The 72,089-nt window shown below is 36.9% G+C and overlaps 1 pseudogene; it reads right to left on the minus strand.

Moving 5' to 3' along the window:
* Positions 1–22,798: 22,798 nt before the first annotated feature.
* Positions 22,799–24,638, minus strand: LOC145017856 (pentatricopeptide repeat-containing protein At2g25580 pseudogene; annotated as a pseudogene).
* Between the last annotated feature and the right edge of the window lie 47,451 nt (positions 24,639–72,089).

Consider the following 72,089-nt stretch of genomic DNA (forward strand, 5'->3'; position numbering starts at 1 on the left):
TCTAATTCATCGTTTATGTGAAAGAATCACAAAATAAAGTAAACTGGAAAATGTACTACTGTAAGTGTTGTCACTAGGTACTAGGACTAACACATCATATGTAACTGTTATCCCAAGGTACTAGGGTTAACACGACCTATATAACCTAATGAACATCAGAAGATTGTCCAATTGCCCTCTGTAGAAGCAGCAGGGGGAAGGAAGGGTTAGTCCCTTTAAAGGTACTCCTAGTATAAGTAATAACTGTAGGCATCCGTAGATGTTCATCACCCACTGTTGCTAACAGATGGGTTCCGGAATGGTTAGTCCCGTCCGTATATCCCGAGGTACTAGGGATAGGGTCCCATCTAGGTATCCCGAGGTACTGGGGATAGGGTCCTGTCTAGATATCCCGAGGTACTAGGGATATGCAGGAAGATTTAAACAGAAGGTACTAATAAATCATCCTCGCAATTCGAGATACAAGTATTCATGTTAATGTACACAATTAAGTGTATCTACGTAAAGGTACTCATGTAATGCGTTCATGTAAGCGTGTTCATGTATCATGTAAGTATATGTAAACGTACTCATGTATCATGTAATCAGATGTAAAGGTACTCATGTATTAGGTAATGTACTGGTATAGACTCATGAATGAAGTGACTCTTGTGTGATTCCTTGTAATAGGAATTATGTTTGATATCTCCAAATTATCCCTATGATAACTTACTGGAAGGTAATTGGTCATTCAAGTAGGTTTATACACTCTTACTACTCAAGGGTGTGAGAAACTAAATGAAAACTGTAAACTATAACATCAATACATATATAACAATATAAGTGTACATGCATAGTTTAGTTCAATAATGTAAAATGGTTTTATAAGACATCTTATGGGTTTTGAAACAAAAATTAACAATGACTTGATGCCATTTTTAATATACATTTCAAAGGTAAAACAATTGATAACAATGCATTTTTAAGATTTAAAACCATTTCATGCATCACATTTTGTAGTATGTGAAATCTGTTAAATGACAAACACAGTCATAAAATACATAACAATGATTTAATAACATGTTTGTTTCTACTTGTATTCCCCCCCCCCCCTTTAAAGCATTTAAAATCATTTAAAACATTGATTAGGGGTATGAACTCACCTGTAGTTGGTGATTGGAATGAACTGAACGGTATAGGATTGCTAGGTGTCAAGCGAGGACTTGTACACACACTATGATCCTATTGAACATATAATCACACATATATGCATTCAGTTAGTCTCAAATCACTAATTGATAATCTTAAGACATCCTAGACATAATAAACACTTTATATAAGTGTTTTAAGCCCTAAGGATTGCATCTAAGCTAATGTGGGACAAGGTACTTGTGTTTAGGGTTCCAAAGGATCCCATATATGAGTTTACTCCTCATATACCAACACACATGGAGTTTACGGTTGTAAACTCTTGAGTTTACGGCCGTAAACTCCCAAACATGTGTCTTTGGTGTGTTTTGAAGTCCCAAATGGTTCCTAAAATTAATCCAACTTGGTGGTTAAGTCCTTGGAAGGGTTTAAGGTCTAGAAGTACTCCAATTAAGAGTTTATGGCCCTAAGGCCATTCCCCTTAGAGTTTACGGCCGTAAACTCTAAGTATATGGTGTTTTTGTTGTTTTCAAGCCTCTTGCTTTTGAAGGACATGTTCTAGACAATTGTTTAAAGCTAATGAGAACCCTAGGCACACTTTGGTGCCATTCTTTTGAGTTTACGGCCCAAAAGCATTCTCTTGGCCGTAAACTCACTTTGATAAGTCATTTTGGTGAGTTTTGGTCCTTCATTTAAGTGGAAACAATTTCTTGTAAAGGTCTAGGGCTTTAGGTGTCATAAAAACACCCTTTTGTCCATTTCATTGGAGTTTACGGCCTAAGATTCACTTGGGCCATAAACTCACTTTTGTTTGTGTCTTTTGATGTGTTTAAGGCCTTATACTACTTGGGAACATAGTCTAGATACAAGCCTTAAAGTCCTAGAGTCCTTAAATCATCATTTTAGTGTTTGATTTTGGAGTTTACGGCCTAGGATTATCTAGGGCCGTAAACTCCCAAACTTGGGTGGATTTCGGCTTGTTTTCTTGTCCCTAACATGTATACATAAGCATCTAAGGCCTTATCATAACACAAGTGTCAGTTTTGGCTTCGTTTCGGGAGTTTACCGCCCAAGAACACTTTGGGGTGTAAACTCCTAGATCTCATGTTTTAGCCTTCTAAATCATGTTATAGACACATATAAAGCTTTCTAACATTACTATAAAGAGTTACTCATGTTTTGGTATAAAAATCGGAAGATCTGTCAGAGAGAAAATGGCTTTTCTCTAGTCGGAAATGTGAATAATGAATGAATTTGCTTCATAAATCTATTTATAGTCCTGAGATATTTTGGCAGAAAATATTTTTATTCCTGAAATGATCCCTAATAAAATAGAGTGTTGGAATAACAGTGTTGCACAAAACCCTAGTGCACCCACTCTCCTGATATTTCCTGAAGTATAAACCCTGAATTACTCAAACTTACGCAAAAGTCTGAAAATTAACTGTGAGTGCTATAACTTCTATTGAAGTGATATAGTTGGTACAGAATGGAAATTTCGGGTTGTCACATATTGATTCGTGGTTATAGCTAAAAATTCGGACTTAGAAGCTGTTAGAATGGAGTTTACGGCCTAAGCTCGTCCTTAGGCCGTAAACCCCTTAAACAAGGCCAAAATGACCCAAACTTGCCCCTAATGGATTGGAAATAAATCAAGGGATTTGCCTAGGAGTGTTTAAACATTAAATCACATGATTTTAGGGCATAAAAGAGAGTTTACGGCCCAAGCACTTGCTTAGGCCGTAAACACCTCTAAACCTTGTCTAAATGTCCCAAAAACACTCCTAAATCACCATAGGGCTTAACACATAAATAAGGGGCTTATCCTCTTTGGTTTAGATCACTTAAACATTAAGATTTGGAGGATTAAAAGGAGTTTACGGCCCAGACATGTGTCAAGGTCGTAAACTCCCGAAACCAAGCCAAAATGTTTGTTTTTGTTCCCCAAATGGCCTTAGGCATCTACCATAAAATACTAGGATTGAAACAAGGGCTTAAACTCAAAGAATGGAGGGTGTATGAGAATCCACCGCCAAGCCATAGAGCTTACGGCTGTAAACTCTCAAAGGTTGGTCATTTGGACTATAAACTCTAAAGGAGTGCCCTCTTGGAACCCCAAACACCCCTATAACCTTGAATAATTACTAGAAGAGATATAAGGGCTTGAAACTTCACAAAACTCAAGGAATAAGAGTTTACGGCCGTAAACTCCCTTAGGAGTTGTCCCTAGGCAGTAAACTCCATTATGATGCCCTTAAAGACCATAAACCCACTCATGCCTTTTAGAATTAGTTCTAGAAAAACCCCACTATCAAGATTGAAGCCTTAAAACACACTAGAACCCATCACCATGAGTTTACAGCTGTAAACTCATGGTGAGTAGTCCCTGGGCTGTAAACTAGGTATTAAGGGTTTACTCTTAGAGAGTAAACTCCATTCCTTAGCCATACACACCCTTAAACGCTACCCGGGACACCCAAACACTTAACCAAAGTGTTTTCCACTCCTGTGAGCGCGTATATTTGTTTAATTAGTATTAAATATACTAATTGTGTATGAACATACGTTATCATACGTTAAATAGGTCATTGTATGTGTTCAAGTCCTTGCGTGACACCGAACGCCCAAACGGCACCTTCGTCGGACCTACTTACACCAGGTGAGTTCATACCCCTGAATGAACCTTTTAAATGTTTTAACATGTTTTATAGGGGGAAATACAAGTTAAACATGCCAGTTATCATATCAATCACATGTGATTGATAACCCGCATGCATAGGATTTTACCACACTGTACACTGTTTTACCGAGTAGGATACTATTAGGGTTTCAAAAAGGTTTTCATTTGTTTCAAAACTCTTACTTATACTGTTTTATCTAAATTCATTTTAAATTGGTTTATAAAGGTTCCAAGGATTTATAAAGTTTTTCAAACTAATTTTTCCAAAGAATACCAAATGTGATTTTCCCTGAGTATAAAGGTTTTTCCAAGGTTTTCATCGAAGTTCCCTTTTACGAAGTATACTTTTACTTGTTTGTTACTGCTGCTTCGCTTTACTTATTTAAAACTCCTACTTGATAACGCACTTCCTTCGTGATACGCTTATATCGGTTATTGTCTCTATATCGCTTATTCTTGTAGCCACTTATACTTGATAGACGCTTTTACTTCACCAGTTGTCGTTTCCACTTCGTGATACACTTATACTTCACGATTCGATTATCCCACACTGTACGCTTATACTTCACGAATTGGTTATTCCACTGTACGCCTATACTTCACGAGTCTATTATTCCACACTGTACACTTATACTTCACGATATGCTTTCACTTGATACACACTCAAGCATAGTTAGATGTATGCTTGTGCTTGTATAGATGCATATAAATAATGATTGAAGGACTTAGGAAGGATTGTCCGCCCTATTTCCTTTTCTTCGTTGAGATGTGGTCTGGTGGGATCGGATGTCCATCCGGAGGTCGTTCGATTCATTAGTTATATATTATGTACACAAGCATAGACATATGGGTTTACTTTAGTCAGTTCAGTTATGAGTCTCTACCTCTTGTTCAGCACTTACATTAGAAACATACTACCCACTATTTGGAAGTCTCTACCCACTATTTGGGGTACATCTTCAGGACACAGCCTTCTCCGTCGTCTAGTTGGTAACTAGAGCCTCCTGTAGGGAGAGCAGACATTGTGTGTATAGATCTATACGGGATTGACACCCCGCACCCTGACTGCTAGCTACAGTCCACGGCTCACCAAGCCAAGGGGTGACAAATGTCACATTATATAGACGCTTGTAGGGCGTCTGGTACTCTAGTGTCGGTTAGTATGGTTACGAGTATCTCGGGTTACCTTATAATTCATGGCCTTAAGGTAACGGTCTTTCACCGGCAATTTACACTGTATGCTGGTATCTCACTTTTCAGAGTCACACTGTTTAGACCTTGCAAGATGTATCTTTCATTTGATGCTATCTGCGGTCTGTATTCTCTGTTTTAGACCTTACGAGACGCATCATTCATTTGATACTGTCTAGGGTCTGTATCCACTGTATTCACTGTATCCACTGTATCCACTGTATTCACTGTACCCACTATATTCACTGTATTCACTGTATCCATTATTATCATTGTATTCACAGTTTTGACCTTACAACACGTATCTTTCATTTGATACTGTTTGGGGTCTATCATCACTGTTTTTGACCTTACAAGACGTATCTTTCGTTTGATATCGTCTGCGGTCTGTGTCTCTATTTGTTAGACTGAACCAGGTGTGCCGTTCATTCGATACTTTCCTGGAGTCTATGATTCCTTTGCCTTAGTCAGCAGTCCTTACTGCTGAGGCATATGTTATTTCCCTGTCGTCTCTTGCTTTCTTTAATAATCAAATTCAGTATTTTGATAATGATAGCAATTAAGGGAAAACCGCTTTTTACCACATAACACTGACCAGTCTTGGTAGAAGGCTGCTTTGATTAAAGAAAATATAGGATTTTCTAGAAAGAACTCTAATACACTGTAAACACTTAAACTATTACTTTAGGAAGTTATTTGAATGAAATTTCATTAGATACTTATGAACTCACCAGCATTTGTAAAAATGTTGATACTCGCTTTTCAAATAACTTGTATTCTCAGGTTAGCATTAGACAGGTACACCCCTGGAGTTGTTGATGAAGACGGCTTAGTACCTTGTTGTACTTATTATATTTGTTTGTATACTTTGTTGTATTGTGATGTAACCATGTAAAACTATTACCATTAATGCAATGTTTTGTTGTACTTTGATTACTATAATGCATGTGTTGTGATACTTGACATGACGTCATTCACCCCAGAACGTTTCCGCCGTTCCAGTTTTGGGGTGTGACAGATTGGTATCAGAGCATTGTTTATAGTGAGCTAAGTATATCAATTCATAAAAGATATACAACCTATAAACACAAAGGGATAAAACACTCTGACCAAGAATTATACTTTAAAATATAACCATATTTTACCAAAGTATAATAACATCCAAAATCTAGACACTTGAACACAAGTATCACAAGATGAACAATAATAAAAGTCCTCGGATGTTGAGCACTACAGTCAAACCTGGGCAGTTATGTAATCGTACGCTGGAAGAAATGTAACTTGATCAACTACATTTATTCGAGATGCGATGAACGTGTGCTTGGTAGTGATAGTGGTGTACAACAAGTCTGAAACTTACCAACTAGGATTGCTAGAGCCAAACATAAAGTTAAAATACTATAGGAGTATTTTGGAACGCTAAAAGATCCACACTAATCCCAGAATGAAACTCAGAAGATAAGAATCGAACAAGAATTAAGATACCATAGGGGTATTTTAGAATCCATAAACAACCTTGCGTGAATAACTAAAAAGATCCTTATTGATATACCTACAACTACAGAGGATGTACTCCCAAGGTTATATATAATAAGGATCCCATAGGCTAAGAAGGTGTGATTTCGCTCTATTTCCTTTTCCTCGTTGGGATGTGGTTCTAGAGTAGTATCACATATTCGAAGGCCTATCGGATCTAAGCTATATATGATTTGTATACCCTGTGTAATCATAGCAGGACTCGATATGAATCAACCAGTGAAATGTTAATAATCTCTTAGGATTCTTTAGACATTTCCATTCTCGTGCGAACCCTGTAGAAAACCCTATCCACTTCAGTTCCGGCAGATGAGTTGATTTAGACCCAGAGAAGGTTCATTGAGAAGATTTCCTATTCGGAAATAAATGAACTCGGTTGAGACTATTGAATTCACCAAGTGCCTATATCTTTTAGGGATATCGGTGAGAAACTCGCCTAAACTTCGGAAATTCCCAGTCATCCATCGTGAAGGAATGACACCCAGAGTTGGAATCAGAAGGAAGGAGGAGTAGAAATTCAATATGTCCATACGAGAAGAGAACCCTAGGAAACTACCTGAAGGAAACCAACGTCGATTCCAGTCAAAGATACGAGGCAGACCGAGGGAGCTAGTACATGGAACCCGGGAATTGTCTTTTCCTCGTGTTCGTCACACTAATAAACCCTTAAAATAATACAATTTAGTGAGTTAGTGGTTACACTACTCACACTATGTGTTAGGTAAATCGTCGATTCCCGTTGCCAGATACACGATTAGGGCGGATCCCTGCACCTTTATTGAGAGTGCATAGCCATGAGCTTTCATGAGCCTCTCTTTCCGCAGTTTCGTTCCGAACTGTTCTCAAATCTATCCAGGTCGGAGAGCGGACATTGTGTGTATAGATCTATACGGGATTGACACCCCCGCACCCTGACTGCTAGCTACAGTCCACGGCTCACCAAGCCAAGGGGTGATAAATGTCACATTATATAGACGCTTGTAGGGCGTCTGGTACTCTAGTGTCGGTTAGTATGGTTACGAGTATCCCGGGTTACCTTATAATTCATGGCCTTAAGGTAACGGTATTTCACCGGCAATTTACACTGTATGCTGGTATCTCACTTTTCAGAGTCACACTGTTTAGACCTTGCAAGATGTATCTTTCATTTGATGCTGTCTGCAGTCTGTATTCTCCATTTTAGACCTTACGAGACGCATCATTCATTTGATACTAACTAGGTTCTGTATCCACTGTATTCACTGTATCCACTGTATACACTGTATCCACTGTATCCACTGTATTCACTGTATCCACTATTATCACTGTATTCACAGTTTTGACCTTACAACACGTATCTTTCATTTGATACAATTTTGGGTCTGTCTTCACTGTTTTTGACCTTACAAGACGTATCTTTCATTTGATATCGTTTGGGGTCTGTGTCTCTATTTGTTAGACTGAACCACGTGTGCGGTTCATTCGATACTTTCCTGGAGTCTATGATTCCTTTGCCTTAGTCAGCAGTCCTCACTGCTGAGGCATATGTTATTTCCCTGTCGTCTCTTGCTTTCTTTAATAATCAAATTCAGTATTTTGATAATGATAGCAATTAATGGAAAACCACTTTTTACCACATAACACTGACCAGTCTTGGTAGAAGGCTGCTTTGATTAAAGAAAATATAGGATTTTTTGGAAAGAACTCTAATACACTGTAAACACTTAAACTATTACTTTAGGAAGTTATTTGAATGAAATGTCACTAAATACTTATGAACTCACCAGCATTTGTAAAAATGCTGATACTTGCTTTTCAAATAACTTATATTCTAAGGTTAGCATTAGACAGGTACACCCCTGGAGCTGTTGACGAAGACGGCATAGTACCTTGCTATACTTATTATATTTGTTTGTATACTTTGTTGTATTGTGATGTAACCATGTAAAACTATTACTATTAATGCAATGTTTTGTTGTACTTTGATTACTATAATGCATGTATTGTGATACTTGACATGACGTCATCCACCCCAGAACGTTTCCGCCGTTCCGGTTTTGGGGTGTGACAGTTGCTGAATTTTAGCATTGAAGAAGTTATTCCAATATTTTGGAAGCAATGGTTTCTTACTTAAGTGGGAGCTTCTTCAACAACATTATAAGAAGATTTTTTGGTCCCCTTAAATGTCCATTTTGGAATGGACTTGTCATTTTTGTGGTGGTTCACAGAAATGTCATTAGTTGGTTATGTTTATGCACATATGTTTTTATGCATGTTTGTTTTGTTTATTTTATGCAATTATTATGTGTGGTTGATAAATTTGTTTTCACATGCTAAAATAATTTTGGAAAAAATAAACATCACATGGAGTTTAGGTTATCAAAATTGGACATAAGATGTAACAAGTTATTATATTAAAATAAAACCCGGTTTTATAAAAGCGTTAATAATGACAAATTTTGAAATACTCCATTATAAGCTTTAAAATGGTGATTTTTATAACTTATACAAACTCCAAATATAAGTAATAAAAGAAACTTTTATTAAAGATATAAAAGATTCAAATGTATTCAAACATAATAGCGGTTATTAAAATTGAATTGGGTCTAATTATATAAAACTAGCTTTTTATATAGAAACTTTAAAAGGTAATTTTCTTTTGAAATTGATACCATGGTTTATTATATGCATGTAATAACCTTGATATCATATGTTTTTAAACTAGAATTATAAAACATATAAAGACACTTTTTACAAACCTCAAATCTATGCAATCCTTTTGAAAAATACCCGCACATCTCTTGTATGCACTAGAAGGATAAAGGATACCTAACCGTTTAGTGTTATCTTTTTATGGTCGAGATGTATTCACGATTTCTATAACCAAGTTATAGGCCGATTATAAATTTTTTTCAAATTGGACGATTTGATCGGAAATCTTTTGTGATAAAGGATACCTAAGCAAGAGAGTTCTGAGGCATAGATGGGATCAAACATGTCTAATTAAATTTGTTATTATAGATCCCATAAATCTAGGAATTATATAGCAAGATATAATTCATAATCGATATCTATCAAGTTGAATTCACATAGATGAGATAAAGGATACCTAACCATTTTTTTTTCAACTTGGATCCTAGACTTTGATAATTAATGTTTTTGGAAACTAAAAGAATACTAACTATTAATGATTAATTATTGAAAATACTAAATGAATTTTATTAAAAATTTTGTAGTTATGTAATCCATTCTCATTATCATGTATTGTCATTTTCTCTAATGAATTAATGAAACAATAACATTCAATAGATACAACTTCAATAAATGAGTTCATGACTTAAGGGACAATCTCATAAGAGATATGAAATTGTATACACTTAAAGGTCCTAGTCCTAAACTATTTGCTTTGAGCAATTAAACATGAACATGATACCTAGTAAAGGCATCACCGTGACGCTTAAGATGTTTCTAACATCAAGCTAGGAATATTTATTCATGATTTCTAGGAAGTCTTGGATAATTTAATCATGTATATCTGATGATATAACAGGTCAAGCAATATTCCAATAAATACAATGATATTTTATTTAAAGCTAGTTTAAAACATTGGAATAACGCAAGGCTAAAAGAATCACCTTGTGTGATCTAAGAGGCTCATGTTATGGACTGAGCACCTTTAGGCCCAAGAAATCTACTAAAGCCCACATAGATGGATCTTGTTTCTTTTGTGAAGAAACTGAACACTGGAAGAGGATTTACTCCTCTTATTTGGAAAGAAATTCTAGAAGAGACTAGTACTTCTCATATCTACTAGATAGAACTCATACTTTTCATATAACACTTAGCTACTTGATACTTAAATGTTAATCTAATATTTGTAAATGTCTTGCAAATATTTACTGAAGAGTAACCAAGCTGAGCACAATCAAGTTGGAACTACACTCTAGGAGTTTAGTTTATTATTTATGCTTAGAACATAAATTACTTGTAATATAAAACAATATATTTGTTTTGGAAAAAAGTATGTTTTTATTTAGCATGTCTAAATTTAAGTCTCAATTATTTTATTCAAATGTTTGAGTGTTTACTTAAGCGTTTTTCATAACGATAATATTCATATTCTGAAATGACTAACTTCTATTTTTGAGAGTAGATCTCTTAATAGAATTGCGAACTAAATATCAACATTTTAATAAATATCATTGAGTTCTATATGCAAGCATTTTTTGACTTAAACTTGTTTTAAGTCAAACTCATCTTTGACATTGTTATCTTTATTATATAAATGGCATTCACATATTCCAACTTTAAGAAAGGGGTCTTTGAAGGAAAATATTGTAGTTTATTTGAAATATGTGAACCTTATTTATATGTAAAGGATTTCTAATGACATTTTCACTAAGGTGTAGAGAAAATGATTAAGGAACTATACACTTTGAATCAACTTTGTTAACAACTATAGTAGTTTTAATTATATTTTATGTTGTAAAACATAATTTTGAAATCTTGGTTGAAGGTTTAAAAAGTAGAGATACAAACCGGTAAGAACCATCTAAGGCCTTAGTGATAATAAAGGATGAATTAAATCTTACTTGGTATGATTTACTTTCTAATCGGTAGAAATATCCTCTTTTAATGTTTTTGGGATAATACTTCAATCACTATTAAATTATATCTTGAAGACAAATACCAACTAATAAGTAGATTAAACACTTTATAAGACTTAGTATGGAAAGGCTCCATCTTTATTTTACTTGATGTTTTGTGGATTTGAAGTCGATGTTGGACTAAAAGCTTCTAAACCTAAAATCTACTAAATGCATATTTGTATAATACTTTAAATGTGGCTTAGATTGTGATATGCAAACCCTCCAAGAGTAGGTTCTCTTATTATTGTGAAAGCTATGTTAATAGAAATAAAGCTTTTAATGACAAAGCAAGTGGGAGGTACATGGAAATTGAAGCAGCTCAAGAACCATAACCTTATGTAGTAATAGTTGGCACTAGTTTTAACAAGGATTGTTAAAATTAAATAATAGTTATTCACAAACACAAATTGTTCTTACTAATGGTAAAAATCATCTATGACTTAAGAGATGTGGAATATCTCATTGACGAGATCTTATTGATGGTTTCTAGAAAATCCATCAAATATAAAGCTGCTATGTCAATTCTCGAATCTGATAAATGACTTATAGTCATGAACATCATATATAATCCATGTATGAGAATCAGTATGGGCTTGATTAAAATTTATCCCTATAGCAAGGCTAGAAGGAGTAAATGATTCTTCTAGAAAGAATAAACTACATGGATAACCATACACATTTAAAGCAAGACTTGCAGTAAAAGGATTTTCTCATACTCGTGTTATTAACTATGGTCCTCATCATACTCATGACATTGACTTTGATTACACCTTTTTCACTAGTAGCTATGATTAGATCAACAAGGATATTATTTACTATGAAATCATATTTTTAATATGAGATATAGTAAATAGATTTCAAGAAAGACTGATTTTCTTAATAGACATCTACTGGAATATATCTATATAGATTAGCCTGGAAATTTTCTTAATCCAAGTTATCCTAAAAAAAATGTGTAGAGCTTGAGATCCACTTGTGGATATAAAGCAAACAACTCAATGTTGCAACCATCATTTCAATATAAAACCACGAGGTATGTTTTTATATCAAAATGATTAGAACATGTGTGTTTCATAAGAACTAGTGGGAGCATAGTGAAATTCCTAATCTTGTATGAATGAGACATACTTAATCATTTGAAATCACATTCTGACTAAGCAAGGTCGTTTTCACCTTGGCTCGGAAAGTGTTTCTAAAATAAAAGACTTAAGAAGGAGAAGATATATTCTTGGAATGTAAAATCTATAAGGGATAGATAAAATTAATGTTAAAAGTTTCATGTCCTTATACATATATTGGAAATATCTTGAAAGGGATCAAGACACAAGATTCTTTTAGAGAACTCTTGGCATTATCATATGGCACCATTTTGAGCTAGCCTCAAAAGTGAATAGCTCATAGGCTTGAACTAAATGAAATGATTTATACTCTATTTGCTTGGAAAATGAATTCATCATTTACACCATATTATGCATAGGACCTAGTATTTGATCATGTTGTTAGCATGTCATAGGATACTAATTGAATACATGGTTAATTCACTTGATGACTATGAGAGCATTCTAATAGTACTTTAGAAGAACAAAGAGAATGCATATGAGACAATCAATTTCGAAAGGATCTTTATGGAAAGAGCTACACAAGCTGTTAATTTCTAAACGGACATAAATAACTATAAATTATAGATGGATTTTTTTACTTCATTATGGAATGAAGACTAAGTTCTTTTGGAATGAGGTTCAAGTAAAACATAATGACAGGATTTACTACAAAATAAGAATACACTACTTTAGAAGTTGAATTCAAATATGATTGGATGAATGAGATCATTGAAAAACTATGTTGATTTCTAGCATTCGAGGATCACATAGAAATCTTTGTGACTTTGAGAGTATACTTAATCAAGCTAAGAGACTCTATGTCACAAAATAACACCAATCATAGATATTAAACTATACTTAGAGTGAAGTTAAGTATGGAGATGAAAGTATTCACAGAATGCACACAAATTAAAATTTGCCAGATCTATTATTAAAGTCATTCTTTTATGCTAAGTATGAATCGTCACACATCAGCTATAAGACTTTATTATCTAGAAATGTATTTTTGATTTGGATTTAGTATTTGGATATTGGAACATTATAACAACAACTATTAGATAATGTTATGATATATTGGGATATGGTCATCATATTAATACTTGTTGTGTTCTATATTAACATGTTTAATCCATGAATAATGTTATTATTCTAAAAGTTCATAGTCGGTTATAATTGTGGCAGAAATTACGAAGTAAGACTAATATGAATTGAATTGGTTGACTCTCACTAGATGAAAGTAGGCAAGTGGCTGTAACCAAGTTTCATGGGTACTTGTCAGAGAACTAGTATTGAACTGACCCGCATCAAGATCATCTCATGGATCGCTATAATGAATGATACTTGATTAAAAGGTACTATCTTTATATCCTTAAAACCTGAGATACATAGTGGGATTTAAGTGTAGGGAGTATTATGCTTTGATAATCGATGTTCCTTAACTGGGTAGTTATAAAATCCATTCTCAACTATAGTGTGAATTATGCAAGAGGCTTATGTAGTCAAGATAGTATTTGTTCCTCTTATATGTTGAGAGGTAGACGTCTAAGGCGCCTTACCAAAAAGTTGAACAACTAATGAGATTGATCGCGGTCTGAATCTCATGTTCAACATGATGTTTGTAGCAAAAGGATAACTAAACTTACCTAATAAACCAATTGTAGCTTTGAGCTTTTTGGGAATTGGGCATTGATAGAATGGGACACATAGTCGTATGGTCCTAGGGGCAATCAAATGTTACTAGACGTTCACCACTATTTGTATCAGTCTAATATGAGTCTTACGCAAGTGGGAGATTAAAAGGTCTAGTATGCTCAAGAGTCATATTAAAGTGAACTTACTAAATAACATATGATATTAATGGGTCACACTAACAACAACTTGATACAATTGATTATTTATTAGAAATTGATTTTAATAAATATTTAATAAAACTATTATAATTAAATTGGAAATTATTTATTTCATAGAAATAACAAATTCCATTAGCAAGTAACTTAATATATATCATATGGTATGATTTATAAGTCATGTACAAACTTTTAGACTAGTAGAATCCTTTTATCTATTTCCTAAAAGACAAGGTTTATATATTATAAAAGAGTTTAGAAAAGTTTGACTTTATTTCTTATTCTTTATGCAATTGTCAAGATATACATTAAAAATAGAAGTGTATGACTTGTCTAATCATGCTTTAAAGGCATGGGATACATGCTTATGAAAATGGGGACAAGTTTTCTTGAAGTGCTAAGGACTAATGGTTAATAACTTCACTTTATGCATATAAATAAGAGAGCTTGCACTTGGATTATTTTCTCATTCATTCCTTGATGCAAAATCCGAATCCTCTCTTCCATCTCCCTTTCTCTCTAGTTTTGGTAAGAAAACTTGAAGAACAATTGCATCCTCAAGCCCTCTTTAAGTTCATATTGGTTATGAACTTAAAGCTTAAGGGTTTAAGAGTTTTGGACTAGCATCTACATCAAGTTGAGTCATTGTTGGTGTCTCAAAGGTTCCACATTCTTCATCAACTTCCAAGCCTCCTTAGAGGACCCAAAGAACTACAAAGGTTGTTATTTCTTCACCTCTTCTTTTGTTGGTGTTTTAATCTTTCTATAACTATCATGAAGATCCTTGGTGGGTATAAAATGTTTATGTTATTTAAAAAATTAAATTCTTCCGTTGCCATATTTTTCAAGTTTATGAAACCATTTTCGAACTAATACCCAAGAATCTCATCTTTGAAGGATTGTAACTTATTATTATTATTATTATTATTATTATTATTATTATTATTATTATTATTATTATTATTATTATTATTATTATATATATAACATAAAAAAACAACAAAATTATAGTGTAAAATCATCTATAAATTCTAAATTACACATTGGAAAAAACCGCATGTTAATCCGACTTAAAACGAATGAGATATGCTTGTTTAAAGAATTTTACAAAATTCATTTTTTTTAAATAAGCTGGTCCAAAACCAGTTTTTACCCGGAAATGGCCGGACCGGATCTGTTTTGCTAAAATCCTAGAACTGAGAGTCGGCCAACGGGTCCAAAAAAAATGGTCTGGTCCAGTCTGTTCCACAGGTAAAAATGCTCACCCATTATGGTGGGGTACTCTTTGAAAATGGAGATCAGTAGGTAGAGAAAACTGCAAAACAGGTGTCATCAAACAACATATGATTTCATATGATATTGAAGCTTTTAACCGATGAGAATATGTTATTCGGTCTAAAGCAGGTCATGAAAGATGGTCGGTGTTTTCCATCAAGAACATCGTATCCTCCATTTCTTGTCTCTCCACATGCTCCTTTGAAACATCTCCAGAATATAACCCAAAACTTTCATTTTTGATTTAGGTAAAACAATATTCCAAAAGCTTTGTTCATACAACCCAGAAAATAAGTATATCAAACATGATGAAAATCATAGTGTGTCCCAAATACATAATTCATATAGTGTGTGCGATGCATTCAACCCAAGATCTTCCCCTTGGAACCAGATGTACCTGAAACATAAACTAAAAACCTAAGCAGCAAGCTTAGTGAGCTTCGCCAAAGTACCACATAGCATACATACAAATAAACATATAATGGTCCCCCGTACTGTGATTGGGCCCCGCTCGGTAATATATCGCCCCCCGCCCAGCATACATATAACATATATCAAGTGAAGACATATACATGCAAAATCACAAAGGTACATAGAATAAAAATTGGTCATCAGGCCCCGCCCAGTAAACATATAAATACATAACACATGCAAGAGTTACGCAAACAACTAGAAAACTAACAAGGCATAATCATGGGACGACATTGGTGCATTCGACTTGTTGTACACAGTAAGGGAACTACCTCTAAATATGAATGATATCTGAATATGTCCCCGGCTCCTAATATCAACTCTACCTAACACCTAAATAGTAGCAATTCCTTAAATACAACTCAAAACATGTCATGTTACCCAACATGTCCTGGTTCCTTTTGACCAAGACGTGTTTCCTTTATCCTTACAGATGGGAAAATCCCATCCAATACGCTGTGTTTCCTCGAAAACATGTCGTGTTCCCTCGTTCTCTAAAAGCTTAATACAAAAAGTTGTTTCTTTCGACTCCAAGAGCTCCCAAGCTCATATCTAAACCCAATTGAGACTTAGCAGGGTAAAATTTCCAACTTTACCCCTAAGGACTACCAAAAACGGTCCAAAACCCAACCATAAGACTTGATAGAGCAAAGGCTTACTCAATAAGCACCTAGACCATGAAGACAAACCCTAGAACCTAGATCTTACTTTCTTGAGCTAGAAGACCACGTAAAGTTGCCAACTTTATGTTTATTCATGCCTAAATGAAACTCTTAAGCTCAAAAAGGGACTTAATGCATGCATGGGACCAACTCTTTTCATAAAACTTGCACTTTTATGCTTAAGAAGGTCAAGACAAGCTCAGGTCTGAAATGAAAAGTCCTCAAAACAAATTTACTCCTATGCCAACCCAAAAAGGACCAAAAACATGAATTAAGGAGATCTAAACATATATAAACCAAGGTTCAAACTTGATACCTCAAAAACACTGCAACAAGTGGATAGATTCTGGATCTATGGCCTTTCTTCCAAGCTAAGCACCTTCAATCTTCAAAGTTTCCTTCAAAATGAGCAAGATAACCACAAGAATCCACTCAAGGCTCAAGAACACCACTAAGAAAGATTAAGGCACGGATTAGGGTTTTAGTGGCAGTGGAGGCTGGTAAGGAGACCACCCCTTGGGGGATTAAGGACATTATATAAGGTGCAACACCCTAATAATTAAGGTTTCCTAGCCATCCGTCAACACGCCATGTTGAGATACCACAACACACCGTGTTGGTTCATTAAACTCCTCAGTCCAAAATCATATCACCACACCGTGTTGAGGCTTCAACACGCCGTGTCCAAAGATAATTCATGAACAAATTGGAAATAACTTCATACCTGCAATTAAGTGTTACAATTCTCCCCCACTTGAATCACACTTCATCCTCAAAGTCCACTACCTCAAATAACTCTTGGGAGTGCTCCCTCATCTCATCTTCCGGCTCCAAAGTCCACTCTAATCCCTTGTGGTGCTGCCACTGCACCTTCACCAGCTCAACTACCTTGTTCCTCAAGATTTTCATCTTCCAATCGAAAATCGCCCCCGATCTCTAAATATAATTTAGATGGTCATCCACCTGAATATCCTAAAATGGAACCACTGCAGAGTCATCCACTAAAGACTTCCGTAGCTGAGAGACATGAAATGTTATATGAATCTGACTGAGCTCATCTGGAAGATCTAAGTGATAAGAAACCCGGCCCACCCGAGCCATAACCCTGTAGGGACCAATATACATGGGTCCTAGCTTGCCCCGCATCCTGAATCGGATGACACATTTCCAAGCTGATACCTTCAGGAGAACCATATCTTCCTCCTGAAAATCCAAATCTGACCTGCGCCTGTCAGCATAACTCTTTTGATGACTCTAAGCTGTCTAAATCTGGACCTCCTGAATCAGATCAGTGGACTTGAGTACCACCTCAGTACTCCTTATAACCCGTTGACCGACCTCACCCCAACAAACTGGGGTCCTGCATTTCCTCCTGCCGAGCATCTTAAAAGAAGGTCGACCAATGCTAGCCTGGTAACTGTTATTAAATGAAAATTCCACTAAAGGAATATATATATATATATATATATATATATATATATATATATATATATATATATATCCCAACTCCCACCAAAATCCAATACATATTCACACAGCATATCCTCAAGGGCCTAGATAGTCTACTCACTCTAACCATCGGTTTGTGGATGAAAATTTGTGCTTGTTGAAACAATAATCAAGTTCGTTTGATTTTATAAACAATAATGAAAAATATAAAGATAAGAAGGAAGATCAATATGGTGTCGAATGCTTAGATTAACAAAACTCTAGAAGAGTTCAACGTGAACTTCTCTGTAATAGCTAGGTAGGGAGATACAATTGTTACTAATGTTACATGCATGCATACTAAATAGTCTAACCCTAGAAAACCATAATTACGGATGGATAGGCCCAACCCATTAGACTATTCACAGACAAAACATTTTGACATAGCACATTAATAACCCAACAATCTCCCCTTTGTTTCAAATAAAGAAAGGAGATTCTTCATTGTTGTATCTTCTAAACCGTGAACAGCATGGGCGAATACTATATCAATTACATATGAAATTAAGCCCAATACTCTTTTCTTTTCATTCCCTCTTCAATTCTCGGTTATATATATATATATATATATATATATATATATATATATATATATATATATATATATATATATATATATATATATATATTAAAAAAGGAGAAATAAGATTATCCTAATACTTGACACCTCACTAATGACCCACATATAACCATGCATTATACAACATACATCTAGGCATAAGTGATTAACCATTAAGAAATGAACCAAACTAATCTCTATCTTCCTCTCCTTAAACTTGGCCAAAGATCCCCATATTTATCCCCACTTCATCCATTTTTTCAATCACTAAACTCCTCTAATACCTCTCAAGAACACACAAAGCAATCCTTCCCTTTTCCCCTTTTAAAATAGTAGGGTGTGTGGGTTAGCTCAAGAAGATCACTTCAACGTTCACATTCTTGGTAAGCCTTTAACTAAACTCAAGTTGATTAGTTCCATTTTATGCTAGATTATTCCTCATAAACACCTTGTTTTCGTGATCATGTTCTTAGAACTCTCTAGGATTCGAAAACTCATCTGAAGGAAGCATCCAAGACCGAAAACATCATCACTATCTTTCATTTCTTCATCAAAACCGATCCATCACCCAAGGTAAGCTTCATACCCCTCATTTTTCTGTGGTTTACTAACTTTTCAGGGTGGATACAAGTTGGTTTTGTGTTAAATCTAAGTATTTGTGCATGCTTGTGTGTATTTTCATGATATGTTGTGTAAATATGTTATGAATCTATGTTAAACCTTCATAAACTCGACATATTTCCAAGACATGAAGATCTTAGGAAAAACATGTTACTTTATGTAACTCTCTTTGATCTTAAAATGAATAAGAATGTTGAAAGAATAGTATAAAACTAAAGAAAACCTAAAAAGGGGCCAAAATTGTCAAATGAACAAAAGTGAGTCTTTTATGATACTCACGATTTTAAGGGGACCAAAATAGTCATTTTTGGATAAAAATTGGTTAATATGACATTCACGATTTTGTGGGGGTCAAAAGTGTTATTTTTTACAAAATGGGTTTCTTTTGGGCCTTCTCTGTTTTAATAGGCTAACATGGTCATTTTTCATAAAAAATGGCCTTATTTGGAAATTCATGGTTTCATAGGTCTAAAATGTAATTTTTGGCCTTTATGGACTTATATTGTCAGTTTTAACAAAAATGGGCTTAAAATGTAAATCCTCGGCTTAATGGACTGAAAATGTCATTTTTATCAAAAATGGACTTAGAATGTCGTTTTTATCAAAATGGGCCTTAAATACCTATTTACATGTTTATTGGGTCTTAAATATCAGTTTACATGCTTATTGGGCCTTGTGTACTTATTACATGCTTATCAGGCCTTATGTTCTCATTACATGTTTCTTGGATCTTATACACCCATTCACTCTCTTATTGGGCCTTACGACACATTTTATACTAATCGGCTTGATAACATTAAATATTTGACATTTTGATAAAAATAAATAGTATTTTATCACCAATGTTTTGTAATCAACTACATATTCGAAACATTATTTAAAGCGATAAATAATGTAATACATTGTACGCATAAATTTAGGTAAGGCTCTTGTGAGACAATTTCTTCACTTGTACCTACCTAGTGTACACCGTAAGTCTTGTAGTTATAACCAGAGTCTCCTGGAAGGAGACTGAGAGTTTGTGTATAGATCTATATGGGGTTGACACCCCACACATGAGCTGTTTGCTACAGCTAGACTAGGCCACTCTAGGGTGACAAATATCTTACCTTAAATAAGCTTCGCCTGAAGAACATCATGACAGGCATAACAATCACATCAAGCATGGTTATAATGACTCACATAGAGATTAACAAACACTGTCAATTTACGGAATACATATACTCTACTGTTGTTACAAAACCATACAAATACCATTTTCGGTCTTAGGGTTTTAAGACCACAATACTTTTACAAGCACAAAATATCGGATTTTCTAGGAAACATACACTATAAATTACAATTTACTTACAACAGAAAATATAGGATTTTCTAGAACTCTCTCTTTATACATTTTCGAAAAAAGAATACACATGCTTTAATACAAGATTTGAAACAAAACTCTCAAACCATTTTTACAGAAAATATCAGATTTTCTGGTGTTTACAAAGTAATACAAGGTTTTTCATACAAACATGCTTATGAACTCACCAACATTATATATGTCGACGTTTCAAAATAACTTGTATTCTCAGAGACTTGTTAAGCAGGTCGGTCATCAAGAATATGTGGATTTTTGTTGTATTTTTGTTATCATCATACATTTAACATTTGGAATGTAATTTGTAAACCAACACACTTATGTAAACTATGATGGTTGTTATATTTCATGTGTAATGATGATGTTGTCTTTGATTCAATTATATACACTGTGATGATATTACAAGATGAAGTCATCCGCCCCCGAACGTTTTCGTCGTCTGGTTCAAGGGTGTGATAGTTGGTTCGAGAACGATTTACTAGAATCGCAATGAAGAAGGAGAAGAAGTTGGAAGGACTCAAACTTCGAAATATAATTTTAGCCGCTCGACTTATATAAATAAAATCAATAGGCAAATATAATATTTTAAACATTATTTCATTCCTATTATGATGCTGGTATAATTGGTAAAAGATAAAGCATTCAAAAACATTGTTGAAAATACGGGATATGATGATATATGACATTAAAAATGTATTTAAAAGCACACGAAAAATATGGTAACCGAATGGCTAATTACTAGGAGATGATCAAGATGTTGATATCGTTTATTCTAATTCTAGGATTCTAAGATGCAGTGGGCAGAAAATAACTCATAAGATAGATGAAAATGAGACATGTGGATTGAAGGAGGTGTAGAAAGAGGACACATGGAGGCTTAAAGTCTTATATATATATATATATATATATATATATATATATATATATATATATATATATATATATATATATATATATATATATATAGGAAAAGTGAATATACCCTTAAGGATATATAACGATAGGTACGCTAACCCACCATAATACATCGTTTTGTTTGATATATTTATTATAATGTTCTTAAACTTCAACCCTAACTTGATTTACTTTCAAGATTTTCGGAATTTCACTATTATATTTCTCTTACATCACATCTTTATGTCGGACACCTACTAGGTTTTATATATTGTAGTTAAAAATTAAAATTGTGTAAGGGGAAGATAAATATAAAATTTATATAAATCTTGGAATTAAATCAAGTTAGAAGTTGAATTAGAAGAACATTGGATAATTACAATATCTATATATGATAGAAAACGGTGTAATATTGTGAGTTTGGGTACCTAAGCTTATATACCCTTAAGGGTATATTCACTTTTCCCAATATATATATATATATATATATATATATATATATATATATATATATATATATATATATATATATATATATATATATATATATATATATCAATTCGACCACAATCATTATAAACCACAAAGATATATTTGAGAATTATGAATTAGTTTCAAAAAAATAATAATAATAAACTTGAATTAAAGAAAAAACATGTATAAATGAAATTATTTTCTCGTATCCCATCCTAAATGAGTTTACTATTACCACACAATAAGACATGCAAATTTTGATACTTTCCGACATTTCCAAAACAAAATACCACAATAAACCAATTTTAAAGATGAAAAAATAAGATATATAAATGGCATACCCTTGACTGCATAATTGTTGAGTTGAGCATGCTCCATATCAAGCTTCCAGCAACAGTAATGAAAGCAAACTCTTGCCCAAATTTCGATTCTTGCTATTACCATGTATTTAATGGATGGGGTATATGCAACAAATAACAATGTATTTAGTTGATTTGTTTATTATGGTGTCCTACTTCCATTTGTTTTTTCCAGTTAGAGCATTGTAAGTTGAAAAATATATGTCCACACCTCAATGATAGCAAACTAGCAATGTCTTCCAAATACAAGCAATTTCCAGCACTCAAATAGTATAATTGGGTAGATTAAAATTTTAATGCCCTCATAAGGAAAAAAAAAACAAAAAAAACAAAAGTGCAACTTTACTTTTTATGTAGAATTTTCATATTCCGATGCCTTAATAAAAAAATAACCGTAAAACATTGCCATAGAAAGGAATGAAAAAACAGCTTGGGAGAATGATGCCCAATATGTATCCAAGAAAAAGACAACATAATCCATAACATCAGATAAGATTTTTGTTTCCAGCATGTTCATATAGATAACTTAATCATAGATAGGATAACGTCAATAAGATTAGTCAAAGAAAACCAAGTATAAAGTCCAAACAATCACCAATAATCTTTGCAAGAACAAACTCCACTTTCAAAATGATGGAACCTCCTTTCATCACGTGCAACGATTGATCTTCCAACCAGCTTTGAAATAATCTTCAACGCATCATGACAATCAGCACAAATACGATGGTTATTTATTATTCTTATTGGCGCCCGGGCTGAACTAGTCAAAAGTGCTTCAGATAAAGCAAGCATGCAACTATGTGATAAAAGATATTCTTCTCTACTTTCATGATCCACATCATGGAGTACCAATCTAGTCTGGGCTACATATCCAACTTCTACCATGTTTTGTTTTAGACACCTAAGTTGATTGTATAACTTCTCATGATCAGGGGGAGATGTATCCCAGCCCCTAAACGGAAAAAGTTTCGGTTATATTTCTTAGGAGATTTAACGTTGATGATTTATATTTTTCTTTTTCTTTTTCTTTTGCAATATCTGAAGGCTTTATTGGTATCAAGCCTTTTTCTGATTGTTTATCTAAACGAGAAGGGTCCCGAAGTTTAACAATATCAGCACAACGGTCTCCGAGTTCTAAATCCACGTGAACCCTAGATTGATTCATCATGATTTCCCAAATTTCTGCACTTGGCTTCATCGGCATCTTTTCTATTAATTCCAATGCTTCATTTAAGTATCCTGAACTCCCGAGCATATCGACTACATGGACATAATCATCCATAGATGGGACAAGATTGTAAGTCTTTGTCATTGATTTGAAATGTGATAGCCCTTGTTTCATGTCTCCTATGATTTTACATGCAGCAAAGATACCATGAAATATCTGATTATTGGGTTTTAATCCAACCTTTTTGAATTCGGTGAACATTTTGATTGCGTCATCTCCATGGCCGTTTTTAGCAAACCCTGTTATCATGGTGTCCCAAGAAGCAAGATTTTTTTGGGGCATTTTATCAAACATGTTGTATGCGTCTTCCATGGAACCACACTTTGAATACATTTCCAAGATTTTGTTGCAAATGTGAACATCAAGGTGATGACCTGACCTTGTGAGGTGGTTATGGACAAGTTTAGCTTCTTTAAGTGCCTGAGATTCTCCACATGCTTTCATCAAGAATAGATATCCAAGCATTTCAACTGATACTTTGTTCAGCTCAGGTAAACCTAAAAAACTCCACAACTTCCGTTAGTTTCTGCTCCATGCATATAGCATTAAGCTCCTCAAGTAATCCCTTTTGCTCACCAGCTTTATCCGACTTCTCATTAGGTTGAGAGTAACATGGCACTTGAGAACTTACTATGCCACTATAACACCTCTTTGAGATTTGAAAACTCGCTACACTAGTCTTCTGATTATAAGACCCATTGATGTTATACTGGCTGTGACGATGGAAACCATAATCACCCATGGAATAGCTCTGCCCATAAGCACCACTTAAATTTCTCTGAAAACCCATCGAAGTTTGTCTATAAAATCCATCAGGGTTTTGGCTACATTCACTAAACTGATTAGGGTTTTGGAGATCAAAGATCTCATCGATAGTATCAGAATTGAGTGTGCTAAATTTTTTAACAAAAGGAAGGGATTTGAAGGAACAATCTATGCAATAACTGCGTGAACTATTTATAGCATTGCATACCTTATAGAGATGATTCGGAGATTTCATCGTTTGGAATGACATCACTGTTGCTTGAAACATGCTTTGCTCGTAGAAGTTAATCGGCGTCCGTCTGTGTTTTTTACGGCTGCCACGAAGGGAGTGATACGCCGTTCCCAATGCAGGTTCTCTAATCGACGTCGACTACTTCATGCCATTTATGAAGTGTAGAATGATATGAACCGAAAATATCATATATCATATCAAATTGGAAAAAAGATCCGATTGGCTGTATCTTAACAAACTCAGCAACATAAACGGAATACAGTATATTTTAGATGTTATAAAAATTGATTGATCATTATTAATTTGATTTTTCTAATATATTGATTTTTTTATTATTTAGTTTTGATAACTAACTATTCAATTAATATATCTTTCGTTCAATCTTGTATCTTGTATCTTGTATCTTGTATCTTGTATTGTTAATAAAAGAAACCAAAATCCACATGTCATTCATCTCAATGGAGGTTTCGACCATTGTAAAATTACCTTTCTGCCCTTCGTTTAAATATATGATATAAATGAATAACCTGCGCTTTTAAATGATATGATATGAATGAATATATGAATATGAATTAGGTATAAATCTCTATGTTTACGGAAATTATTTGAAATCCTCCAAGGTTTAAGGAATTATTTGTGCATATATATTGAAATCATATTCAATTTTTATGGAATTTACGAAAATTGATATGGTCCGAATTAATTTATAAAGTACAAATCATACTTTCGTGCATATATACACCAATTCTATAATTCTGGTGACTTCTTCATCGCTGACAAAGAATATCAGTCTACTTCAAAGTAAATTCTTGTGCAATATCAGGTTAGTATTTTATACAATCAAATTCTCAATATCATTCATATGTTTTGTGTGATTTCGATATATATCATATATCTCTAATTTGAAAAACCTGGTATGCCTTTGTTGGGTTCTGTGATGTATTGTTTTGAAACATCTTATTTACTAAACTCTGCACGATGAATGGAACTCTTGGCCTAGAGTTTGACTTTCACTTTGAATATAAGAGTTAAGTCCGGTACTAATTGCCATTTGTTAATAACTTTTTATCTAATCTGCTTATGTGTACTTCTTGGTTCATTCTCATTGAAGTTCTCTGTCACTCTTAAAATATCATTGTATGTGTGAATCGCCATGTCGATTGCTTCGTTTAAGATTATTTCCATTGACCAGGGAGGGAAGAGAGATTACTGAGTTTTCAAAAGTTATTGAGCTTCACGAGCTGCCTTCTCTTGTGTTTCAGCTTCCCTGGCAATTCGCAAATTCTCATCTAATTCCGCATCATGAGATTTTCGCTTTAGCTTTGCATTTTCATCCTCTTCTTCATCATCATTATCATCAGAAAGTTTTCTTTTACCTTTTGATGCCGAAGCTTCATTACCCTTCTGATCATTAGGATTCGACTTGTGTTCATACTCATTAAAGCCACTTGTTGGTTTCTTAGATGGTTCACTAGATGCTTTCGTCACTTCTCCCCCTTGTTTTCGAGGAGAGCTTGATGTCGGAACACCTTCAATTCTATTAAGCTGTAACGCCCGGTTTTCAGGGCTAAGCATATTTGTTAATGTAATAGCCTAGGTCAAATCTTGTAACTCTTTTTGAAGTAATAAAGATGAAATATTTGAGTATTATGTGAATTATGTGTGTTTACGTGCTTAAAATTTAATTATAAATGTATAATTAATAAAGAATAAAAATAAATGTCAAAATTAAAGTGTGAGATAAGCCCAGTATCTCTACATAAAGTTGTAGTGGTTGAAACAAGGATTCTGGAGATATAAGGAATGCCGAAATCCGAGTTATAACGAAGAAGTTATGGCCCGTTGAAGTTTCGTGACAGAATTGACACGATACCGGGAAACGTAAATAGTGAATTTACGATAGAGCGAGATTTAGCCTTAGCGATCTAAACGAAATTCATAGAATATGTTAAACTAAGAACATCGATAAAAAGAACGCCCAAAATCTAACTTCGTATGAGGAAGTTATGATTTTTCGAAGTTTCGAGTTAGTAGTGTACAGCCCGAAATTCGAATATTAGACCGAGCGGTTTTTAGCCAACACGACCTAAACGAGAATCGAAGATCTCATTAAAAGTAACGTAACGAGAAAATGATGGGCAAAAAAGGATGTCGGATGAAGAAGTTATGAGGATTTAACGGACCAATCCTGTCCCGGCCTATTAATAATGTACAATTTAAAATCGAATCAAAATTACCGATGCAGTCTAACCGAAAGTTGTAGAGTACGTTCCCACATTTGCGTGGATATAAAGAACATCAAAAACGGAGCTCGTTTGCACAAGATACGAATTTTTGAAGTTCGGAATCGAATTTCCGAGACCTGGTGCGAAGCAGCTAACGTGGCAGCGCCACAGCCGTCTAATACCGATGACAAGGCTCGCTTCTGATCAGCGCCACATCGCCTCGCTTTCGCCCTACGCCCCACGTACGAGATTCGGTACGCCCAACGTACCTTCGAGTCTTATCCATCCGGAGTGTGAGACAGATGGCAACTCTATCCGAGAGTACGCCCAGCGTTCCCTCGGTACACCCAGCGTACCACCAAGGTCCAGCCCCTATAAATAGATGCGAACTCCTCCGGATTTTTCACACCATTTCTCATTCTCTCTCTAAAATCTTTCTCTCTCTAGGGTTTTGAACCCTCCCTAAAGTCTAGGTGAACCCCTAGCACCCTAAGGAAGCCCCGAGGCTCCCGGAGTCCCAAGAAAAAGGAGTCTTTCGATTTCGAAACGCTGCTCCAATTAAGTTCCGGTTATCGATAAAATTCGCTGTAAGTGAGCTACGCTTACGCAATTTTTAGTATAGCTTTCAAATAATTATAGGAGAGTTACTAGGTCCTTAAAATAATTATTTGGGCTATTATTATGAGTTATATTGAGTGTTATTTAACAGTTATATAATAATAATAACAGTCAGACTATTAATTTGTCGCGGTTGACGTTAGACTAAACCCTAGTGGTATCGATACTAGGTTTTATCGAAGGAAAATCGTTTTGAGAGTATCAAAGCGCTGTCAGAGTGCCGAGTCACCACCTTTTCAAGTGAGTGCATAGTTACTTTTAGCTTACACCTAGATATGAAGTATTTTTATATAAATTACGTGCTATGTGTGCATATTCTCTGAATACTTGCTATCTATGCTGGATGAACGTTTTTATACATGTTTTCAATGATTTAAATTGTATATGTATTTTATATCTACGAAAATGTTGGGGTAAAACATGGGTAGATGTAATAGGTGATGTGTGATAATATGATGAGAGGCCTCAATTTTGATGTTGTTGATTCTGTCATTTAGCGGAGTATGGATGACAATCACGGACTCTTCTAGATAGTCCACATGGTTGCCTTTAGGACATGTATTGCTGAGGAACCCCCTTAGCAGTATTGTCCATCCTGATGATGATCCTTAGGATAGGTCCCTTGTGATATGTGTTTATGGATGTAATGTGAGGATAACAGGAACTGGTAATCGGGTTATTGTTGATTGATTAAATTAATAAACTTATTTATTGTGGGTTGAAAACCCTATGTGCTCACCAGGCTCCCAAGCCTGACCCACTCAGTTTTATGTATTACAGGTAGTGGCGCATGAGCACAGATGTGATGTTTTGGATGAGGGATTACGGATATAGGCCAGTAGATATGAAATAATGTAGTAAGGCTTATATTGTATTGTTTATACTTATTTACTGTATCGATCATGACATCCCAAGTCTTTTAATGAAATACATTTCTAAGGAAATGCTTTTGATAACTCTTTATCATAATATTGTTTTGGGACAAATTCCGTAACTCTTTTAGTAAAAGGTTACTCTGATTTTGAAATAAAGTATAAACAAAACCGGTCTTTCTGGCCGTGATTTTGGGGATGTCATAGTTGGTATCAGAGCATTAGTTTAAGCGAACTAGGAATTTGTAGGATTTCTAGACTTAAACTTAGAATGCTAAGCGATGATTGTGAGGTGTGAGAACTAGCTTGTTTTAGGAATTATGCCTAAAATGCTTTTATGTGCTAAATTCTTCGTGCTTAATATGTTGTTAATTGTTCGGATCTATGGTCTATTGCCGACTGGATCTGGAAACCTTATGTGTTTAGGATTCTAAACGTACGACTACGATATTAGAACTAGCATATAAACGTTTCAGATAGATAAGGATGATTTGAACATCAGTCCTAAATAAAGATCTAAATTCACCTTATTCGGTGTATAGATCAAGATGGCAAGGACCCGTAGCGGAAACGTGAACGCAAATGGAGATAGGAACCAACCCCCAGTCGTTCAGCAAATACATGTTGTTGAGGAAGTTGCACCTGAGCCAGTCACCATGGATGGAGTTCAAGCCATGATTCAGACTATGCTAGCTGAACAAAGGGAAGAAATGAGATGGATGCTCCACGAGAATAGGGACGAACCTACCATACATGTTGAACCGATGGAGCCAGTTCCTGAGCAATCTGAGGAAGGGAACTACAGCTGCCAAGTGAGTCAAATAGGGACCCAAGGTGAGCAAAGGGATGGCCCAGAAGGGAGAAACAACAAGGATGGGTGGATGTACAAAAAATTCTTGGGTGCGAAACCACCAAGTCGCTCAGGAAGCCCAAAGCCTGTTGAGATTATGGATTGGATCTCCGAGATGGAAATGATGTTTGAGAGCTGGGACTGCAGCGAGAAGCAGAAGACTATCTTCGCTGTGAGACAATTGAAAACTAGAGTCTTGAGCTGGTGGAAGCTATTGGCAGATACAATGCCGCGAGGAGAAGCTCTGAAAATTTCATGGGATGAGTTCTTGGAACAACTGAAGGCGCAATACTGTTCAGAGATAGATTTGATTGATCTGAACAATGAGTTCCAAAATTTGAAGAAGGGGAGAATGAGCATCGATGACTATGCTGTTGCATTCACAGAAAAGATGGAGTTGCTACCATGCCTAGTGCCAACCGAACTTTCCAAAATTGAGAAGTTCGCGAACGGACTGTCGGCTGACTTTGGCCCAACATTCAAGATGGCAACCACTCTGAAATCAACCGTTCGAGCAGCTAAGAATGTGGAGACCTAACAAAAGGAAAGAGGTTTGGAAAGGGCTGAGGTTGGTGAGAAACGGAAGTCCGATGGATCCTCGAAGTCCAACAAAAAGAGTAGATTCTCGAAGTCTGGTTCGAGAGGAGGAGGATCAGAAGCGAAGTGGTGTGACAAGCGTAAGAAGAAGCACTCTAGGAAGTGTGATGGAGGGGTCACTTGTTTCAAATGCGGAAAGCTTGGGAACTATGCCAACGAATTCACCCTCATCCAGGAGGCATGTTATGGGTGTAATGAAGAAGGGCACATTTTGAAGGACTGCCCAAAGAAGAAGGAGGCAGGAAGACCCAACATACCTCCGAAGCCGAAGGCGAAAGCCTTCCAGATGACGCTCGAGGCTGCAAAGGAGGCAGCAAATGTTGCTTCAGGTACCTTTTGTAACGCCCGTGTTTCTAGGCTTGCCATTTTTAGCAATGTAATAGTCTAGGTTAACCTTGTAACTCAACTTGAAATAATAAGAATGTATTATTTGTGAATTATTTGAATTAGGTGATTTATGTGTGTATTTTCTTAATTTTTATAATTTAATGAATTAAGAATAAAATAAGCATCAAAATTAAAGTGTGAGATAAGCCCGACATCTTTGCATAAAGTTGTAGTGGTCGAAACAAGGATTCCGGAGATATAAGGAATGCCAAAATCCGTGTTATAACGAAGAAGTTATGACCTGTCGAAGTTTCGCGACAGAACCGACACGACGCCGAGTGACGTAAAATATGAATTTAAGATAGAGCGATATTTATCCTTAACGATCTAAACGAAAGTCATAGATTTCGTTAAACCGAGAGCGTGCATAAAAGGAACGCCCAAATCTGACTTCGTATGAGGAAGTTATGATTTTCTGAAGTTTCGACTTAGTAGTATGCAGCCCGAATACTCGATTTGAGATCGAGCGGTTTTTAGCCGAAACAATCTAAATGAGAATCGAAGATCTTGTTGTTAGTAGCGAAACGATGAAAAGTTAGGCGAGAACGGACGTCAGACGAAGAAGTTATGAATTTATAACGAAGTTTTTCTGTCCCGGCCTTCTAAAAATAAATAATAAAAATAAAAGTGAAAATTAGCCGACGGAGTCTAAATGAAAGTTGTAGAGTACGGTCTGACCATCGCGTGGATATAAAGAATGTCGAAAACGGAGCTCGTATGCGAAAGTTACGCAATTTAGAAGTTTGACAAGTCAATTACGCCCCGCGTACTCAGTCAGATGCAACTTGTCTGACCAATACTCGAGTGCCACCAGTCGACGCACGCAGTGACGTCAAAGTACGCCCCGCGTAACCCGAGTACGCCCCGCGTAATTTGAGTACGCCCCGCGTAATCCCAAACCCAGCAGCCTATAAATAGAACTCGAATTCAACCATTTTCTCTTGTTCAAACTCTTCCCTCTCTCTAAGTTTTGCCTCGTTTTGCATGCCATTTATACCCCAAAGCCCCGGTAATATTCCCGAGCCCCGAAGCAAGATCCGAAGCCCCGAGAATCCCGAAGAGCGTTATTCCCGAGCCGAAACGCTGCCCGCAAGGAGCCCGGTTTTGTGAAGATCTTCCAGATCTACGGAGAAACACCTCTTCTGCAAGCCGTAGTGCTGCCCGATCATCTTCTGATCAAGTGAGTGTATAGTTATTTTCATTCCAACGCAATATTATGAAGTATTTCCTATAAAATACGTGTTATGTGTATATATTTGGTTGTTATACGTGTGAGTGTATATTCACTCTCTTCTATCTTATAGATCTGATGTATTCTCTATGAAATACGTGTTATGTGTGTATGCCTCATCTGTTATGTGGAATATGTATTGATTAAAACATGTTATACAGGTTTTTAAACTATGTATAAAAATGTATATTTTTATCTACTAATATGTTGGGTAGATAATTGGTGTGTAATAAACAGATGAGAGGCCTCGGTGTTATTGGTGTTATTATAGTCATTCAGCAGAGTATGGATGACGACCACGGACTATTCTAGACTGTCCTGTGGAACACTAGCAGGCTCATTACCTGTTGGTGTTGTGAACGACGTGTTCACCGGTGTACTCTATCCCCCACATGGTTGCCTTTAGGACACTTATTGTTGAGGAAGCCCCTCTGCAGTGATGTCCGTCCCGATGAAAAATCCTAAAATAGGTTCCTTATAATAGACGTTATTTTTAGGAACGTAAGGTGAGGATAACGGGAATGGGTAATCGGGTTTATTGTTGATTGTTGAAATTAAATATAATTATTGTGGGTTGAAAACCCTATATGCTCACCAGGCTCCCAAGCCTGACCCACTCAGTTGATTACTTTACAGGAAGTGGCGCAAGAGCTTAAGATGGGCGAACATCAAGTTGTTTTGTTTACAAGTCTGTATATGTATATATTTGTTGAATGACTTGTAATGCTATCGTTTATGCTTTATGATCTGTATCGGAACATGACATCCCGTCTTTTGATTATGAAATGAAATCATATTTCTTTATGAAATGTTTTGATAAATATCTATTTTATCATGTTTTGTTTTTGGGAACAAATTCCGCATCTCTTTTAAAATTAAAAGGATTTACTCTGAAAATTATTTTAAAAAGCATTAATGAAATCGGTCTTTTCTGGCCGAGATTTTGGGGATGTCACAGTTGGTATCAGAGCATTAGTTTAAGCGAACTAGGAATTTGTAGGATTTCTAAACTTAAACTTAGCATGCTAAGTGGAGATTGTGAGATGTGTGTCTGATAAGTTTTAGACACAAGCACTAGTTTATTTTAGGAAAGTTGCCTAAAATGCTTTTATGTGCTAAATGTTATATGTTGCCATATATGATATTATTTGTTCGGATCTACGGATTATTGCCAACCGGATCTGAAGGTTTATGTGTTTAGGATTCTAAGCGTATGTATACGATATTAGAATTAGCATGTAATCGTTTGGAGTAATAAGGTGAAATTATTCGGTGTATAGATCAAAATGGTGAGAACAAGAAGCGGAGTTGGAAATGCTAATGAAAACAGGAATCAACCGCCTGTAATCGAGCAAGTACCTGTCGTAGCTGCTGCACCTGAGCCGATAACAATGGCTGGTGTACAAATGATGATTCAAATGATGTTGGATCGTCAGATGGAAGAAACAAGACACCTGCTTAGGCAGAATCGTGAAGAACCGTCAATTCAAGCAGAAGAGCCCGAGGAGAATGGAGGGCAGTCTGAAGGAGAAAACTTTAGTGGGATCATTGGTCAAGACGAACAACCAGTGGTTAGATGCGATAACCAGTATGGAGGAAATGATGGTCGTGGGTGCAAGTATTAGGATTTCATGGCATCCAAACCACCATGCCTATCCGGAAGCCCGACGCCGGTACAAGTTATGGACTGGGTCTCTGAAATGGAGACTATGTTTGAAAGTTGCGAATGCAGCAATAGGCAGAAGACCGCTCTTGCGATCCCTCTGCTAAAATCTGGCGTGTTGAGTTGGTCGAAGCTGTTAGCTGACTCTATGCCCAAGGGAGAAGCAAGAAAAATGTCTTGGGAAGACTTTCTGGAACAACTAAAACTGCAATACTGCTCCGAGCAGGACCTTCTGGAAATCAGTAATGAGTTTCAGAATTTGAAGAAAGGGAAATTGAGCGTTACTGAATACGCTACAAGTTTCACGGAAAAGATGAAGTTTATCCCATATTTGGTGCCTACAGAACTCTCTAAGGTCAACAAGTTTGCCCTTGGACTACCAGCGGACTATGGTCCAATGGTTAAGCAAGCGACCACATTGAAAGCCGCCATCTGGGCTGCTAGAAATGTTGAGACCCAGATCAGGGAAAAAGGTCTAGAAAGGTCAGAGGTTGGTGAGAAAAGGAAAATCGATGGATTTTCAGGGTCCAGCAAGAAAAGTAAATTCTCGAAGTCTAGCTCGAGAGGAAGTGGAGGAAAGGTAGAGGCGAAATGGTGCGACAAGTGCAAGAAGAAGCATCATGGGAAGTGCGGCGGGGAAACCACATGCTACAAATGTGGAAAGCCAGGGCATTATGCCAACGAATGCACCTTCACCAAGAATGTTTGTTATGGTTGCGGTGAGGAGGGGCACATCTCAAGAGATTGTCCGAAGAAGAATGAGGCATCAAGACCCAACATTCCGCCAAAGCCAAAGGCGAGAGCATTCCAGATGACACTGGAAGCTGCTAAAGATGAAGCTGATGTCGCTTCAGGTACCTTTCTCGTTAACAAATTGCCTGCCCAAATTTTATTTGATTCTGGAGCCAACTACTCCTTTATATCGCATGAATTTGGTAGAAAACTAGCTTTGCCTATTGTGAGACTAGATAATGCTTTATTAGTCGAAGTTGTTAGTGGCAAGATTGTATCTGTTAGCCATCGTATGAAAAACATTTTAATTGATTTAAATGGGAATAAGTTCCACGAGGAATTATTACCTATAGAACTTAATGGTTTCGACATCGTTTTGGGAATGGATTGGCTTAGTGCCAATGATGCCGAAATTTTATGCAAGAAGAAAATAGTGAAAGTGAATCCGCCTGGAAAGGAATCGTTTATGGTGTATGGAGATAAACGCAGAGTAAATTCTGGAATCATTTCTCTAATGAAAGCCAGAAAATGTTTGACCAAGGGGTGTACATCATACTTAGCATTCGTGATCGATGCTAAGAAGGAAAATAAGGTGATGCAAAATATTCCTGTTGTGTGTGATTATTCAGAAGTATTTCCCGAAGATCTTCCTGGATTACCGCCCGATCGACAAGTAGAATTTCGTATTGACTTGTTTCCCGGAACAACGCCAATTGAAAAAGCACCTTATCGATTAGCACCGACGGAGATGAAGGAGCTAATGATGCAACTTCAGGAGTTATTGGAAAAAGGTTTCATTAGACCTAGTTCATCACCCTGGGGAGCTCCAGTATTATTCGTAAAGAAGAAAGATGGAAGCATGAGGATGTGCATTGATTACCGAGAGCTGAATAAGGCAACAATAAAGAATAGATATCCGTTGCCGAGGATTGATGACCTATTCGATCAGCTACAAGGTTCAAGTTATTTCTCAAAGATCGACTTGAGGTCAGGATATCATCAGCTAAAAGTAAGAGAGCAGGATATAGAGAAGACTACATTCAGAACCCGATATGGACACTATGAGTTTTTGGTTATGTCGTTTGGACTAACCAATGCTCCAACAGCATTCATGGATTTAATGAACAGGGTTTGTAATCCGTTCCTTGATAAATCTATGATAGTGTTCATTGATGACATTCTGATTTATTCAAAAAGCCAAGAGGAGCATGGCAGACACTTAGGAGAAGTTTTGGAAGTCTTGAAGAAGGAGAAGCTGTATGCGAAGTTCTCCAAATGTGATTTTTGGATTCGAGAAGTCCAATTCTTGGGTCACGTGGTCAACCAAGAAGGTATAATGGTTGATCCAGCAAAGATTGAAGCTGTAATGAAGTGGGAACAACCGAAAAGTCCCACGGAGATTCGATGCTTTTTAGGATTAGCCGGATATTACCGAAGGTTTATCCAAGGCTTTTCTTCGATTGCTAGTCCATTAACAGCTTTGACCCACAAAGGAGCTACTTATGCTTGGAGTGATAAGCATAAAGAAGCATTCGAGAAGCTAAAGAAGAAACTATGCGAGGCACCGATACTTTCTCTACCCGATGGAGTTGAAGACTTCGCTGTTTATAGCGACGCGTCTGGTGTTGGATTGGGTTGTCTTTTGACCCAAAGAGATAAGGTGATCGCATATGCATCTCGACAGCTGAAAGAGCATGCAAAGAACTACCCGACTCATGATTTGGAGTTGGCAGCGGTAGTTTTCGCTCTGAAAATATGGAGGCATTACCTCTATGGCACGAAGTGCAAACTTTTCACTGATCATAAGAGTCTCCGATATCTCTTTAGTCAGAAAGAATTGAATATGAGGCAACGATGCTGGCTGGAACTACTTAAAGACTACGACTGTGAGATACTTTACCACCCCGGTAAGGCCAATGTTGTTGCTGATGCTCTCAGTCGGAAAGTCAATCTTGAAAAGCGAAGGCCAAGAGCGTTGAGAATTGAAGTTGTCTCAACCATTTTAGAAAGTATAAACAAAGCTCAAGAGGAAGCTTCGGAGAAGAATGACCGGAAGGAGGAACGTTTGGGCAAAACGTTGGTGTTCGGTGTAAACAGTCATGGACTGAAGGTGTTCCAAGATCGGATTTGGATACCTAAGACAGGAGGAGTCAGAGATCTTCTGATGGAAGAAGCTCACAAGACCATGTACTCAATTCATCCCGGTAGCACTAAAATGTATAGGGACCTGAAACCCTATTATTGGTGGCCGACGATGAAGCTCGACATTGCGAAGTATGTGGCCGAGTGTGTGACTTGTGCAAGAGTCAAGGCACAACATCAGAAACCGTACGGGAGTTTAGAACCATTGCCTGTGCCTATGGGTAAGTGGGAAGACATTACGATGGATTTTATCACTAAACTACCCAGAACAAAAAGCGGTCACGACATGATTTGGGTGGTCGTTGATCGATTCACTAAGAGTGCGCATTTCATAGCAGCCAACGAGAAATGGTCTATGGAAAAGCTTGCGAATTCTTACGTGAAGGAAATTGTGAGGCTTCACGGAGTTCCGATAACGATTGTGTCGGATCGTGATAGCCGTTTCACCTCACGATTTTGGAAAAGTCTACAAGAGGAATTGGGTACCAAGTTGTGTTTAAGTACAGCTTACCATCTGCAGACTGATGGTCAGAGCGAACGGATGATACAAACACTTGAAGATATGCTGAGAGCGTGTACCTTGGAATTCCTAGGTAATTGGGATGAACATTTACCTTTGGTAGAATTTTCCTATAATAATAGTTTTCACTTGAGCATAAAGATGGCACCTTATCAAGCCTTGTATGGACAGAAGTGTCGTACGCCGTCTTGTTGGCTTGAGGCTGGGGAAAAGCAGTTTATGGGGCCGGAGATAGTCCATCAAACTGCTGAAAAGTTGAAAATAATTAGGGAGAGAATGTTAGCAGCTCAGGATCGTCAAAAGAGTTATGCTGACAAAAAGCGAAGACCGATGACTTTTGAAGTTGGAGATTCGGTTTTGCTTAAAGTCTCGCCGTGGAAGGGACTTATAAGATTTGGAAAAAGGGGAAAGTTAAGTCCAAGGTTTATTGGACCATTTAAAGTTCTTCAGAGGATTGGGAACCAAGCTTACAAGCTCGAACTACCAGAACAACTGAATGGAATTCATAACACTTTCCATGTGTGTTATTTGAGGAAGTTCACGGGAGAAGTTCCCGACATAATTCCACTTTCAGAGTTGAGGATCGATGAGAACAAAAGGTTGATTGAGGAACCGGAGGCAATTGTTGACCGAGAGACTAAGAAATTGCGACGTAAGATGGTGGAGTTAGTGCTTGTCCGATGGAAACACATGAATGGGCCAAATCTCACCTGGGAGCTGGAGAGTGACATCATGAGTCGCTATCCACATTTGTTTGCTGGTGTGTGATTCCGGGGACGGAATCATTCTAAGGTGGAGAGAATTGTAACGCCCGTGTTTCTAGGCTTGCCATTTTTAGCAATGTAATAGTCTAGGTTAACCTTGTAACTCAACTTGAAATAATAAGAATGTATTATTTGTGAATTATTTGAATTAGGTGATTTATGTGTGTATTTTCTTAATTTTTATAATTTAATGAATTAAGAATAAAATAAGCATCAAAATTAAAGTGTGAGATAAGCCCGACATCTTTGCATAAAGTTGTAGTGGTCGAAACAAGGATTCCGGAGATATAAGGAATGCCAAAATCCGAGTTATAACGAAGAAGTTATGACCTGTCGAAGTTTCGCGACAGAACCGACACAACGCCGAGTGACGTAAAATATGAATTTAAGATAGAGCGATATTTATCCTTAACGATCTAAACAAAAGTCATAGATTTCGTTAAACCGAGAGCGTGCATAAAAGGAACGCCCAAATCTGACTTCGTATGAGGAAGTTATGATTTTCTGAAGTTTCGACTTAGCAGTATGCAGCCCGAATACTCGATTTGAGATCGAGCGGTTTTTAGCCGAAACAATCTAAATGAGAATCGAAGATCTTGTTGTTAGTAGCGAAACGATGAAAAGTTAGGCGAGAACGGACGTCAGACGAAGAAGTTATGAATTTATAACGAAGTTTTTCTGTCCCGGCCTTCTAAAAATAAATAATAAAAATAAAAGTGAAAATTAGCCGACGGAGTCTAAATGAAAGTTGTAGAGTACGGTCTGACCATCGCGTGGATATAAAGAATGTCGAAAACGGAGCTCGTATGCGAAAGTTACGCAATTTAGAAGTTTGACAAGTCAATTACGCCCCGCGTAATTTGAGTACGCCCCGCGTACTCAGTCAGATGCAACTTGTCTGACCAATACTCGAGTGCCACCAGTCGACGCACGCAGTGACGTCAAAGTACGCCCCGCGTAATCCCAGACCCAGCAGCCTATAAATAGAACTCGAATTCAGCCATTTTCTCTTGTTCAAACTCTTCCCTCTCTCTAAGTTTTGCCTCGTTTTGCGTGCCGTTTATACCCCAAAGCCCCGGTAATATTCCCGAGCCCCGAAGCAAGATCCGAAGCCCCGAGAATCCCGAAGAGCGTTATTCCCGAGCCGAAACGCTGCCCGCAAGGAGCCCGATTTTGTGAAGATCTTCCAGATCTACGGAGAAACACCTCTTCTGCAAGCCGTAGTGCTGCCCGATCATCTTCTGATCAAGTGAGTGTGTAGTTATTTTCATTCCAATGCAATATTATGAAGTATTTCCTATAAAATACGTGTTATGTGTATATATTTGGTTGTTATACGTGTGGGTGTATATTCACTCTCTTCTATCTTATAGATCTGATGTATTCTCTATGAAATACGTGTTATGTGTGTATGCCTCATCTGTTATGTGGAATATGTATTGATTAAAACATGTTATACAGGTTTTTAAACTATGTATAAAAATGTATATTTTTATCTACTAATATGTTGGGTAAAACATGGGTAGATAATTGGTGTGTAATAAACAGATGAGAGGCCTCGGTGTTATTGGTGTTATTATAGTCATTCAGCAGAGTATGGATGACGACCACGGACTCTTCTAGACTGTCCTGTGGAACACTAGCAGGCTCATTAACTGTAGGTGTTGTGAACGACGTGTTCACCGGTGTACTCTATCCCCCACATGGTTGCCTTTAGGACACTTATTGTTGAGGAAGCCCCTCTGCAGTGATGTCCGTCCCGATGAAAAATCCTGAAATAGGTTCCTTATAATAGACGTTATTTTTAGGAACGTAAGGTGAGGATAACGGGAATGGGTAATCGGGTTTATTGTTGATTGTTGAAATTAAATATAATTATTGTGGGTTGAAAACCCTATATGCTCACCAGGCTCCCAAGCCTGACCCACTCAGTTGATTTACTTTACAGGAAGTGGCGCAAGAGCTTAAGATGGACGAACATCAAGTTGTTTTGTTTACAAGTCTGTATATATGTATATATTTGTTGAATGACTTGTAATGCTATCGTTTATGCTTTATGATCTGTATCGGAACATGACATCCTGTCTTTTGATTATGAAATGAAATCATATTTCTTTATGAAATGTTTTGATAAATATCTATTTTATCATGTTTTGTTTTTGGGAACAAATTCCGCATCTCTTTTAAAATTAAAAGGATTTACTCTGAAAATTATTTTAAAAAGCATAAATGAAATTGGTCTTTTCTGGCCGAGATTTTGGGGATGTCACACCTTTCTTGTAAATGGTTTGCGTGAAAATATACTATTTGATTCCAGAGCCAACTACTCCTTTGTATCGCATAAATTTGGTGGGAAATTAGCATTACCTGTAGAAAAACTTGATAATGCCCTGATTGTAGAAGTTGCCAGTGGCAAATTCGTACCTGTTAGTAATCGTACTAGGAACATCGTCATTGACCTAAACGGAAACGAATTCCATGAGGAGCTATTACCCATAGAGCTAAACGGTTTCGACATCGTTTTGGGTATGGATTGGCTTAGCGCCAACGATGCTGAGATTCAATGCCGAAACAAGATAGTAAGGGTAATGCCACCCGGAAAGGAATCATTCATGCTGTACGGGGACAAACACAAAGTGAATTCTAGAATCATCTCCCTGATGAATGCCAGGAAATGTTTGTCTAAAGGATGTGCATCATACTTGGCATTCGTAATCGATGCTAAGAAGGAGAAGAAAGAGGTGCAGAATATCCCGGTTGTGTGTGATTATCTAGAAGTCTTCCCAAAGATCTTCCTGGATTACCACCTGATAAGTAATTGGAGTTTCGTATAGACTTATTACCAGGAACAACACCGATAGCAAAGGCACCTTACCGATTAGCACCGACGGAGATGAAGGAGCTCATGATGCAACTTCAGGAGCTGTTGGACAACGGTTTCATTCGACCTAGTTCATCACCCTGGGGAGCTCCGGTGTTATTTGTGAAGAAGAAGGACGGAAGCATGAGGATGTGCATAGACTACCGAGAGCTGAACAAGGCAACGGTGAAGAACAAGTATCCATTGCCGAGGATTGACGAACTATTCGATCAACTGCAAGGTTCGAGCTACTTCTCAAAGATCGATCTTAGGTCGGGATATCATCAGCTGAAAGTGAGAGATCAAGATATCGTGAAGACTGCATTCAGAACGAGATATGGACACTACGAGTTCTTGGTTATGTCATTTGGACTAATCAATGCTCCAGCAACATTCATGGATTTGATGAATAGGGTTTGTAAACCATTCCTCGATAAATCTGTGATAGTGTTCATCGACGACATTCTGATATACTCGAAAAGCCAAGAGGAGCATGGCAAGCATCTACGGGAAATGTTGGAAGTGTTAAAGAAGGAGAAGCTTTACGCTAAGTTCTCCAAGTGTAATTTTTGGATCCGAGAAGTCTAATTCTTGGGTCATGTGGTTAACCAAGAAAGGATAACGGTTGACCCAGCAAAGATCGAAGCTTTAATGAAGTGGGAACGTGCGAAAAGTCCCACGGAGATTCAGAGCTTTCTAGGATTAGCCGGATATTATCGACGGTTCATCCAAGGCTTTTCTTCGATAGCTACTCCGTTAACAGCTTTGACCCATAAACAAGCTACGTATACGTGGACTGAGAAACACGATGAGGCATTCGAGAAACTAAAGAAGAAGTTATGTGAAGCACCGATACTTTCTCTACCCGATGGAGTCGAAGATTTCGCGGTTTATAGTGACGCTTTTGGAGTCGTGTTGGGTTGTGTTTTGACCCAAAGAGAAAAGGTGATAGCATACGAATCTCGACAATTTAAAGAGCATGAAAAGAACTACCCCACTCATGATCTGGAGCTGGCAGCGGTAGTATTTGCCTTAAAGATATGGAGGCATTACCTCTACGGCACGAAGTGCAAGCTCTTCACTGATGATAAGAGTCTCCAGTATCTCTTTAATCAAAAGGAGTTTAACATGAGGCAACGACGCTGGCTAGAACTACTCAAGGACTACGACTGTGAGATACTTTACCACCCAGGTAAAGCAAATGTTGTTGTTGATGCTCTCAGTCGGAAAGTCAACCTTGAAAGGAAAAGGCCAAGAGCGTTGAGAATCGAATTCGTCTCGACGATTGTGGAAAGTATCAAGAAAGCTCAAGAAGAAGCTTTAGAGAAGAATGATCAAAAGGAAGAACGTTTGGGCAAAACATTAGTGTTCGGTACAAACAGTCGAGGACTGAAGGTATTCCAAGATCGGATTTGGGTACCTAAGATGGGAGGAATAAGAGATATTCTGATGGAAGAAGCACACAAGACCATGTACTCGATTCATCCCGGTAGCACTAAAATGTATAAGGACCTAACACCCTACTACTGGTAGCCGCGATGAAGCTCGATGTTGCGAAGTATGTGGCCGGGTGCGTGACATGTGCGAGAGTTAAGGCACAACATCAGAAACCGTATGGGAGTTTAGAACCTTTACATGTACCCATGGGTAAATGGGAAGACATCACCATGGATTTTTTGACTAAACTGCCTAGGATGAGGAACGGTCACGACATAATTTGGGTAGTCGTGGATCGTTTCACTAAGAGTGCACACTTCATAGCAGCCAACGAGAAGTGGTCTATGGATAAGCTCACAAATGCTTACGTGAAGGAAATTGTAAGACTTCACGGTGTTCCTCTTACGATTGTATCAGATCGTGATAGTCATTTCACATCACGGTTTTGGAGGGGTCTACAGGAGGAGTTGGGTACAAAGTTGTGTTTGAGTACGGCTTACCACCCGCAAACCGATGGTCAGAGCGAAAGAACGATTCAAACACTGGAAGATATGCTGAGAGCATGTACCCTCGAATTCCAAGGGAATTGGGACGAGCACTTACCTCTGGTAGAATTTTCCTACAACAATAGTTTCCACTCGAGCATCAAGATGGCACCTTATCAAGCCTTGTATGGATATAAGTGTCGTACGGCGTATTCTTGGCATGAAGCCAGAGAGAAGCAGTTTATGGGCCCCGAGATAGTCCATGAGACTGCTGAGAAGTTGAAAGTGATTAGGGAAAGAATGTTAGTGGCTTACGATCGTCAGAAGAGTTATGCTGACAAGAAAAGACGACCGATAACCTTTGAAGTTGGGGATTCGGTTTTGCCAAAAGTATCACCATGGAAGGGACTTATACGATTTGGAAAACTAGGAAAGTTGAGTCCAAGGTTAATTGGACCGTTCAAGGTTCTTCAGAAGATAGGGAACCAAGCTTACAAGCTGGAATTGCCCGAAGAACTCGATGGTATACATAACACCTTCCATGTGTGTTATTTGAGAAATTCACAGGAGAAGTTCCCGATATAATTCCAATCTCAGAGTTAAGAATGGATGAAAATAAAAGGCTGATCGAAGAGCCTGAGGCAATTGTTGGCAGTAAGACTAAGAAGTTACGACGCAAGATGGTAGACTTGGTGGTAGTACGATGGCAACATCCGAATGGGCCGAATCTCACTTGGGAAACAGAGGATGACACGATGAGTCGCTATCCACATCTGTTTGCTGATGCATGATTTCGGGACGGAATCATCCTAAGGGGGAGAGAATTGTAACGCCCGGGTTTCAGGGCTAAGGATATTTGTCAATGTAATAGTCTAGGTCAACTCTTGTAACTCTTTTTGAAGTAATAAAGATGAAATATTTGAGTATTATGTGTGAATTATGTGTGTTTATGTGCTTAAAATTTAATTATAAATGTATAAATAATAAAGAATAAAAATAAGCGTCAAAATTAAAGTGTGAGATAAGCCCGATATCTCTACATAAAGTTGTAGTGGTCGAAACAAGGATTCCGGGGATATAAGGAATGTCGAAATCCGAGTTATAACGAAGAAGTTATGACACGTTAAAGTTTCGTGACAGAACCGACACGATACCAAGAAACGTAAATAGTGAATTTATGATTGAGCGAGATTTGTCCTTAGAGATCTAAAAGAAAGTCATAGAATATGTTAAACTAAGAACATCGATAAAAAGAATGCCCAAATCTAACTTCGTATTAGTAAGTTATGATTTTTCGAAGTTTCAAGTTACTAGTGTACAACCCGAAATTCGAATATTAGACCGAGCGGTTTTTAGTCAACACGACCTAAACGAGAATCAAAGATCTCTTTAAAAGTAACGTAACGAGAAAAAGATGGGCAAAAACAGATGTCGGATGAAGAAGTTATGAGGATTTAACGGACCAATCCTTTCGCGGCCTGCTAATAATAAAAAAATTTAAAATCAACTCAAAATTAGCCGACGGAGTCTAAATGAAAGTTGTAGAGTTCGTTCCCACCTTCTCGTGGATATAAAGAACATCAAAAAAGGAGCTCGTATGCACAAGATACGAATTTTTGAAGTTCGGAATCGAATTTGAGCGACCTGGTGCGAAGTAGCTGATGTGGCAGTGACACAGCCGTCCGATACCGATGATAAGGCTCGCTTCTGATCAGCGCCACATCACCTCGCCTTCACCCTATGCCCCGCGTACGAGATCCAGTACACCCAGCGTACCTTCGGGTCTTATCCATCCGGAGTGCGAGACAGCTGACTTCGGCTGGCAACTCTATCCGAGAGTACGCCCAGCGTTCCCTCGGTACGCCCAGCATACCACCGAGGTCCAGCCCCTATAAATACATGCGAACTCTTCCGGATTTTTCACACCATTTCTCATTCTCTCTCTAAAATCTTTCTCTCTGTAGGGTTTTGAACCCTCCTTAAAGTCTAGGTGAACCCCTAGCACCCTAAGGAAGCCCCGAGAAAAAGGAGTCTTTCAGTTTCGAAACGCTGCTCCATATAAGTTCCGGTTTTCGATAAAATTCACTGTAAGTGAGCTACACTGACGCAATTTTTAGTATAGATTTCAAATAATTATAGGAATGTTGGCTATTATTATGAGTTATATTGAGTGTTATTTAACACTTATATAATAATAATAACAGTCAAACTATTAATATGTCGCGGTTGACGTTAGACTAAACCCTAGTGGTATCGATACTAGGTTTTATCGAAGGAAAATCGTTTTGAGAGTATCGAAGCGCTGTAAGAGTGCTGAGTCACCACCTTTTCAAGTGAGTGCATAGTTACTTTCAGCTTACACATAGATATGAAGTATTTTTATATAAATTACGTGCTATGTGTGCATATTATCTGAATACTTGCTATCTATGCTGGAAGAACGTTTTTGTACATGTTTTCAATGATTTAAACTGTATATTTATTTTATATCTACAAAAATGTTGGGGTAAAACATGGGTAGATGTAATAGGTGATGTGTGATAAAATGATGAGAGGCCTCGATGTTGATGTTGTTGATTCTGTCATCTAGCAGAGTATGGATGACAACCACAGACTCTTCTAGACAGTCCAGTGGAACACTAACAGGCTCGCAACCTGTACATGTTTGTGAAGGATGTGTTCACCGGTGTACTCCATCCCCCACATGGTTTCCTTTAGGACATTTATTGCTGAGGAACCCCCTTAGCAGTAGTGTCCATCCCGATGATGATCTTTAGGATAGGTCCCTGATGATAGGTGTTTAGGGACGTAATGTGAGGATAACGGGAATGGGTAATCGGGTTATTGTTGATTGATGAAATTAATAAACTTATTTATTGTGGGTTGAAAACCCTATGTGCTCACCAGGCTCCCAAGCCTGACCTACTCAGTTTTATGTGTTACAGGTAGTGGCGCATGAGAATAGATGTGATGTTTTGGATGAGGGATTGTGGATATAGGCCAGTAGATATGAAATAATGTAGTAAGGCTTATATTGTATTGTTTATACTTATGTACTGTATCGAACATGACATCCCAAGTCTTTTAATGAAATACATTTCTAAGAAAATGCTTTTGATAACTCTTTATCATAATATTGTTTTGGGACAAATTCCACTACTCTTTTATTAAAAGGTTACTCTGATTTTGAAATAAAGTATAAACAAAACCGGTCTTTTCTGGCCGTGATTTTGGGGATGTCACATAAGCATTGAGAACAAATGTTTAAGCTTGATAGCCAAATGTTGTCTAATAGAAACTATGAGCAACAAATCACGAGTTTTGAGAAGATTTTGAAGAAAAAGGTGTACATCAGCAACATGACTATTTATCATAGCCTGTTCAGACTTGAGCGCATTGATCTCCTTGTTGGCATGAGAGAGGTAGGTTGAAACAAACTCCACCTTTTCAGTTTTGATGGCTAGTTTATCCATTATAGCGTTCTCAGTGGCAAGATCGGCTTGAAGCTTTTCGATCTTGGAAGTTATGGATGTTTGTAGTTCAACATGATAATTTGGAATTTTAGTTCGAACCTTTGCAATAGATGCTTTCTCTATTTAAAGAGTTACACCAAGGCTGGATATCACTTTGTTTGCAGCTTCTGTGTTTGATTCGAATGAGGTTTGGAAACTACCCATGAAGGTTGTAGCCTCAGAAAGTAGTTTTTCTACTTTTTTTGGTCGTTTCCTTGCATGTTTTCTCAAAATCCTCAATAGCCTTCTTGGATTTAGCAAGAATCGCAACATGATCCTTCGTTAAAGTTTCTATTAATGCTCTGTGAGATGCAAGCATGTATTCAAAAGAGGAAGATGACTTTGTAGATTCTAAGATCTTGTCCAAAATTTCATTCAAATCTTTGAATTGCCCTTTCGTAACTGAGGCATCTTCATCATCACTAGACTGTTGAACAGGTGAATGGTCTCTACTGAAAATCATGAAAACCAACTCGATCATCCCCAAAGAATATATCCGGATCATAAATTTGTAGAGGTGAGATGGGAGTGAAATATGGACCAAAAGACACACCAGAAGTACCTACCCCCATATCAGATACATTGATAAAGATTGGAGGTGTATTAGTGGTTGTTGTTGTGGATTCTATGTAAAAGGGTGTAGATAATGTAACTGAAACTTTTGGCTACGAAACCCTAATAGAGATGTTCGGACAAGGTGTGATTGTAATGGGGGTAGTAATAGCAGTAGGAGAAGGTGGATTAAAATCCTAGAAAAATTCATCTGTTATGGGAATAGAATGTATTGAGAAAGATTCCTCAGGATTGGTCCGAGTAGGAGAAGGATGCGAAACCATAGGTTGTGAAGTAGAAGCAGTGTCATCACCTTCGTTGCGAGTCTGAAAATCCTCCGAAAATGTTCGAGACTCTGATTCCTCCTGAGCAACAAGAAAAGGAGATCTTGTCTTGCGAGCAGTTCGCATAATTTTCTTCGGAGTAGCAGCAGGTTCGTACGGACCTGCTTTTGTCTTTTGCTTCCTACCCTTATTTGGCTTGTTCGCTTCCTCCAAAGCCTTTTGCATCTCAAGTGTCAAAGGATGTGGACCTTATTCAGGTGTCTTCCTATACTCATTGATAAGCTCGTTACCGGTTGGGACGTAGTTAAACATAGCTTCTGGAAGAGAGCCAATAAATGCGAACTTCGTAGGATTTGACACAATGAAGTTCAAGTTATGGAAAATAAGAACAGCAACAATAACTGAACCCCCTATCACCAAAATATTGTGATGATCAATAGCCCTTTGAACTATGATAGACCAAAAACGAGCACACGAAATTTCTATGTGTCGTATAGAAGAAAGAGTGCTCTGTACTAGATGAGCCCACAAAACTAAACCATAATTCATGTTGATTCTAGAATATCCTGTAAAGAATGGCGAGGAAGAGCTTATTGGCACTGTCAAAACCCGTTACCCTCTCTGAGAAGCTTTTAAAAATCAGGTTAAATATCCCATTCCACATGGGAGGAAGATTGGGCTTCTTGAACTTAGATAAGATAGCAAGATTTTCCAGATAACCCTTCTGGAAGAACATCTCCAATATGGAAGAAGAGGAGATAGATTCAGGATCGATCAAATCCCTAGAAGCAGGAAACCCTAGCAACTGGCTAAATCCGGCCTTGGTGATGGAGGTTTGTTGAGTTCCAACTTCAAAAGTAATGATCGACCCACTTTCCAGGTAGCGAGCTGTAGAGAAAGCTTTTGATAGATGAATTAAAGGAACATTCTCTATCATTGAAAGAGCATGATCCACAAGAGAGTGTCGCATGCACTCGATCAATGAATGGAGAAAAGCTTCATACTTGGATGGATCGAGGTCTAAGATGAGATTTTAATTGGGCTTGATACTCAGCAGGCCTGATGAAGTAGTTTGATCAGCAGTAGAGGGAGTGTCAAACGAAGCATCCATGGTAACTTGATGAAGAAGATGATGAACAATATTTAGAGCGAAAAGGGTTTTTCTTGTGTTGGACGATTGAAATTGATGAAAGTGGTGAGTTGGAATAAAATGTCAATTTGCCTTTTATACGTCATGTAAGGTGAGAGAAATATGGTAGTTGGCACTCGACAATCCCTGAAAAAACACCTGAAAAGGCATGACATGTTTGCGTGTGTTAGGCGGCGTGATGTCAGGCTCTATTTGAAATTTTCACGTGCCAAAATCGTAATCTTATCCCTTAAAATCCACCATTTTAGTTTTCACTTTCGTAATAGTTCGCCAATTCCTATTCTCCGAATATGAAAGTAACCATTCAGAATTATTTAGGCCAGACATTTGTAAAGTCACAAGGATTTTCGTGCAAGAGTGTGCTAAAGATAAAGAAATAACTCAAAATATATATGTGGAAATCTGTGATGTCATAATTAACATTAAAGCAGATGGACCCTGGGCAACAACCTCTTCCTTCGGAGTCAAGAGAGCTCGGAAGTGTTTGTGTGACATCTCGTTGAATTATGTTCATCTGTTTGTTGAGAAATAGTGAAAGGCTTCTTCTCATTTAGGCTTAAGGGTGGCTTCATCTTCAACCAAACTCCAAAACTCACCATAAGTCCGAACATTCGGAAGAAGTACTTGTCTGACCTTTGTAGCCATTATAACAAGTATGCTTTGGAATTATTTCAGTAGTTGGATAGAGTGAAAATCTCAAAAAAAAATAAAAAGAAATTGTATCTCTTGGGAAGAAACGTCTTAGGTCTAGAACATTTCATTAAGATCTTGGCAAAAATAAAATAATGAGATTTCAAGGTATGAACCACTAGGGTTAAAATTCATCAATTCCATGATGAAAAGTATAGGACATGGTAATCGTTCACCGTCAATTTTGAAATTTGTGTTGGATGTTGGGTTTCACACAATTCGTGGTAATAATGAATTTCAGATCATAAACACAGAAGTTGTGTAACCATAAACCTCAGTGGTAATATCTAAGAGTCTCAAGGGTTACGAATGTGGAAATGAAAATGATGGAGAAATAATGGGAGGTGGTTCTGAAGAGTGATGTACCTTTGCTATATGAGAATGACCAAGCAATTAACTCTTAACTCAAAATGAGAAGAGTAAGGTAGCTCAATGACTTATGTGAATTTTTTTATCCTGAGTGGGAAGAAACGATTGGTATTATTGATTCATTAAGTCTTCAAACATAGATTCTCAAACACTTCAGACAACATGCAACAACATGCTTCTAGGGACACTTAACTAGTGCAAAGTTTCGGAATTTTATACATATCGCTTCTTTCGGAATTGAGACCATAAAGAATATGTACCTTCAAGCCTTCTCAAATGTCTAAGATTTTTGGTCTTTTGATTTTACTATGAATAGAATTAAAAATGAAAATAAAGAATATATTTTGAATTTTATTTTTTCTAAAACTGAAAGAAATAAAAACAGAAAAACAAATATTTTTGGATTTTTGATTTTCTGAAAAAGAAATAAAAACAAAAAATATACATTAAAAAAACACTAATTAATAGGAATTAATAAATATAAAAAGGATACAAAGTGTTCCGAATCTACGAATGAATAGAGAACTCTGAGTGGCTCCAAGCGTTCAGACCAATTCGCAGCGTGAATAGTATACTCCGAACTACTCCAAGTATTCGGACCCCTTCGCAACGAATTCTTACCAACTACAAAGATGGTTTCGGAACCGATTCTGCTTCTATCACTCCTAAGCCTTGAAGAATATGATTGAAAGTTTGTTCAAGCAAGGCTTTCGTAAAGATATTTGCCAATTGATCAGCAAATCTCACAAAGTGAATTTCGACATTGCCATCTTCCACATGATCCTTGTCTTGGAATGTTGCATTAGGTTGTGGAAAATGCAAATTGCACTTTCAGAATCACAATATAAAGGTATTCTCTTCATATTAATTCCATAATCCCTTAGCTGACTCTGGATCCAAATCACTTGCGAGGTACAAGAAGCAGTTGCGATATACTCAGCTTCAGAAGTCGACAGGGATACACATGTTTGTTTCTTTGATTTCCAACTAACAAGTTTGCCATCAAGAAATTGACATCTCCCAGTTGTACTTTTCCAATCCAGACCACATTTTCCAAAATCATCGCCATAGAATGCTTGCATAAAGAACCTTTAGTTCCAAAGGTTCCATATTCTGAGCAAGGTTGTTCGTTTTAGGTATCTAAGGATATTCTTAACTGCAATTATGTGTGGTTCGTGAGGATTTTCCTGAAACCTGGCACAGTACCAAACTGAAAACATAATGTCTGGAAAACTTGCTATTAGATACATCAATGATCCTATCATTTGACGATAAAGAGTCATATCAGCGGTCGGTTTTTCCAATGACAGTGTATGTTTTGTTCTGAATGCCATTGGAACCTTTACCCTCGAATCTCCCACCATTCTAAACATGGTCAGTAATGTCTTCGTATAAGCTTCCTGATTGATGAATATTCCTTCTTGACTCTGTCTAATACTCAATCCAAGGAAAAAGTTAATTGGACTCATTTAGCTCATCTCAAACTTAGTTTCCATCAATTTTCGGAATTTAGCAGTTAATCTAGGATTAGTAGATCCAAAAATGATATCATCAACATACATTTAGAAGATCATCAAATGGTCACCATCCTTCTTTCAAAAGAAGTTTCAGTCGACCGAGCCTTGTTTAAACTTAGATTGTTTTAAAAAGATCATCAGAAGGTTGGGTCGAGTTAGGGTTTCATACCATGCTCGTGGAGCTTGCTTCATACCATAAACAGCCTTATCCAGAATGTAGCAGTGGTTTGGATATTTCTCCTTTACGAACCTAGGTGGTTGTTCCACATATACTATTTCTTCTAGTTTCCCATTTAGAAAGGCAAACTTGACGTCCATTTGATAGACTTCAAAGTTCTTATGAGTTGCGTATGCCAAAAAGATGCGAACAGACTCCAACCGTGCTACTGGTGCAAAAGTTTCTTCATAGTCAATACCTTCTTGGAAATACCCTTTAATGACCAGTCTAGTTTCGTTTTGAATCACATTTCCTTCTTTGTTTTGAATTACATTTTCTCTAATGACTAATGAACACTAGCCCTAGGTTTCATTTTTCTAACAGGAGGGTCAGTCTGTTCAAATGACATATCATTTGGAACACTTTTGGTTCCACTCGGACTGCCTTTCTCGTAACATGAATTGACCTCATTCAGTGGTTCTACCACGTATCTTCCCTTCATTTTCTAAGAGGACATCTCAGATAGACCTTCGGTTTCATCTGCATTAGCAATGGGAGCAGACCAAAAGTATTTGTCGCACCCATCTTCATTGTCTTTTTCTACGAGGGACGATAATTCTAAAGTCTAATTTTTGTTCAGTATAGAGGTTGCGAAAACTTGATTCGGAACAGTTTGAACTTTCAGAAAAACTGTTGCCTTTTCTTTTAAAACCTTTGAACCACTATTTTTTGAAATGCAAACATACTCAATGGAATTTTCATAAATCAGATTTTTCTGTGGTTTAGGTTCACTTTTTACAAATTCTTAACAATCAATTTCATCCTCCATAGGAATCTCACTCATATCACTTTCATTATCAAATTCAGATACATTTTGAACATTAAGAGTATTTTCTGAACTCAATTTTGTGCATAATGAGTCAAATTTCTATATAGTATCAAATTTAATTTGCTCTTTATCATTTTCACTCAAAATTTGTTTCAGCATGTCTTTATGTTCTTTGGACTGTTTGTAAGCTTCAAATTTGCCTAATCTAACTCTGTAAGAATAAAGGACATCGTCAGAGGAGACAATAGATTCGCATTCATAGCAATTTGCATCAATTTCGTCCTCTTTCAATTTGACAAAGGGCAAGATCATTTTATGGATATTCTTGCCTATTTCACAATCAATATGCAACTGAGTAATATTAAAATAAAGACGTTTAATAATCAAATAGAAAATGTTTCGTTGTTTCAAAAGACCTAAACTGTCCCGTTGCAAACAAATCAAATCATCCCAAGACCTAGACAAATCCAACTCCAACTTCTCAATCCACATTCGTCTCCCTTCACTCTTTGATGTTACCCTACTGATTTGATCAGTTAGTACTACTTAAACAAGTTTTTTTAACTATCACTTAAACGAGAGACTGTAAGTTTTGAATCATCGAATTCAGTTTCATATTGTGAGATAGGAATATTAAGAGGTTCGAATGTACCTTGCTGATCACTTTCTCACATTCACTTATCTGCTCAGAGACAGGTTTCACAGCGAAGCAGTTGTCTCATGTCTGAATCCTTTTTGGTATCAGTGGTGTATCGCTTTGTTCCGAAATGTCATTGCGAACCATCATGCACTTTCCCTCATATCCAGGGACCTCAACCTTCACAACAAAGCACTCACCATGCGTGGGTCTATGAACTTCTTCATCCTCTGAATCAGTCGACCAAACTTACACTCTTCCAAACTCGTCATCATCTTCTTGCATAATTAAAGCAGGCTTAGCATTATCAGCACTTTCTTCTTTCTATACTCTTCAATCTTCTGAAGATTGTAAGCTCCATCCTTATATTCTTTGTCCTTTTTCATACTCAATATTTTTATCATGCTCTTTTTTGCCAAATGATTCTTGCCATGACAATAATTGTAGTCATAGCCAGAATATTCCACCAGCTTGTTTTCATTCCCCACCTTGTCCTTCTATGAGCATTCATCCTTCACCTTGTCTCAACTGTACTTCCCTTACCAGTTCTATTTTTGAGGTGTCCAAAGTTCTTCTTTGCAAAATTTATGGGATTTGATACCATAAGACTGTATTCTTTAGTAAGTTCGCAATATGAGAGATCGAACTATGAATCTTCTTCTGTTACAATTTTTCCTTTCGCAACCAGTGCCAAAGATCCCATTCCAGAAACAACTTTTCCTTCCTTTGTTACTTCATCTTCGTGGCACCTGAGAGTTCACACCTTCTTCTAATGAATAGTTCTTAAATTGTTCATTAGCTTTAACAGTTGAAATTAATGCTTTTCATTCGGACCATAACCCATTCATAAACGTGATCTTTTGTTCTATTAATAAACATTTTATTTTGTGCTTCATTATCCTACTTAAAAGATGGTTGTAATGGTTGAACGTTTGATTAAGCTTTTCCTCTGGCTTCTGACCAAAGGCACTGAAATCTGAAAGAAGCAGCATCTAAATGGAGTGTTCCAAATATGTGTCACTTGAATAGAGCTCTTTTAGTCTATCCCAGGTCTCCTTTTCTGTTTCACAGGAACTCACCAGGCGAAAGGTGTTCGGGGGTAAAGAAAACCTTATTATCCTCATAGCTTTAACGTTGTTCATTAGTTTATCTTTCTTATCTTGAGGAATATATTTAACATCGATAAGAAGTGTGTTGTACTCTGCTTGAATTTTGATGACTCTCCCCGTTCCCATGTGCATGAATGTTCCTTCTGTTATTGCTTGCCAAATTGTCATTCCATGGTCTTCAATACCGTGAACATGGTCCTCAAAATGTAAAGCACAAACTTCATAGTATTGAGGAAAGAGAATAGGTATCCTAGTAGTAGATCTGATGCTGCTAGAAATATTAAAAGAAAGACTATGTGGATCTTTAGACTGCATGTTGTAGATTTACTTAAAACCTGTAAAGAATCAGATGTGTAAAACTAAAATCGAGTTTAGGTCATAATAAGGATCAAGATCCAAAGTCAACATTCGATCAAAATGATGAAGACAAAAATAACAGATCCAATAAAAGCATAAAAACCCTAATAACACTTCGAAAAAAGAGTTGAGTATGATTTACACATTTTCTTACTCTGATACCAATTGTAGAAACAAATAAGATTTGATCGATAGATTCTTAACGGAAAAGTAAACCACACAAAGAAAACAATGATCGAAGTTGTGCTGAATGATTAGAATCAATGCCTTAGAAGAGCTTGATAAAGAACTTCTCTGTAAAGTCACGGTAGGGCAAGTACAATCGATACCTAATATGGTGCATGCATGCACTATATATATAGTCTAACCCTAAAATCATTAAAAATTAGTGGACATGCCCAACCCATTATAAAATGGACTATGCTGGCACGAAATACAATTGACACAACATAAAATATCCTAACACCAATATTATCTATCAGGCACTAAGTCCATAGTTGCTAATGTTCATTTGTAAGGCACTTAGTCCATAGTTGTCGGGGTTTATCTATTTGGCACTAAGTCCATATATGTCGAGGTTTATCTATCGAAACTAAGTCCATATCCGTCAATGTTCATCTATATCATCTCTTATCTCTCATCATTCATCTACCCATCTTTACCTAATATTTTTATAGGTATAAAATACATATACAATTTGAATAAAATAAAACATGTATATTCTGTTCATTCAACATAGATATCAAGAACACATATAATATGCACACATAGCACGTAATTTATATTAAATACTTCATATCAATGTGTAAGATGAAATTAACTATGTACTCACTTGTTAAAGTGATGATTCCAAACTCGGGCAGCGCTTCGCTTCTAACAATTCTATTTTTCTTCAACATAACCTAGTATTATTACCACTAGATTTTAGTGTAATATTTATTGCGACTATTTACGAGCGATGCAGTTTTATTAGTGTTAAACAGTACATTTGAAGCACTATGTACAGACAGGGCCAGAAATAAAACACCGGAGGGCATGACCATTTTGGCATTATAGCACTTCTAAAATCCAACAACCCTATATGGCCCTTCAAACTAGATTCCTTATACTAGGAGCAGTTAAAAGATATTATAATAAAACTTTGTAGATTTATATATATATATATATATATATATATATATATATATATATATATATATATTGTTTATAAGTTCATAATAACAATACTGAACTTAAATATAAGCTATACTTAAAGTAGGGTAAGCATAACTCATTTACTAGGAGGTTTGGCCCTTCAAACCAGATTCCTTATACCAGGAGCAGTTAAAAGATATTATAATAAAACTTTGTATATTATATATATATATATATATATATGTATATATATGTATATATATATATATATATATATATATATATATATATATATATATTGTTTATAAGTTCATAATAACAATATTGAACTTAAATATAAGCTATACTTAAAGTAAGGTAAGCATAAGTCATTTACTAGGAGGTTTGGCTAGGAACCGGGCTCTACAGCAATAGAACTTCTAAGCCGAAAGCTCTTCATCTAGAAGCCTTCTGGTGCTCTAGGACTCGCTTCTAACACTTAGGAGGTGTTAGAGAAAAGCTTAGAATGTTTGGGAGTAATTGGGAGAAGAGAAGTGGATAGGTGTGAAGAAAATGGGAGACGTGCGCCTCTATTTATAACGTGAGTTCGGTGAGAACACTGGGCATTCAAGAGCTGAATGCAGGGAATTCGTGAATGTTGGGCATTCCCTGGCTAAATGTTGGGCGTTCGTGTCTAGGTATCACCATTTGGTGGCAAGCCGTGGTGAGGAAGCAGTGGCTCAGATCACACCATGTGTCGCCTCTTGCTTATTCCAAAATCTAATTATCTTCTAACATCTATAATTTTTGCATACGAGCTCCATTTTTGATGTTATTTATATCCACACGTAGGTAGCAATGGGATCTATAACTTTCCATTTGACCCCATCGGCTAATTCTAGACCAATTTTAATTTTAATAATATGAGAAGATTACCTTGTTAACTACAATGCAAAATTCATAACTTTTACATACGAACTCCATTTTCTATTGTCTTTCTATTGTTGAACTCCTATTAATGAGATCTTTAATTCTAATTTAGGCTGTGTCTGCTAAAAATTGGTGGATCTAAAATTCAAATTTCGGGTTGTGCGCTGCTATGGTAAATCTTAGAAGAATCATAACTTCCTCTTACGAAGTCAGATTTGGACGTTCTTTTTATGCACGCTCTCAGTTTAACGTATACTACAAATTTTGTGTGGATCGCTAAGCTAAAAATTATTTTATCGTAAACTCACTTTTATGATTCCTAGTGTCGTTTCGGTTTTGCCGTAAAACATCGACAAGTCATAACTTCTTCCTCATAACTCGAATTTCAGCTAAGTCTAAAAAGTATTTTATCGTAAACTCACTTTTTACAGAACCCTTGTGACATATACTATAACGTATTTAAGATTATTTATTATAAATAATCTTCTATCAAAAAGTCATTTTTGATGTTTATTGTCTCTAAATTGACTCGCCCAAATATGTGGGCGTTACAATTATCTCCCCTTAGGATGATTACGTCCTGGAATCATCAACAAAACAGGGATTCATAATGAATCCATACATTATCTTTTCATCCTAGGTAGTAATCTTAACTCCTATGTTCCTTCGAAAGAATATCTAACTCTTGGCTTCTTGACTGCATGCGGTGCTCAATCTTGTAACCGTTATCTATCTCGTGTTGGACTATCAATTGTAACCTTTAAGTTACAAAATCAATCTTTATTGGAGACTCCTTCTCCTTCTTAACAAACTTAAGATAAGTTCCTTCTTTCGATTATTGTAATAGACCAATGGACCATGTTCTAATGACTAATCATTGTATGATGCAATGCTTAATTTGGTATGACCACTAGTGTAACATCCGGACTTCCAGGTATACTATCTATTATTTATTTATTTATCTTTGAGCTACTCGATGAGTCGGTGCTCCAACTCGTAGAGTAGAGTTGCAATGTGCCACGTGGGGTTAATGACCTACTCGATGAGTCCGAGAGCCGACTCACTGAGTAGGCGCTGGGATGAGAAACCCTAAATACCTGGGTTTGGCGCCAATTTAATGGCACTTACAGCCTCATTTGAGGCTACACTTCCCTTAGAGCAAACCGTAAGCAGCCATTGAGCTTAGAGAGAGAGAGAGAGAGAGAGTTTAGCTAATTTTGAATGTTTGGTGCATCTTGTGAGGAGAAGGGAAGAATTCCAAGCCAAGGAACAAGAAACTGTTGCTAGATCCAAGGTTGTTTCACTTCAAAGCTTCTGGGAAAGGTATAAATCTTTCACCTTTCTCATTATTTTAAATAGATCTCATGATTTTGGAAATCTAGGGTTTCTCCACCTAAATAATAGGACCTTGAGTGTTTTATGTTCATTGAGAGGTTTAGACTTCAGATCTGGACCGTGTGAGGTCCCTAAAGTTCAAAAGTCCCTGCTTTATCCAACCATAATAGTGATCTTGAGTGAAAACTCTTTTTGAGTTATGTTTTCGGCATTTTAAGCTCTAAATGCCATGAATGAACGTAAAGCCTGTGACTTTACGTGATAGATCAACCTTAGGAGTGTAGATCTAGAGTGTGGGAAGGTGCTCAGACTTGAAATCGACTGAATAAGATAAGAGTCTGAATGGACTCGCCGAGTCAAGGAGTCAACTCGACGAGTCGCATAGGGTTGTCCCAATGGTTTTGATTGTGCAACAACTTGACGAGTTGACAGGTCAACTCGGCGAGTTGAGCCGGGCTTTTCAGTGATTCTGAGTATGGAGAGCAGATTCGTCGAGTCTCATAGGTGCACTCGATGGGTAGGGTCAACATGGACTGTTGACTCGAGTTCAACTTCTGTTGACTTAGGGTTTGGTCAACCATGTCTTTGGGAAACCATGGAGGGGAAAATAGTATTTTTCCTATTGAGAGAGAGAGAGAGAGAGAGAGAGAGAGAGATAACTTAGTAAATGTATGATTTAAAGAGTTTTAGATATAATTATCTTATGTGATTAAGCGGAGGCTAGCCTTGCTAATTCGTGTGCGAGAAGTATTCATTCACTTAGCCTACTCACGAGGTGAGTCTTCTCACTATACTTTACCATGAGTGGTAGTTTGTGTAACTAAGATATATTATGTGCATTGTAATATCCTGCCTTATTTCGTTGTGATTTATGTCGAGTATTATTATGTTGAGCTTATCGAGCTAGGATTGGAGGGTCCCACTGAGACACATTGACTGTAGGGTCTTGTTGAGTTATGGCCTCGAGTGGCTAACGAGTTGTGTGGCAACCCAAAATTTTCATTGTACAAACTCTACAGTCAAACACTTCGATTAAAAGTCAAATTCATTTCTGCTAATTTTTAGCTCGGTTTAAAGTCCGTTTGGGTAGTTTTAAATATTTATTCTTCGAAAGAATAAATGAAAGGAAGTATATTGTAGGATTAATTGACAACATTTAAGTCACAAAACTCCAAGAGTTAGGAGTTTTCGGCCCAAATAGTGTTTGGACCAAATACCCTAAAGGGTATATAAATGACACTTAGTCACTTTTACCATTTTTTTCCATTTCCAAGTCAAGAACAATTCTCTCTCAAGTATCATCCAAAGATTTTTTGAGATCTTCAAGATTGTAAGTGTTTCCTTCATTGTTTAGTTGATCTCTTCCATTATCTAGTGATCTTACATGATTTCATCCATGAAATCATTCCATTTTCTTAGATCTTCAAGTGTTCTTCAAGAACACCTAGAACGCACACTAGTGTTTTAGGCCGAAAACACCTTTCTTTGCTTCCATATTGTAAGTATCTATCTCCTATACTTGTTATCTAGTAAGGATACTTGATTTAGAGCCTTGAAATCCTCCTTTTTCCAAGAACAAAAGGGGTTTTCGGTTAGTGCATCCCCTTAAACCGAAAACCCTAAAGAAAGGTGACATTAAGACCTTAAGCCTTTCCTAATGCTTATTATTGAATCTAGAACACTTCTTTGCTTGTTGAAAGCCCTTGGAAATCACTATATGCATCAAGATCATGAGTTTTCGGCTAACCATTTGGACCGAAACCTCTTGGACCGAAAACCATATGGACCAAAAACCATAAGAAACATACCACTTGGACCTAAAACTCCCTTAAGTGGCTATACAACCCTTAGATGCAACCCTTGGTACTTCTAGCACTTGAATCAAAGGACTTTCCATGTACTAGGATGTCTTAACTTGGTTAATTAATTGTTAAATGATTAATTGGTTACATATATGTGTTATTATATGTTATATAGTATCCTTGTGTGTGCTCAATTCTTCACTTGACACTTAGCATCCTATACCATCCGTTCTTCCAAACCACTAACTACAGGTGAGTTCAAACCCCTTAATCTATCTTTTAAATGATTTAAAATGCTTTTATGGGGAAGAATACAAGTTGAAACATTATAGTTATTATATCAATCACATGTGATTAATACCTATCAAACAAAGGATTTGCTATTCAATTAGCTATTTTATCGAGCAAACCTACTTCAATGGTTATCAAATGCTTTTACATGTTAAATACTTTTTATTCAAACTCCTTTAAACTTATACTTTGTCAAATGCATATATATATATATATATATATATATATATATATATATATATAGGATTGAAAGGACTTAGGACTGATAGCTCGCCTTGCTTCCTGTTCCTTGTTTGGTTGTGGACTTAAGGTATCGGTTATTTGGCCGAAAGTTGTTTGAGTTCTTAGTTATATATTATGTATATGTGTATAGATATAAAAGTTCCTTCATTCAGTTCAATACCTTTGGGTAGCAAAGGTATACAAAAATGTGCATACATACAAACAACATTGCTAGTAAACTATAATAGGTATAGTTTAGGAAGTTACAATACTATTACTAGAACAATGAAACATACAAAGAGTCAGTTCATACATGAGTCAATACATACTATAACGAGAAACAGAAAGAGAACATACATACATACTAGACAGTGAGAGAGAGAGAGAGAGAGAGAGAGAGAGAGAGAGAGAGAACATACAATACAACTATTACATACTATACATTATACAAGAGAACATACATACATACTCGATAGAGGGAGAACATACAATAAAGCTAGTACAAACAATACATATACAAGAACATTACAATAGTTATGTGAGCCACATAATGGGGCATGGCATCACCTGTCATGGCTCGTTTTGTATCTAGAATCTCCTTAAGTAGACAGTGTTAAGTTTTTGTATAGATCTATACTGGATTGACTATCCTACACCTTGCTGCTCGCTACAGTGGGACTTGCAAGTCTACGGGTGCCAAACGTCATTTCTTCCGACATCTTACCTCGTCGTGTTTATAATCAGTTGTATGGTACAGGGATATCACATGGTACTTAAACTAACAATTGGATTAAGGTAGTTAGTACAAAAGTAGTTACCTAATACAACACTGCATACTATTTTATTTCCCCATTGCATTCACTTGTGATCTTCTCACAATGAACAGTAATGTAAAAACTATATTTTTGGTTAATGATAGTCTGAATTGGGAAAATACATACTCTTATAAGAGATGCATACACACATTTGATGCCTTGGTAGAAGGCTACTTTTAGTAGAAAACATAGGGTTTTCTAGGAGAGTTCAAATATTTACAAACAATTGCAAACACTTACAAACATTTACAACCTTATACATCAAGTGCATACAATAACTTTGATACAAATAATGACACTAAAATACATATGATCTCAGCAACTTTAAAGTTGATCAACTCTTTCAAAATAACTTGTATTCTCATGTCATCAGTAGACAGGTACCGATGCCAGGCTTTTGAGAAGATCGAGCACATTCAGGACTCATCTCATATTTTGATTTACTTTTTGGTGTCTATTAAACTTAACAAAACACACTTGTATGAAATTATTCTATTAATGCAATGGATGATGTTGTTGCTTGTTTACTACTATGTATTGTTGTGATACTGAACATGACGTCCTCCACCCCTGAACGTTTCTGCCGTTTCGGTTTTTGGGTGTGACAAGCTGTGTATGGTATTTTTTTGAAATCACTAAGCTTTTTTCTTACCGTGTTATGTGTTATGTGTTTCAGGTACTTCTCAGGATCACGGGAAGGCGCCGGCTTGAATGTACACACATAGGAGATTGTTTTATGATTTAGAGGATCCTAGAGTTTTATATACATTTTTTCTTTTGAACATGAGTCGTGATGAATTGACATTGTGGCATTTTATAGTTTATTTATTAGAATTAATGTGTTTTGAAATTTAAAATTTTGGTCGAAAATTTACGTTGTTACAAGTTGGTATCAGAGGCTTGGTTTGAGGGATTCAGATGCAACTTCAGGTATGTTTGGACTCAAACAGAGGATTTGAGAAGAATTTTTCAAAATAAATGAATTTTGCTAAAACGAGAAAGTGTTTAAGAGAAAACGAGATGGAAGTGGTGTGTACAATCAGCCAGAGCCCGAATGGTGATTTCCCAAAATGCCTTACTTTATGTTATGATATATTTTACTAAAATTGCATGCTAGAGAGTAAGTTGGGCATTTCATATTATAGGGCTAGAGTTGTCTGATTTGTGATGCCTTAGCCAAGGAGATGCTTTTGATCAGTGTTATATGTTATTTCCTTGAGTATGTATTGAGTTTTGACTCAGGAGATAATCTAGGAAGGGATATTTAGATGAGTTTAATAGGGGTCTACTAAGAGAGTAGTCTGTGGTTCATGAGATATAGCGTATTTGTGATTAAGAATCCTAGGAGGAGGACTTGGGGTGACTACATATGGGTTGTGGAAGGTAGTATTGGGCCCGTACTACTTAAAGCACTTGATCTGCAGGAAATCCAAGTAAGAATCCTTAGGATGCTAAGTAACACGTAAGGATGAGTAGTTGATTGTGAGTATAATCGAGCGAGTCTCTGATGATTCCGTGTTGTGTTTCAGAGACATCACGTTGGGTACGCACCACAACCCCGAGAATAGTGGAGTGAGCGATGATGAGATTCGCAGGATGAATCATGATGAGGTGGTTGCAGCCATCCAAGAGGCTATTCCGGAGATGTTTGGGTCTATAAAGACCACATTGATCGAGATGTTTGAAGAGCAATATGATGTTGTTTCCGAGGCAGCTACTGTTGCAGCCACCACAGCTGTCTCTGTTGCCAAACCGCAAGGGGTGACTCGTTGTTGTACCGGGAGTTCAGCAACGCGAAGCCACCAGAGTTTCATGGGACTCGGGATCTGATTGCTGCGACGAGATGGATCTCTGATATTGAGGGATGTTTTTACACTTGCTCATGCCCAGAGCATTTGAGGGTGCAGTTCGCATTGAACCAATTTCGATTGGGAGCGAAGGACTAGTGGAAGTTTGTGACAACGAGTCTTACTTCTGCAGATCATGTTGTGGTGACTTGGGAGATGTATTTTGTGATGTTCCAAGATGAGTATGTTCCCTCGGTGAAGAGGGAACGGTTGGCCCTGGAGTTTCTGTCTATTATGTAGAAGACAGAGTTGGTGACTGTGATTACGCAGATGTTTCACGAGAGTGTAACATCCGGAATCCCATGTATCAAATTTTAATTATTTATTTTGTGTCAAGAAGAGGGAATCGGCGAGTTGACGCATAAACTCGTCGAGTAAGATCGCGCTTGTTGACTGGATTTAATGAATGGACTCAATGAGTCGGCGTGTCGACTCGATGAGTCTGCGCTGTGGGAGGAAACCTTAAATCTTCGGGCATGTGCCATATTTAAGGTAGCTTAATGCCCTCATTTGCGGCCACGTTCACCCTTTAGAGAACCAGAGCACCAGAGAGCATCGCGAGTGAGAGAGGAAGCCATTTTCATCATCTCTAGTGTGATTTTTCAAGGAAGAAAGAAGGAGGGCCGGCTAGGCGGGCTAAGCAGCTCAGATTTGTTGCTACTCTATCATAAGGTGCTACTAGAGGTATGAATCTACACTCATTCTCGTGTATATGGTGGACTACTTGAATCTAGGGTTTTCTTATCCCTTCTTTAGCTTGGATTTGAATCTTATGAGGTCCCATGGTGAAATAAGTCTTAGATTTGAACCTTAAGAGGTCCAAAGAGTCCCAACCATTCTGCTTTATGTTGTTCCATTAGAGATATGAACCTAGGTTGCCATTTTAGAAGCTATTTAACCAAAGGAAGTCTTATGTGTGTTGCATGGGTGTAAAGATTGGACCTTTACGTGATTATTGAGCATTAGGAAGTCAGATATATAGGTTAGAGAAACATATATGACCTCAGAAGGTCATTCGAGTGTTACCATGAGAGGAGCTCGCCTAGTCCATAAGGGGACTCGATGAGTCGAGTCGGGTTGCCCCAAAATTCGTGACCAGTGGTAACCCATCGAGTGAGGCCTTAGGAGGATTCATAGGAAACGCATGGACTCGCCGAGTCACCCAAGTACACTCGATGAGTCTGGTCAAAGTTTGAACGTTGATTAGAGTTGACTTTAGTTGACCTTAGGGTTTTGGTCAAGCTGGTTCAAGAGAGGTCAGGGAGGGGTAGAATAGTTTTCTACCCATCCTTTAGAAATGAGGACATGAGAAAGTATTGATTAGAGATGTTATTATGTTGATAGGAGGAGGCTAGGTCGGGTTATCGAGCACGAGAGGTTACCCAACATCATACGAGGTGAGTCTTCTCACTATACTTTACCTAGAGTGGTAATTATGTGTGACCAGAAGGTCTTATATGCTATGAGTAGAATGCGATGTATGCTGTTAAATGATATGTATGTGTTATGTTATGTTATGAGTAGTATGGTATGGACCAGAAGGTCATTATGATATGGTCCGGAAGGTCAACAGTGTATGGACCGGAAGGTCAAGATGATGAGGACCGGAAGGTCATTACGGGTAGAGTTGGAAGGTCTACCAGGGTTGGGATGGAAGTCCCCTAAGACACATGGACCGTAAAGTCCCATAGAACTATGGCCTTGAGTGGCGTATGTGTTGTATGTGGTATTTTGGGGAACTCACTAAGAATTTATGCTTACTATTTATGTGATATGTGTTTCAAGTACCAGCGAGGATCACGAGAAGGCGTCGGCATGATCTGTACACATTGATGGAGTTTTTATGTATTTGAGATCTTGGGATTGTTTCATTTGGATGACATGTGTTACATTGGATTTTGTTATTCTTGTGAATGAAATTATGTTTTAAAAATGAAAAATTGTTTTGGAAATTCACGTTGTTACAAAGAGGGCATTCTTTTACCCTGAGCATGTGTCGACTAAACAGGCACGCATGAGCCGGTACTTATGCATTCTGAGGAGGGATATTCGGGAGTTCATGGTGAACTTGTCTTATCGGACATTTTCTAAGCTCCAGGAAAATGCCAGCAGGAGGAAGATCGAGTTGGAGACTCTGGCGAGGGAGGACGCAGTGTCACAGGGAAGAGATCGGTGGCCAGCGCAATCGCAGTCGGCAGCCAAGCAAGCTAAGCTCACTGATTCGAGATCAGGAGGCCATATGGGCTGCACTTGTGGAAAGTGTAGAAAGTGTCATGAGGGATCTTGTCGGGCGGGGATTTGCTACAAATGTGGCAACGAGGGGCATATGGAGAAGGATTGCCCCAAGGGTTTGGCAGTCTGTTTTCACTGCAATTAGATCGGACATCGGAAGGCCGAGTGCCCTTAGCTTGTTCAAGGATCAGCACGGGGTTCCACTCATGCTGCATTGCGTGCTACTGAAGTTCGGCCGGTGAAGGCCGAGGTTCCGAAGGCTCGTGGCAGGGCTTTTCAGCTGACAACGAAGGAGGTTCGCGCAGTACCTGATGTCGTGGAAAGGGGTGATTCGATTCAGGAAATGGGGCAAGCTGGGGCCCCGATACATCAGTCCTTTCAGGGTGACCGCCAGACTGGGTAGGGTATCATACTATATGGAGCTACCTACGGAGTTGAGTCAGATTCATAACACCTTCGATGTGTCTCAGCTGAGGATGTGTGTAGCCGACGAGACGATAGTAGTACCATTAGAGGACACTTAGATGGTTACGGGCCTGAATTATATTGAGAGACCGATTGCGATCATGGATCAAACGGTGAAGGTTCTGAGGAACAAAGAGGTACCCCTGGTTCAGGTCCAGTGGCAACATCGGAGAGGGTTCGAGTTGACGTGGGAGATAGAGTTCGAAATGCAAGAGTAGTATCCAGAGTTATTTTCAGATCATGACTTCGAGGGCGAAGTCTGATTCTAGCGGGGGAGAATTGTAACATCTAGACTTCCAGGTATATTATCTGTTATTTATTTATTTATCTTTTGAGCTACTCGATGAGTCAGTGCTCCAACTCGTCTAGTAGAGTCGCGATGTGCCACGTGGGGTTAATGACCTACTCGATGAGTCCGAGAGCTTACTTTCCGAGTAGGCACTGAGATGAGAAACCCTAAATCCTTAGGTTTGGGTCCTATTTAAAGGCACTTATAGCCTCATTTGCGGCTACACTTCCCTGAGAACAAACCCTAAGCGGCCATTGAGCTTAGAGAGAGAAAGAAAGAGAGGGGGAGAGAGAGAGAGAGAGAGAGAGAGAGAGAGTTGAGTGTTTGGTACATCTTGTGAAGAGAACGTAAGAATTCCAAGCTAAGGAACAAGAATGTGTTGCTAGATCCGAGGTTGTTTCACTTCAGAGCTTCTGGGAAAGGTATAAAGTTTTCACGTTTCTCATTATTTTGAATAGATCTCATGATCTTGGAAATCTAGGGTTTCTCCACCCAAATATGAGGACATTGAGTGTTTTATGTTCAGTGAGAGGTTTTGACTTTAGATCTGGACTATGTGAGGCCCCTAGAGTCCAAATGTCCATGCTTTATCCAACCATAATAGTGATCTTGAGTAAAAACCCTTTTGAGTTATGTTTTAGGCATTTTAAGCTCTAAATGCCATGCATGAACGTAAATCCTGTGAATTTACATGATAGATGATCCTTAGGAGTGTAGATCTAGAGGTTGGGAAGGTCTCGGGCTTGAAATTCACTGACTGAGATAAGAGTCTGAATGGACTCACCAAGTCAAGGAGCCAACTCGATGAGTCAGATAGGGTTGTCCCGATGGTTTTGATCGTGCAGCAACTCGACGAGTTGACAGGTCAACTCGGCGAGTTGAGCCGGGCTTTTGAGTGATTCTGAGGATGGCGAGCAGACTCATCGAGTCTCATAGGTGCACTCGACGACTAGGGTCAACATGGACTGTTGACTCAAGTTCGACTTATGTTGACTTCGGGTTTGGTCAACCATGTCTTTGGGAAACCATGGAGGGGTAAAATGGTCTTTTTCCCATTTTGAGAGAGAGAGATACAGAGAGAGAGAGAGAGAGAGAGAGAAAGAGAGAGAGATAACTTAGTAAGTGTGTGATGTAAAGAGTTAATTAGATATAATTATCTTATGTGATTAGGCATAGGCTACATTTGGTGATTCGTGTGCTAGAAGTATTCATTCACTTAGCTTACTTACGAGGTGAGTCTTGTTACTCTACTTTACCATCAGTGGTAGTTTGTGTAACTGAGATATATTATGTGCATTGTGATATCCTGCCTTATTTCTTTGTGATTTATGTCTAGTATGATTATGTTGGGCTTATCGAGCTGGGATCGGAGGGTCCCACTGAGACACATTGACGGAGGGTCTTATTGAGTTATGGCCTCAAGTGGCTAACGAGTTGTGTATGGTATTTTAGGGAACTCACTAAGATTTGTGCTTACCGTGTTATGTGTTATGTGTTTTAGGTACTTCTTAGGATCATGGGAAGCCGCCGACTTGATTGTACACACACCGGAGATTGTTTTATGATTTAGAGGATCCTGGAATTTTATAAACATTTTTTCTTTTGAACATGAGTCTTGATGAATTGACATTGTGGCTTTTTATGGTTTATTTATTGGAATCAATATGTTTGGAAATTTAAAATTTTGGTTGAAAATTTTACATTGTTACAAGTTGGTATCAAAGCCATGGTTTGAGAGATACAAATGCACCTTCGAATGTGTTTGGACTCAAACTGAGGATTTAAGAAGACTTTTTCAAAAGAAATGAATTTTGCTAAAACACAAAAGAGTTTAAGAGAAAACGAGCTAGAAGCGGTGTGTACAATCAGCTAGAGCCCAAACAGTGATTTCCCAAAATACCTTACTTTGTGTTATGAGATATTTTACTAAAATTGCATGCTAGAGAGTAAGTTGGGCATTTCATATTATAGGGCTAGAGTTGCCTGATTTGTGATGCCTTAGCCTAGGAGATGGTTTTGATCAGTGTTATCTATTATTTCCTTGAGTATGTGCTGAGTTTTGAGTCTGGAGATAATCTATAAAGGGATACTTAGATGAGCTTAATAGGGGTCTACTAAAATAGTAGTATGTGGTTCGTAAGATTTAGAGTATTTGTGATTAAGAATCCTAGGAGGAGGACTTGGGGTGTCACACCCCGAAACCGATGGCGGAAACGTTTCGCGGCGGAGGACGTCATGTATAGCATCACAACGAATGAATAATAGCAATCATAGCAACATAACCATTACAGTGAATACTTAAGTAAAAATGTTTACATATGTTTTGAAACTTAGTTTGAAATACATCCAATAGTTTTGCAAATTAAAAACTTAAAACCTCTAAATGCTTCGGTTCCTTGAAAATCCAGCAAGTACCTGTCTACTGATTTCCTGTGAATACAAGCAGTTTGAAAAATATCAGCATAAAGCTGATGAGTTTATAAGCAATAATTTGTAATGGAAACTTATTGATGAGCGAGCCGAAATGATTATGTAGTTTCAAGAAAATCAGATATTTTCTTTAGTGAAAAACGTAGTATGATCGATTTCGTATACAACCATGAATGTTCGTTTCTAAAATCGTAGAGATATGCAAAATACTACTTCATGTGACTAGCTAAAGCTAATCATGAAGTATACGTATTTAAATGTAAAACCGTAGCATAAATGATTCGGTTTTGAAAACCCTGGATCGGCCAGTATGCATAGTGTGTTTAGTTCTATTTGGTATAAATAAAACTACTGAAGAAAACCGGGTTGGTAAACTATCGGTGATTTATACTTAATGTGAGTCGTATAACCATGCTTGATATATCTAGTGACCTTTCCAATGTTCTTCATGCGTTGATGTTAAAAGAAATTTGTACATCTCAAGCGTGCCTGCCTAACTGTAGCTAGCAGTCCAGATGTGGGATTGTCAATCCCGAATAGATCTATTCACAAACCTCATGCTCTCCCTCCAGGAGACTCTTGCACACCCAAAAACCGATAACGGCGGAATACGTTTCGGGGTGGAGGACGTCATGTACAGTATCATCACAATTTCATAATAGTAAAAACAAGAAACATACAACCATTTCATTTCATAGTAAGTTTAATTACAAGTGTGTTCTGTAAAGTTCAACAAACACCAAAAACTAATACAAAAATAAGGGATGGATCTTGTATACTCCATCTTCTCCAAAATGCTGCACCTGTACCTGTTTATCTTTGACCTGAAGATACAAGTTATTTTGAAAGCGAGTATCAGCATAAAGTTGGTGAGTTCATAAGAGTTTAGTGTGATTTTTTGTATAAAATGCATTAGAACACATAGTGTGTAAAGCTGAAATTTACAGTTAAAAATAGTAGAAAAACCCTAGAAAATCCTATATTTTCTAGAAACAGATCGTGAGTGAAAATCGTTAAGTTGCATATAAGTTTCGTTATTGAAAATCGTTTATTGTAAGAGTATATTAGTACTTTACCCAATACTTAGTGTGAATAAGAAGTTGTTATGTCTGTCATCTGAAATAGTGGTGCGAACTCCCATTAGTAACAGATACTTGTTTACTTCGGGATATTAATTTGCACTTTAGTTTTAGTATTTTAGTGTGGGTATAGCGTATTCTTTGTATGCGACTGATAGTGTGATTAATAGAGAACCCCATGACCATCCCGGTCATGCACAGTGTAGTGAAGTAGTGTCATCCCTGGGCTTGCATGGCTTGGACTGAAGTTAACAGTCGGGATGTAATGTCGTCTTCCTGTCGGAAAACTCTGGGCAAAGTATGTAGCGAATAGTGTATCTTGTAGTAAGTTAGTGTGTATCTTCCGAATTAGTGATTTATCTTGTATTATAGTGTAGAGGTCTTTCATCTTGTTCGTAGTGTGTTCTCTTATTCGTATTTTGACTCGTAATAGTGTGTATTATAGTGTGTAGAGTAGTAGCAGTAGCGAGTAGTAGTAGCCTTAACTATACCTATTATAGTTAAGTTAATGAGTATGGTTCTTGTCAATTTAGTGGTTTAGGCGTCAAATGGAATGAAAATACTCGTATCGAACACCAATATATATGATATATAACTAAGAAGTCAACGACAGTTGGACGGATAACAACTACCCTAAGCCCACAATCAAACAAGAACAGGAAATAAGGCAAGCTATCGGTCCTAAGTCCTTCAAGTCTTACTTATATAAATATATTAGTGTGGGTACATTTTATAAGAAAATTTATTTAAGTTTAGTAATGAGCATAACGTCCCTATTGTTCCGATGGAGAGAGGAACCTATGATTAGCTTTTCGGGAAATTTCCAAACGAACAATTTCAACGAAATCTTTCAATTTCTTATTTTACTATGTTCAACTCTATGTATTCCTCTATCCGTAGAGTACATTGAATGTACAGAAATGGCTATAACAAAGTTTCTCTTATTCGTATTAACAGCTACTATAGGAGGAATGTTTTTATGTGGTGCTAACGATTTAATAACTATCTTTGTAGCTCTAGAATGTTTCAGTTTATGCTCCTACCTATTATCTGGATATACCAAGAAAGATGTACGGTCTAATGAGGCTACTATGAAATATTTACTCATGGGTGGGGCAAGCTCTTCTATTTTGGTTCATGGTTTCTCTTGGCTATATGGTTCATCCGGGGGAGAGATCGAGCTTCAAGAAATAGTGAATGGTCTTATCAATACACAAATGTATAACTCCCCACGATAATTTGAAAAATACATATTTTTGTGACAAGTAAGATAAATCAAAAAAAATATCTGACTTTCGCTTACTATTTCTAAGATTATCAAAAGCCCTTTTTATAGTCATAGACAAAATAAAGTCAATTTTATTTTGTTTTGTTTTATTAATCCTTTCTTGATTTGTTTCATTATTGTTAATGTATTTATCATTATCAATAATTTTTTTTGTTGATTGGATAAAAAGTTGTAGAGGGATTCTGCGCATATTAATGATACATAGAAAGATCTCTATGTATATTTTTTCAATGAAAAATTTAACTAATAATTCAATATTTTTTATTTTTAATATTTTCAAAATTTTTTGGGATGATTCTGCATTATTAATTTTATTTTTTTTCATTATTTCTATTTCATTTCTGATTGTCTTTCTTCTATCAATCCTATGTTTCATTTCTTCTTCTACCTGTGAATAATTTGTCCAACCTGTAGATCGAATTTGACTAAGTGATTCATGAATTATCTGATTGCTGATTATGGAATCCTTTCTGTTTGAGTTTCACTTGATTCATATATTTCTCTCGGTAGAAATAATGGAATTTTATTTCCTTTTAAAAGTTCTTTTATTTTTTGTTTTATAAAGAAAAATGCTTTTGCTTCTTTCTTTTTTATTTTTTTTTTAATTCTTCGAACTCTAAAATTTAATTTTCTGATTTCGACTTTATAGTCTATATCTTTAAAAATGGGTTCAAAAAAGGAAGGTGTTTTTCGAGGAGGACCAAAAGGATGTTCCGTTTCCATTCCCAAAATTGTTAAAAAACAAGAATCAAAATCCTCTTGTTGCTTTAGATCTCTATCAGAATCATAGAGTCTTAGCTTAGATCTGTGCCAAGGTTTCAAATGAAAAGGATATAGGATTTTTATCTGAAAACCTCTGCTTAACCAATTTTTAGGAAATTTTGTTTTGGAGAATTGAAGACCATTAGAGCTGCATTTTAGATAAATTTCTCTATTCCAATCTCGGAAATCCTCATCCCATTCCGGAGATTGCCGTAATAAAATACGGACAATATTCTTAGCTATTATCAATAAAGGTAATTTAATATATTTTCTAAAAGTTGATTGAGCTAGTAACAGAATACCTCTTGTTTTGTGTCCATGTGGAATGGTCTCCCAGAATTCCATTATGTTTTCCTGGTTGTTTCTTTTTGGGGGGGATTGTTTATTTAAAATTTCGAATTCTGACTTTTTACCCAACCGATCTTTAATATTTAAAAAAAGTTTGATTAGGTCGGATATAGGAAAAGGGAAATCTTGCTTTTTTTCCAAAAAAAGCGGGGAATGAGGATTTCCTTGATACGGTCCCCAAATAACCAATTTACGCCTTTGAGCGCGCATAGATCCTTTGATTACGGATCGACGAAAATCTGGTTCTTCCAAATAACTTATAAAACCCAAATATTTATTTTTAAATTTTTTATCAATATTAGAAGTAGAATTATTTAAATTAGACTGTTTCAAAGTTTCTAAAGTTCGTCTCGAACGATTTAAAAAATTTATATATTTATATTTTCTTGTTCGAAGCTGGTGTCCCAGCCCTTGTATTATGCCTTGTTCTTTTCGTCGTTTTTTAAAATTTTGGTGTAACTCGTTTATTAATTTGTATGACCATCGAGGGGGTTTTTTACCGATTTCGTTTATTCCACTAGAGTTTTTCTGACCTCTAAGTTTAGCTATAATTGTGGTCCATAAAAAAATGAACCGATTTTTTAAATCAATTTGGGCTTGGATTTTTTCTAATTTCTGTTCATAGTCTGGAGAATTAGGATCTATTTTATGTTCATATTCTCGAGAATTAGGATAGGGAAGAAGGCTATAATGAATTTTATTTAGTTCATATGTTTTTGCACAATTTTCTATCGAAATTTGATTTATGATTGAAGATGAAAACAATTTATTGATTCTTCCACGATACATCCCAGTCAAAAAGGGATCATCCATTTTAACTAGGTAATTCTTTTTGTTAACTAGGCAATTCTTTTTTTTTTCAGTCTCAACATTACACAATCTAGTCTTTGTTTCAAGTATGTTTATAGAAAGAAATACTGTCTCTAAAGCCTCAATTCTATTTATAAATTTATTATTTAAGTTGTTATTTTTCTCTTTATTGGTATAAAGTCACTCGGTGTATAGTGCATCAGCGGAGAGTTTTTCTAATGTAGACAACGATATCCTTCTTGCTATCATTTCCCCAAAAGTTGACAAACTGGCAGGGTATGTAAAAGATATTCTTTTTTTTTTCCATCACTTTGACATGTATAAAAAAAATATTGTGACGTTTCTTTTCTTACAGACAATTTATAACAATCTTGTCCAAGTAAAAACATTTAGAAAATAGTTTGTTTACCCAAAGTAGTTTTGAAAACGCAAAGTTCTTTTATAAGGCATAGTGATAAATCACATGTGATTTGAACTACGGATAGTGAATCACATGTGATTAATTTTCATAAACATGTATATTTGACTTGTATCTCCCCCCTAAAACATATAAAAACATTTGAAAGGTTCATTAAAGGGGTATGAACTCACCTGAAACCGAGCAAATCGGGTAAATCGGGTGAAAGTGTCGGTTGAGCGTTTGGTGCCAAATAAGGACTTGTACACCTTTTAAGACCTATTAACATATGGAATATGTGTTTTACAAGGAATTAGCCATTTTATGCTTTTTACTAAAACATTTAGATATTCTAGCATTGATTCAAGGTCTTGGTGCTTAGAAGTGGTTCTCGGGGATTATACAAGGCCAACAAGGGGTTACGGGGGAGTCCGAGAGTTTACTCCCTTGGAGTTTACGGCCCAGAGGCCACTCCTTGGTAGTTTACGGCCGTAAGCCCCTAGGCTTGGCCGTGAACTCTTGTTCACTCCCAAAATGGATGCTATGGCCCTAAATCAATCCCCTATATTTTCTAGTGAATGTCTAGGACC

This window comes from Lactuca saligna, chromosome 9 (genome assembly GCF_052625555.1).
Source record: "Lactuca saligna cultivar CGN05327 chromosome 9, ASM5262555v1, whole genome shotgun sequence".
Lineage (NCBI taxonomy): Eukaryota > Viridiplantae > Streptophyta > Magnoliopsida > Asterales > Asteraceae > Lactuca > Lactuca saligna.